Genomic DNA, 72,089 nt, shown 5'->3' on the forward strand with positions numbered 1-72,089 from the left:
GTCCTTGCAAGGTATGCACATACCAAATATAGTTATCCTATTACTCATAATAAGAGAGAAATAAACATTACAAAAAATCTTAACTTTTTTTTCAAGTAGTCACTGAACCATGAAAATGAGGTCAAGGACAATGTACAGACGGAAACTTCATAACATAAGGCATTCATATACAAAGTATGAGCATCCAGGTCTTTCACCTTCTAAATTATAAAGCTTTTAAGAAGTTAGTTAATGCCGCCTATGGATCACTATCCCTATGTCGAGCTTTCTGCAACAAAAGTCACAGGCTCGACAAAAACTATTATGAACAAAAGTTCTTAAGGGTTCCACGGAACCCAGTGTCTCGTCTTCTATTGCTAATAGTCGCAGGCTCAACAAAAAATAGGGAAAAATTGTTAAAAATTTTCCTCTAGATATTATATTTTGATAGTAAGAAGCTTCTTTCCAAGTTTGGTAAAAATCCAGGATAGTTTATGAATCTAAAAAATGTTTTAAAAAAGTTAACTGCAGACTGTATGTAATGTTAACTGGAAGAAAAACTAAGTCCATTTATAAGTAATACATCAGAAAAACAGGAATTTTTTTTTTACAAAATTTCCTTCTAGATACTAGCTTTTGGTCTAAAACAAGCTTCTGTTCAAGTTTGGTACAAATCAAGGATAGTTTAAGAAAGTTATCAAATTTTTAAAACTTTAACCACAGAGTGAATGTAATGCTAACTTGAAGAAAAACTAACTACGAATAAACAGGATTTTTTTTTACAAAATTTACTTCTGGATACTATCTTATGATCATAAACAAGCTTCTGTCCAAGTTTGGTACAAATCCAGGATATTTTAAGAAAGTTATCAAAATTTTAAGAACTTTAACCACTGAGTGAATGTAATACTAACTGGCAGAAAACAAAGTCCATTTATAATTAAACTATGGATAAACAGGATTTTTTTTAACAAAATTTACTTCCGGATACTAGCTTCTGTCCAAATTTGGTAGAAATCCAGGATAGTTTAAGAAAATTTCAAAAACTTTAACCACAAAGTGAATAGTTGAGGACGCCGCAACCACTGACGGAATGTAGGATCGCTATGTCTCACTTTTGCGAAAGTCGCAGGCTCGACAAAAACCATGAAAGAGGATCAACATTGATACATAAGGTTTTAACAAGTGAAATAAAATGTAAGCAACAGATGGCATCACCTGGCCATAATTTAACAATGAACACAAATAGAAAACGTACATTTACATCATTGTCAAGTCTAAAAATTAACTCTGTACTTCAGAATCATAAAATTTACTAACTGTTAACAATATACTGCATCAACATAATAATACACACTGGTCAGATATATATATACACCAAGTAAACATCCGAAACATTAATTGTTGTACAATTACATGTGTTTAATATCTGTACATTTATATTTTGATTCCCTCTATATCTCCAAATAGTTGTTTTGTTTTTTCTCATGGCAGCTTCAATATAGAAATGTATTTTTATTTGGAATTCATCATCTTCATTTTTCCTTTAATCCCTACTCCACCTCTTTTTTATAACTGTTATTTTTATAGCAAGTCAGTGGTCATAAAGCTATCAAATGATTCTATCGATTATCCACAAAGTACTGCCCACATGTTCTTATTTGTATCAGTAAGACACGTGCATTTGTTTATAAAACTAACTATCATCAAAACTCATTAACAGTGCAAGATATGTAAATAATTTTTTCTTCTGTGGTTTTGGAATATTAATTATATATATAAGGAGTAACAAAATAAGCTGAAAATGAAATTTTGATAAAATTCAGTTGCTTTTGTAATGTGCTACCTTAATATCATAAAAAAAGTTTGAATGATGTTCAGTGTTTTGTAACATCTTGTAACAGAAATATTTCTCAGCCTTTTCGAGTACGATTTCCAATTTATTTACTGTTTAATTTTGGTTGATCAATCATCAGAACGCAGGCCCCTGTTATATATTCTTGACCAGCTGTATTGGCCCTTGATTCTTCAATCTGGGGTCCAATACAGCTAACCTGGAATCTATAACAGGGCCAACACAGCCAGTTCATTACACTATAGTATGTTACAAAACATGTGCCAATAAAAAAATAAATTTACTGTTCCTGCATTCCTTCTTACAGAATGATAAAACAGACAAAACTATACTGACAGTCGTGTATTATTAACTTAATTTCATTGTAAAAATTTAATCTAGACAATGTGGAGAAATAATGCAAATTTTATGGATCTTAGTTATGAAACAATATTTCTGCCGTAAAAAAATTATAGAAGTTCATTATAAAATCAAGTAAAATTCAAATAAAAATTTCTGTATTTCAATAAAACATACTTGTTCATGTACCTCAAGACCAAGGCTTCCAATACGTTAATATATTCCGGACATTTGTATAATGTCCGGTAAAAGTTCGGCTGGGCAAAGCATGAAACGGACATCTACTTTTTAGTTTTCAAGGCTTAAGAGACGGTCATTTTAACATAATTCGCGATCTTTTTGACCCAACCTTTTGCCTTTAACAGCCACACATTTCCGGTCATAAAAGTGACATGATCATTTAGTACTATCAAAACAACCCCTACTTTAATACCTTCTCATTTTAATCAAGGCTAATTAGTTGTCGAACAGCTGAAATTTACCTGTTCAGGTGACAGGTAAACTATTTGGAACCGGACATTGATCGGTCTATTCAAAGTTATTTTCTTACATTTCAGCAGTTTGCATCTAATCAATTTAGTTAAAAAGATTTAAATTATCAGAAATACGTTTACAAATATGATTTGATGAAAAATATAAAAAGGTGAAAATGAAAAATCGTCATAACCACGTTGTTTGAACCAGAGACATGTCTCTGTTTGAACTAGTACACGTGTGCGCATGTGTGAAATTTAATTATGCATCCTAATTTCTTCAAAAAAAGCTTAAATTGTCATTGATACCTTTATCTCACGTTTATTTCGAATATTTTCTTGAAGAAATAACGTAGAAAGAGCTACTTACACTCATTCATGCTTTGCAAACGTACACAGAATTTACGTACCCGTCTCTGGTCCATGTTTTACCATTGTCAAGATAACATCCGGTTTAGATTTAAAAACAAAAGTAAAGTTTTTGACAACGTTATTTTGCACAAATAAAGACTCTAAGCAGATATAAGTACGTTGATGTTGCACACTTCGAATGATGCACTGCCAATTTAACAGTTTACGTCAGAACTTCGAATTTGAATCAAAGAAAGTTTAATAAATAATATCGGTTTTTTTTTTAATGTCAATCATTGGGATGGCCAACTCGGCAACTGATTACCATAATTGCCTTTTATTTATTTAGTCTTAAGGGATTAAAATCGGGATAACATATAAAATGTCCGGCTGGCTAAAAATAATTTTGGAAGCCCTGCTCAAGACAATAAAGGCTTCAACTTCCTCTAGCAGAATAAATAGATCAATGAAATTAAGTGACAACTCCTCAAGTTGTAGTTCTGAAACATTAAAATATGATCAATATATCTGGTATATAGAAAACTCAATGGGATTACTACATAACTAGGTTTCTAAAATGTAATGGCCTTACAATGACTTGAAATAAGTTCATGTACAAATCGTGATTAAACATAATCCTGATCAACACAAATCACATAAATAATCAATGACAAATCAAACACTGGATTTCTAATAGTATTTCTTTGTCTTTGGTGTCATTGAGGTTGCAACATTTCAGCAACAAAAACTTGTCTTTTTTGTTCACTGTAGCACTTAGCTAAAACCATGAGATTGAATAAAATGGTTGTCTTCTTTGAACACATCAAGAATAATCCAATATTCTTTGAACACACAGTGGCAAATAAGTCCAACTTTTTTAATCTCCTCCATAAAAGAGTTACTACATATTCAAACACTTGTTCAAGTAACATTAGGCTGAGTAAAGAAGAAAATTGGCTCATGCGTTTTTTTTTTTCTACACAATGTGGAAGACATCCAGATGAATGAGATTATGAAACAATTGCTGCCTAGTTGTATGAGACACAGTTGTCAGTGAATGCCTCGTTCATGAGAGAAACTATTATATGATAGGATGTATACTGTTACATTCATGAAGATTCAGAGTCTGTGCTGTTGCTCGTTACATCGTCATTACTATAGCTACGAAACATAGAGGAATACTGGTTTTCGTACATACTTTTTGGACTGTCTAGTAGTTCTAAATCTAAATATTCCTGAAATAAAAAATTTATAACTGAAGAAATTTTCTTAACAATGATTTATAGACATTACATCCAAGGTATTCTTGTTTTTTAGTTTAGGCCAGGGTTTTTTAATTTGTTTGTCTACAGATCCACCAACCCTATTTTTCGATTTGCAGAATAAAAATAAAATTGACATTTCATGCTTTTTTATTCCCGCCGACCCTAACTAATACATTATACCTGAAATATAAATAAAAATAATTTTTTTTTTTAAATGAAATGCACTATAAACACAAACAGAATTGATAACATGTGGTGTTGTGAAAAAATAGATTTAAAAAATAATCTGTATGTCTACGTATCTATGAAAATAGACAAATCGATCATAACTGACCTTGAAATATTTTTGGCGCAAATAATTTTGCGGAGCAAAACCTGTGTTTCAAACCCATTACATTTCCATTTTGTCATAATTCTGTAAGATGTATCATCTCAAAGATGAAATGGACCTGTCCAAACATGGAAGTCGTCAAGTTAAAGTAATGGATATTCACAAACAATTTGGAATTTTCTTGTTTCATAGATAATAAAAAAAAAAAATCATCCATTTGGATATCAAAAACGTGAATGCATGACAACTGATGAATCCAATATCCTCCTCTTTCCAGTGGACGAGTCTATTACATTTTTGACACGAACGGTAAAGCTTATAATTTTTCGTACAACGTGTTTGCAATTTTTATTTTTTATTTTTAGTGCTTGAAGATCATTATTCACTTAGTTTCCTGAAATTGATAGAAAGCTATGCAGATCTGTTTTTTCTAGTTCGTGAAATGACGATTTAATTTTGTCTTTGTCCGTGGACAAAACCCCCCTTTTTGGAATGAGTATGACGACTGAGCATGCATTTTATGTTTATAACAATTGAGCAATAATATTTCATGGAACTAGATTTTAAGAAATGATGACAAAATAGCATACCAAACATATTGTTAGAAAGGTGAAATATATTGTTTTACATGTTTATCGGTCTTGAAAGATATTTTTTTCCATTCTTTTCAGACCAACCGACCCGACTTTTTCATGTGAAAAATCTGTAAACCAACAAATTAAAAACCCTGGCCTTACAGATAATACATACAAAATTACACTGACATTTGTATAGAATAGACATGTTATTGGGAACAAGCTTTATAAACTAAATATCAAACTTTAAATGAGTTAAAACCATTTTGATTATGTTTTTTTTGTTAATAATTCCATAATTCTGTAGAATAAATACTTACTTCCCCTCTGTTTGCCATAGATATCAACATTTTATCTAACTCAATAACAAGTTCATTAAAAGATGGTCGCCCTGATGGATACTCATGCCAACAGAAATGCATCATTCTATTAATTTCATCTGAAGCATATGGAGGTTTGTCCATTCTATGACCTTCTTTTAAAAGTTCAAATAATCTTTCGACTGGTACAGAAGGATAAGGATTTCCTCCGAGTGTAAATATCTCCCACAGCAGTACTCCATAGGACCAACTACAGATAAAAAAGATTAAAATTATTAAGAACAAGGATTAATATATTTATGAACAAATGAGTAAAGCAAAATATGCTTTCATTTCAATCATCTTTGCAAATTTTTTTACTTGAAGGTCCTATAAAAATCAGCCTTCATAAAAATTTCTTTAAATTTCTTTAAGGCCTCTTTTGAGGAAAATATTACTGCTGTAGGGAATGTGATTTAAATTCGTAAAGATGATGTACAGTACAATATGAAACAAGATGAATTAAACTATAGAAGCAGTACATTGGCCTACTGGGTCTTTGTAAGACTTAATCTTGAGAACATCTACATCATGTTTCTTATGTTAACACAAATCCTTTATAGAATCTGGAATCATTTCACCATTTTTTAAGTCTTTCAGTCTTTTTGACTATAAAGTTACATCCTCTGGTCAAAACAGTTCTCTTCTTTTATTTTGTTATTGATATCCATTAATGGCACTTTAATATTTTTTTTTTGGGGGGGGGGCATTGTTGGCAGAGTAGTTACTACTGTAATCACTAGCCAGTCAACACTGAGGTTGTGAGTTCAAATCCCGCTTGTGTGGGTGCACTCGACTCCAATCATAATTGACTAGGATTGTCAGTTTTCAAATCGAAGGTCAGTGGTTTTTTCTCAGTGCACTCCGGCTTCCTCCACTAATAAAAACTGGCCACATCTAAATAGCCCAAAAGCCGTGCTTAAAAGTGGCTTTAAAACACAATCAAAGTGCTGAATAGGACCTGTGGAAAGTTTGCAATGGTAGATGTGTAATATTTCAAATAGGTTGTTAATGTGTAGATCATGTAGATTGGGTGTTTAACTTTTTTTCCCGACTTAAATAAAAAAAATTACTTAATACAAGAAATAATTGTAACATGATGCTGTTACGAAGTCTCCCAAACAGATCTTCCATAATTAGTCATTCCCAGGAAGGGGGTGGGAGTGACCCCAGGGGATTCACCATTTTATTTCATTTGATTTGTTCTATTGTCCCATACAAGAAAATATATGGTTTCGGGGTAGGGATCTTGACTGTTTACAAGTTCTCAAAACAGGATGGGGTGGGGGTAACACCCAGGGACCCCCCCCTATATTTCATTGATTTGTTTTATTGTCCCATACAAGAATATATATGGTTTAGGGGTGGGGATCTGGACCGTTTACAAGTTTTCAAAAAGAAGGGGGGGTGGGGTGACCCCTGTGGACTTCCTCTATATTCCATTTGATTTGTTTTATTGTCCCATACAAGAATATATATGATTAAGGGGTGGGGATCTCGACCGTTTACAAGTTTTCAAAAAGAAGGGGGGTGGGGTGATCCCTGTGGACGTCCTCTATATTTCATTTGATTTGTTTTATTGTCCTATACAAGAATATATATGGTTTATGGGTGGTGATCTCGACCATTTACAAGTTCTTAAACAGGAAGGGGGTGGGAGTGACCCCAAGGGACTCGCCTTTTATTTCATTTGATTTGTTTTATTGTCCCGTACAATAATATATATGGTTTCGGGGTGGGGATCTTGATCGTTTACAAGTTCTCAAAACAGGATGGGGTGGGGGTGACACCCAGGGACTCCCCCTACATTTCATTTGACTTGTTTTATTGTACCACACAAGAATATATATGGTTTAGGGGTGGGGATCTCGACCATTTACAAGTTCTTAAACACAGAGGGGGTGGGAGTGACCCCAGGGGACTCGCCTTTTATTTCATTTGATTTGTTTTATTGTCCCGTACAAGAATATATATGGTTTCGGGGTGGGGACCTTGACTGTTTACAAGTTCTCAAAACAGGATGGGGTGGGGGTGACACCCAAGGACTTCCCTTATATTTCATTTGACTTGTTTTATTGTCCCATACAAGAATGTATATGGTTTAGGGGTGGGGTTCTCAACCGTTTACAAGTTCTCAAACAGGAGGGGGTGGGGCTGATCCAGAGGGACTCCCGCTATATTTCATTTGATTTGTTTTATGATCCTGTGATCATTACTGAAAACCGTGTGTGTCTATCACTTACTGTTTTCAAGTTATAGTCATTTGATAATTTAAAAAAAAAAAATCCCATAGGGTTCTATAGTAAATCCCTCCCTTCTGTTGGCCCCTCAAAATACCCCTAAATAGACCTCAAGAAGAAAAATTATAAGAACTGAGAAAAACAATAAGTTTCCAAACTTTGTTGTGGGCCGAGATGAGATAACGGGATCCTTCGATACACTCTGGCTTTTACGTCTTTAATAAACATAGTTAAAATCGTAGTAAGCGTCGAAAAATGTTCATTCATGAAATATTTTAAACACAGTATTTATTTTCATTTCAACTGGAGGACAGGAGGAAACCCCTGAAACCAGGATTATAGTACTCCCGTTGATATGGATCTCACGCGTGTCTTGGGAATACAGAGAAAAGCATAACGTAGAAACTGCTGCCTCGTGTATACGTGTATTGATTTTACTTTCCGCGCAGTGCAGATCGGCGAAGTAGTGTTTGTGATAGCCATTTTCAAAATGAAGTTGAATTATTTGAATTATCGATGAACATTCAGTACATTTTAATTCAAACTGTAAGCTAATCAAAATAGAAGTAACTCAAAATTTCAAAAGCATATCTTCCTAGAATTAGTTGTCAATCACCAGTTCTACATTATCTAGGAGTAGAACACACATCCTAAAGTAAGATAGTCTGTCACTTCCTGTTTGAGGCTGATGCCTTAGGAAAGTTTTTGCTTAATAGCAAGCTATAGCAAACTTTCCAAAAAATCAAAATCAAATCATTTGTTCTTTGTTGATGTTTCTTACACAATCAATAACTATATATCTTTCTAAAGATAACATTTAACATGCATTTTTGTATGGAAGTGAAAAGAACAACTTGAATGAATAACTTACACATCACTCTTGGATGTATATTTTCTGTCAAATAATGCCTCTGGAGCCATCCATTTCACAGGTAGACGACCCTGCAATATATAAACATATCCATTAATACTGATTGCTTGATGGCTGCTTAAAATCCAATGGCAAGTATAACATGCATGTTTAGGTTATAATGTTAATGATATGAATTCATAATACTTTGTGCTGAATCCTAAACTGAACTGAAATTTTATTATTATACCTTACATTATATAGTAATTATTTAATTGGCTAACACGGAATCATGTGTCATAGTTTAATTTCAATTTTTTATCTAAATATTGGCAGGAGTGATGAATAACCCAGACAAATTGAAGCCTCCATCCAACAACCCTATTATTCCCCGGTGAATAACCCAGACAAATTGAAGCCTCCATCCAACAACCCTATTATTTCCCGGAGAATAACCCAGACAAATTGAAGCATTCACCAAACAACCCTATTATTCACCTGTGAATAACCCTTGTCGTGCTCAATGATCATGAGTTGACTCCCTCTAAAGTATGACGTCACTGCATGAACATCAGATGAACAAAAACACCCGTATGAAATAGGTAGTAGGATTCCACCTAGACACTAGTAGGAAAAAAGATTCTATATAGAAAGTAGGCAGACAGGGAAAATGAACAAAATTCTGACTGGATTTTTTATTTTCCCACTAGCAAATCTTTCTACATGGAATCTTTTTAATTATCTTAAATTGGATTCCTGTTTGCTAATGCCACACATTTTGCTGTGTTAAATGCAACCAAGTTCCAGTTCACAAATTCAAAAGTTGGAGGGTAGAAGAATGAAAAGTTGTGTTGGAACACAATGCTGCAAGGGTCAAACAACTGCAATATTGAAATATGAGGAAATATGGCTCATGTAGATTGAAGGTAAATTTTATACTTTTAAGATGAAATTTTTGATCTGTTTGCCAATATATTTAGTAATCAGTTAATTCAACATTAGTGCATAATTTCACTCATTATTTGTTCATAACTCTTTAATTTCATCTAATCAACATTTTTGCCCATCTACATACATATAACACATTTTCTAGCTTGAATATATCACAGCTTCCTCATGTACATTTCAAAAGTCAACTTTTTTTAAATGAATATATTCCATGCATTTCCTTTGTTCTTTGTTGTTGAGATTCAAACTTAAATGATTGACCCAGTTGTGTATTTGTGAATACACACTTACATTTTGTATATTTTTAGATTCCTACTAGAAAATATTTTTTTCTATGTGGAATTTTGAAAAAATCCTACCAGGTTTTCTAGTAGGAATTTTATTTTCCCGCCAAATTATTCCTGCTAATTTAAATATTCCTACTAAGAAATTCCTGCTAATTTAAATTTTTCTGCTATTTTCTGTGTGGATTCCTACTACTGTCTGACTATAGATTATCACTCTTTTCTGATAGGAATTCAATGCAATATTTCTACTATATTCCTTGTACATTCTGTGTGGAATATTTCATACAGGTATATATGGCAACTGCCAGGTTAGAAGTCCATCAAGTGATGAAGAAATAAGTCCATACAAGACTTGGAAATTCATCTAGTGTCGATGATATCTTTTGTAAAAGGCCCTTTTCAGGGCCATCTATATTTTACAGAAAGAATCTACCTTTGGTTACAAAAAATAGCCAAAAAATTTAAATTAGTAGGAATTTCTTAGTAGGAATATTGTATATTCCTACCAGGAATATTTAAATTAGTAGGAATATAAATTTGGTGGGAAAATAAAATTCCTACTAGAAAACTGGTAGGAATTTTTCAAAATTCCACATAGAAAAAAATATTTTCTAGTAGGAATCTAGAAATATACAAAATGTAAGTGTATATTCACAAATACACAACTGGGTCAACCATTTAAGTTTGAATCTCAACAACGAAGAACAAAGGAAATGCATGGAATATATTCATTTAAAAAAGTTGACTTTTGAAATGTATGAGGAAACTGTGATATATTATCCAAGCTAGAAATTGTGTTATATATGTAGATGGGTAAAACATGATGAGTAGATGAAATTAAAGAGTTGTGAAGAAATAATGAGTAAAATTATGCACTAAATAATTGTTGAATTAACTGATTACGAAATATGTTGGCAAACAGATAAAAAATTTCATCTTAAAAGTATAAAAATTACCTTCAATCTACATGAGCCAAATTTTCTTACATTTCAATATTGTAGTTGTTTGACCCTTGCAGCATTGTGTTCCAACACAACTTTTCATTCTTCTATTCTCCAACTTTTGAATTTGTGAACTGGAACTTGGTTGCATTTAACACAGCAAAATGTGTGTCATTTGCAAACAGGAATCCAGTTTAAGATAATTAAAAAGATTCCATGTAAAAAGATTTTCTAGTAGGAATTAATTAATTCTGGTAGGAATCTTGTAGTAAGAAAATAAATAAATAATCTAATCATAAATATATACATCCTGTCCAAATTCTCACTTAAGATTTTCAAAACAGAAAAAAATCCATATACAGACTTTTAAAATTCCAGCTAGATGTCCTGCCTGTTTTACTTACTTTATGTTGAAAGTCTTCAAGATAAAGGTTTTACTACAAGTATTACATAAACTTAACATTTTTAAAGATCCATGACAATAAGATCAAGTTCAGATAAAAACTGTCACACAGACACATACAATCAAAAAGCATGATTGCTCTGAGGGATAGGATTGCTACTGTTTTCATTGATATTAGTATTATTCTCAAAAATAATTCAACTGCACATGTCATGTATTTTCTATTTGATTCATAAAATTGAGAATGGAAATGGGGAATGTGTCAAAGAGACAACAACCCGACCATAGAACAGACAACAGTAGAAGGTCACCAACAGGTCTTCAATGCAGCGAGAAATTCCGATTCTGAATAGTTTTTCAACTTTAAAAAAATAGCCAATCTTTGATACAAGTGTATGAACAATGTAATTATTGTGTTTTATTTTTGTACTATCAATTCCAAGTTTACTATCCACAGCGGTCACTGATATATTATATAGAGATTCAGAAGGTATCTCACTTCTTACCTTATCCTGACAGTTATCACCTACTTTCCTACGATAATTCTAGGAGGAATCCCAATTCTAATTAATTCAATCTTTAATTTCCTTTAGGTCAGTGGGCATGAATCCATTCTGTACACATTCCTCTGTTTAAATTGCCTTCGCTTTTAATGTTATTCGAAGTCTATTCACAGAATGGGTCAATTTTACTTGTCATGTAGTCATATTTTGATTTTAAATTGACAGAAGTATTGTATGGGTTATGAAACGACTAGCATTCACAACTCTGGGCGATAATATGGAAGACTCCATTTTTGCTGAAGGGGTGTTCTAAATCCACCTTTATGTTGTTGACTGCATTTATTTATTGAAATGTTGCACATGATTTAAAATCATGCAATAACAATAACCCTTAATAGCAGATAGACACATAAAGAATCTCTTGAGTTTCAAATTAATCAATGGAGTGGGGAATCCAGAGCAACCATTTAGTCTGATTCCCCTGGAGGTCAAGAAAACTATACGCATGCGCTTAATTACCAAAACAAACCGCAGAATTATGATTTGTAGCAAGGACGTATAGTATATGTTAGTTAAACGTCCTAGATGGTCCTCCATTTCTTTATTGAAGTTCAATATCAAATTTCAGTTTCATAACGGTAACAAATTGAGAAAAACACCACTTCAGTACTTATCGGACAGAAATAGTTTTCGATTTAACAATCTGTGGAATTCCCTCTGTGACGTGTTTCTAAATATATAAACTGCTTAATTCTGATTTTCCATATTGAAAAATAAACGCATATAACAAAAGGGAGATATCAAAACATGAGGATAATGAGAAGAAAATCATAGGAAAGTTGTTTAAATTCAATCTGTTTTTTGTTTTTTACCTTTTATAACAAGACAATCTGAAGAATCTGAGGATGTTCCTTAATACTTGGCACAAAACAGTTGACGTGAGGGCCTTGGAAGATATTGAAAAGGAGTCAATGGTAAAAGTCTACAGATTGCTTGACAGCAATCGTATCCCAAAAACCAGAGGTTTTCAAGAGCCAGGAGTGTGTCGCTCACCTAGGTATATGGGCATATATCAAACAAAGCAAACTCTCCAACATTGTAGACGAGAATAGACTTCATGACAAAAATCTTTATTTTGTTGATCTTGTATTAATGATCTTTTAGTCTGTTTAGTTTCTTTGACTTATTAATAGATCTTGTCTTGCTGATCATTTTTGTGATTAAGAGTTTATTTATCTATCATAATTTAAATCATATGATGCATAACAGAAAAAAAATGTTTCTCTCTATTAAAATATCGTTTTCATGATAATAGGCTAAAATGGAAAAAAAATCGTAAAATTTGCCATTTATGGGTAATAACTCCTATAAGAATTTGTCTTACAGTTTTGACGTATATATGGACAATTGGTTAAGCTCATTATTCCTAACATATTTTTTCTTGAACAGATCTTATGAGTGCCAATGAGACAACTTTCCATCCAGGTCACAATTTATAAAAGTAAACCATTATAGGTCAAAAAACGGTCTTCAATACAGAGCCTTGGCTCACACCAACAGCAAGCTATAAAGGGCCCCAAAAAACTGTTAGTGTAAAACCATTCAAAGGGAAAACCAACGGTCTAATCTATATAAAAACCGAGAAACGAAACACTTATGAACCACATCAACAAATGACAACTTCTGAACATCAGATTCCTGACATAGGACAGGTGCAAACAATTGCAGCAGGTTTAGAAGTTTAAATGGTACCAAACCTTCACCCTTATCTGAAACAACAGTGTTACATCACAACTTAGAAAGACACACTATAAAATATCAATTGAAATGGCTTAACTCAATCAAAAGACGTAGTAACACAAATGAACATACACTGAACGAATAAATTTGATCTATGATGCAATGTACATACAAAGTTAATGAAAATTAGGGATGAATAATTAAAGTAAAAGTATCATACCACTGTGAAATGTAAAACACTTTCAGAAAAAAACATCAACCTTGAAAAATAATTCAGCTATTTGCAATAAAATCATACACAGGTAAATGAACATTTTTTTGTTGTTAGGTATACTTCTTCTTCTTCTTCTACTGTATAACTTTCCGTTTAGGAACATCAAGAAATTTTTGTATATCAATAAAACTATTCTATAACTTGGTACATGTAGGGTGATTATCAACAATAAAACTATAAAATGGGTGGGCGATAAAACTTTGTGTTCTTCATGTACAGGTGCCGGAAGTGTGATGTATATACAGTATAGAAGGAGACAAAAAATTAATGTTGATGTTCATAGTACGAAAAAGAGAAAATTTATAGTAATTCCAAACAATTATCAAAGTTGGTATATAGACCAGATATAACCCTCAATAAGTAAACATTAAATAACAAAAAAACATTACAAATAGTATCAACAGGTCTATTTATAACAGTTCATAAAATAATAGACAAAACTTGCTTTTTACCCCTATGTTCTATTTTAGCCATGTCAGCCATGTTGGTTGGTAGGCAGGGTTATCTGACACATTTTTTAACAAGATACCTTAATGATGAGTGTGGCCAAGTTTGGTTGAATTTGTCAACGTAGTTTCAGAAAAGATTTTTGTAAAGGATAACAAAAATTTACAAAAAAATTCTTAAAAATTAACTATGAAGGGCAATAACTCCTAAAGGGGGCAACTGACCATAACCCAATATTGATTTAGGCCAAGTTTGTTAACATTTGGTCCAGTAGTTTTAGAGGAAAAGATTTTTGTAAAAGTTAATGGACAATGACGACAACTACAGACAACTCACATCAAGTGATGAGAAAAGCTTACTTGACCCATAGGGCCAGGTGAGCTTTAAATGTCTTACATCTCCAGTCTTTCTGTAATAATCCACATTGGTAAGATTTCTGGTCAAACCAAAATCTGCTATTTTTAGTACATCGTCTTCAGCAACTAACACATTTCTTGCAGCTAAATCTCTGTGAATACACTGATAAATAAACAAAAACTAATAAATCATATTTAAACTTGACATACTTTAGAATACAGAATTCAATACTTAATAAATTGCTTTGCCGAGCACAGCTGGATACAACCCCAGAGGTCCAACCCTGATCAGTTGGGGCAAAAATGGACACAATATTCGCACTTGATACAGGTCTGAATTTGGATTGAAATTAAATATTTGACACATAATAGGTTTCTGACACAAAGTTACTGTAGTCAAAAAACTTGAATTGGTTGTGTGATTTGAATTTATATTCATTTTTTTGCTTTTGTGCAATAATGCTGTTGCGAATTGACCCTCCTCCCCCACTAAAAAAAAAAAAAAAAAAATTTTACCTCCCCCCTTTTTTTTGCAAAAAAAAAAATATAATATTTGAAGATTTTCTTTTCAATTTCTGAAATCTGGAGAACAAATTGTCCCCATCCCATCCCTTTTCCAAAAAAAAAAACTTTCCCTCAAGATATATATGGTCATAATCTCAATTCAAATTTCCAATGGAGTTTGCAACCATAATAACCCATTCAAATACATTATAAAAGTCTTAAAATACAAAATGACATACATAATCATGGCTAAAATTAAATTACCTTCATCAGCATTTTTAAAATAGTAACTTCTAAAAATAAATTGACAGCTAATCACCTCAAGACAATACAACATTTCTTTATACATAATTCAAAAGCAGTGTAAGGGAGGTAATTCAAACACGACATTGTCAATGTTGTGTTTGAATGACCTTCCTTATACTGCTTTTAAAATATGTTTTGTACTTAAGTAATTGTCCATTAACCAGGAAACCCTTGTTTTCCCCCTTTTTTTTCCCTAGTTCTTAAACGGTTTGAGCCATAACCCCCCAAAGCTAATTCTAACCATCCTTTTGTGGTATGGAAACTTGTGGTATAATTTCAGAGAGATCCATACACCATTCCACTAGTTATTGTCTGGGAACTAGAACAAGAGTGCACACGCTGAAATGTCTCGCCTTCTTTACTAATCATTGATATTAAGTTGATAGTCCTAAATATAAAGCTTTATTACAACTGTCACATAAACTTAACATTAACCAAGTAAACTAAACTTTGACCAATGAACCATGAAAATGAGGTCAAGGTCAGATGAACCATGCTAGGCAGGCATGTACAGCTAACATTTCTTCCATACAACAAATATAATTGTCCTATTGCTTATAGTTTAAGAAAAACAGACCAAAACACAAAAACTTAACACTGAGCAATGAACCTTGAAAATGAGGTCAAGGTCATATAAACCTGCGGGACTGACATAAAGATCATAAAATATTTCCATACACCAAATATAGTTGAACTTTTGCATATAGTATTAGAAAAAAAGACCAAAACTCAAAAACTTAACTTTGACCACTGAACCATGAAAATGAGGTCAAGGTCAGATGACACCTGCCAGCTAGACATGTACACCTTACAATCATTCCATACACCAAATATAGTAGACCTATTGCATACAGTATAAGAAAAATAGACCAAAACACAAAAACTTAACTATAACCACTGAACCATGAAAATGAGGTCAAGGTCAGATGACACCTGCCAGTTGGACATGTACACCTTACAGTCCTTCCATACACCGAATATACTAGACCTATTGCTTATAGTATCTGAGATATGGACTTAACCAGGAAAACTTAACCTTGTTCACTGATCCATGAAATGAGGTTTAGGTCAAGTGAAAACTATCTGACGGGCATGAGGACCTTGCAAGGTACGCACATACCAAATATAGTTATCCTATTACTTATAATAAGAGAGTATTTTTAACATTACAAAAAATCTTAACTTTTTTTTCAAGTAGTCACTGAACCATGAAAATGAGGTCAAGGACATTGGACATGTGACTGACGGAAACTTCGTAACATGAGGCATTCATATACAAAGTATGAAGCATCCAGATCTTCCACCTTCTTAAATATAAAGCTTTTAAGAAGTTAGCTAACGTCGCCGCCGCGGTAGCCGCCACTGCTGCCGCCAGATCACTATCCCTATGTCGAGCTTTCTGCGACAAAAGTCGCAGGCTCAACAAAAATGCTTTATTGTTGCTTATCCATTCACTATATGAGCAATCACAAAGCAATTTTTTTTTCCAATACAAGTTGACAAAATATATATTTTTCAGTTTAGCTTTTAATCAAATATGAAGTTAAGATACAAATTCAGAAAAATTGTGAGTAGATATCAGAAATTCATTTCCATGATCTCTTATAAGGTATAGCAAAGTTCTTGTTTTCTTTTGAAAGTCCCAAAAGACATTTGGATAAAAAAGTGCACAATAACATGAAGCTACGAAGATTTTCTTTATGTTTAAATAATAAATCAAAGAATAAATTAGCATTAACCCTTTAACTGATAGCTGCCCCAACAGAAGCTACTCTGAGACAATGGCTTCCCTGGCTACTATGACTCAAGTGGGAGATCTTCATAATAAATATCAATAAAACTAGTGTGTAGTTATTTTTGTCTTTATTTCATTCACTAACACCATGTTCACAGTTTTGTTCATGTTTCTTCATAAAAATTTAAAATTTTCAAATTTTCGGCATTATTTAGGTGGAATTCTCAAAATTCTACTTTTTGACCCAAAATTGTAATTTTTTAACCCAAAACTGCATAAGTTTGAAAAATTTAATGAGGCTGTACAAGTTCCTTACACTGAACGATGTCCATTCCAAGTGTTTTGTACATAAAACGGCATTTTATTTCAAAAAAGTATACTAGTTTGGCTTCAATTCTTCCATATTATTTTTAAAAAAATTTTCCCTTATTTCAAATTATCGTAAATTCCGTGAATTTCATCTGATTTTGACACGGTTTTCAACAAACGGAAGCGCCATGTTTACACTTCATCCAGGTATCAACAAAGAAAGATAAGTTATGTTTGCAATGTTTTGAGCGGGAAATGTAAAAGAGGTATTCGGATCCCGGTAAAACGGGACTCATCGTCAGCTGTCTGAAGTGTGAATCCCGGGAAAACCGGGACTCGTCGGCGAAAAGGGTTAAAAGTCCATTAACTAAAATTATTCACAAAAATAGTTTAAATTTAAATCTAACCTTTCTAGATGCCAGATATTCCATTCCTCTGGCTATCTGGTAGGCAAATGATATTAAGTCTTTTTCTGTCAATGGTTTGAATGAGCCCTTTTCCAAACCTGGCTTTTGGTATCCTGCAGAATTAGGTGGTCTTCTTGATCTCAAGGAGTCTCGCAAGTTACCATGTGGCGCAAATTCAACCAATACATATAATGGCCCTGAAATTATACAATTTTCACACAATTTCTAATACTTTTTCTTCATAGTTTTCAACAGAACGTGATTATCCCAAGATTGACAATTGTGAATACACATGTACACTACTAAAACTTTATCATGTCTTTATTATCATCAGATTACATAATATTTAATATCATCGTATAAATAATTTAAAACTAGAGGCTCCAAGGAGTCTGTGTCGCTCACCTGATATTTTCATTTACAATTGATGCATAAATTAATGCAATCATCATACTTTTGCTTTCGTTTCAGAGTCGATGATATAAGCTAAAAATTTGCATTTTACCCTTTTGTTCTTTTTTTAGTCATGTCAGCCATGTTGGTTGGCAGGCAGGGTAATTGGACACATTATTTAAACTAGATACCCTAATGATGATTGTGGCCAAGTTTGGTTAAATTTATCTCAGTTGTTTCAGAGGGTAAGACTTTTGTAAAAGATTACAAAAGTTTACAAAAATTGTTAAAAATTGACTTTAAAGGGCAACAACTCCTTATGGGGTCAACTGACCATTTTGATCATGCTGACTTATTTGTAGATCTGACTTTGCTGAACATTATTGCTGTTTACAGTTTATCTCTATCTATAATATATTCAAGAATTATAAATAACCAAAAACTGCAAAATTTCCTTAAAATTACCAATTCAGGGGCAGCAACCCAACAACGAGTTGTCTGATTCGTCTGAAAATTTTAGAACTGATAGATCTTAACCTGATGAACATTTTTTATACTATCAAATTTGGTCTAATTACTTTAGTTTCAAAGAATTAAACCAAACACTGCATTTGACCCCTATGTTCTATTTTTAGCCATGTCAGCCATGTTGGTTGGCAGGCGTGGTCATCGGACACATTTTTAAACTACATATCCTAATGATGATTGTGACAAAGTTTGGTCAAATTTGTCTCAGTAGTTTCAAAGGAGAAGATTTTTGTAAGATTACAAAAATTTGTTAAAAATTTACTATAAAGGACAATAACTCCTTAAGGATGTTCGCTTGTCATGTTTTGGATTTTTTGTCAGATTTTCAGAATCCTCTGGTTTTATTCATTTAAATGCCTTAAAACATTTTGCCTATTTACGTGATCAATTGACCATTTTGGTCATGTTGACTTATTTGTTGATCTGACTTTGCTGAACATTATTGCTGTTTACCGTTTCTCTCTATCTATAATTAAAGAACCTTAGTGATCGCGCTCACATACCCCACGCCCCCACATTGTCAATGGACAAATAAAATAACTCTAAGAAAAAAAAATTGAATCATAATTTCCTGTCGATATGCACATCTTCATAGTATGTCCTTATTATCTAAAAGGTTTCATGAAATTCTGTTGTGAGGTTTCAGAGGAGTTGCGATGACAAACTGTCGCAGTAGTAAATTGAGGCGAATAAGTTCAAAGGGGCGTAACTCATAGAAAAAAATCTGAATCATAATTTCCTGACGATATGCACATCTACATAGTATGTCCTTATTATCTACAAAGTTTCATGAAATTCTGTTGTGTGGTTTCAGAGGAGTTGCGATGACCAACTGTTGCAGTAGTATATTGAAGCAAATGAGTTCAAAGGAGCGTAACTTCTAGAAAAAAAATTGAAAATAATTTCCTGTCGATATGCACATCTACATAGTATGTCCTTATTATCTACAAAGTTTCATGAAATTCTGTTGAGTGGTTCCAGAGGAGTTGCAATGACAAACTGTTGCAGTAGTATATTGAAGCAAATAAGTTCAAAGGGGCATAACTCCTAGAAAAAAAATGAATTATAATTTCCTGTCGATATGCACATCAACATAGTATGTAATTCTTATTATCTACAAAGTTTCATGAAATTCTGTTGTGTGGTTTCAGAGGAGTTGCGATGACAAACTGTTGCAGTAGTATATTGAGGCAAATAAGTTCAAAGGGATATAACTCCTAGAAAAAAAATTGAATCATAATTTCCTGTCAATATGCACATCTACATAGTATGTCCTTATTATCTAAAAAGGTATTCATGAAATTCTGTTGTGTGGTTTCAGAGGAGTTGCGATGACAAGAAAAGGACTGATGGACTGATGGACAGACGGACGGACGTACATTGGTCCAGGTGAAATAAAAAAATCCAACCTTGACCAATATTTCAGATCGCTTTTAATCCTTATAGTAAACCACTTACCATTTTGTGTACAACATCCCAGCAAACTAATGATATTTGTATGGCATCCTATAAATTTCATCACTTCCATTTCTTGCATTAGATCTGTCAATTCTCTATCAGTTGCATCCTCTGAAATATTAAAATAATATTGACAATCATTAACTGATGAAACCATTGGTCACATTCAAAAAAGAATAATTTGTTTTCATATCATACAATCATTTGTTTCTTGAACACATTTAAAAGTTTTTGTGTTTTTAACGCCACTTTTAAGCACCACTTGTGGGCTATTTCGTGGCGGCCAGGTTTTATTGGATGAGAAAGCCCAAGTGCCCGGAGAAAACCACTGACCTTCGATAGGAAAACTGACAATCCTAGTCAATTAAGAATGGATTTGAGTGCACCTGCCTGAGTGGTGCTCGAACTCACAACCTCAGTGTCGACTGGCTAGTGATTACAGTAGTAACTACTTAGACCACTCGGCCACCGAGACCCCTTTGGAAAAAAAGAAGAAGAAACCATATCTATATGTCATAATGTCAACTTTTTTTTTTGTGTAATTATTAGTATACTGATGTATTACAATATTTTTCCAGTATTGATTATGCCTCACCAACTTCATTCCCCATTGTTTCAATGAAAATATATAGAATCTCAGTAAAAAAAAAAATGCAAATTTTTCAATAAAGACAAAAATGATGAAAACAAATCAATTCTTATTTCCCCAAATTTCATGCTTGTCTAATAAAAAAGAAAGCTTAAGCAAAAATCCAGTTTTCAATAATATTATTTGATATTTGATCTAAAATATAAAAGTAAATTTTACCCTTCAACATCTTGACTGCTATGGCAGTTGTTGGAGCTTTATTCAAACCAACAGCTTCTGCTTTCACCACTTGACCAAATGCTCCTTCTCCAAGAGGCTCACCAAGTGATAACCTGCAAACATAAATTTAATTATTCCATCCCATTCATTTAGATATTGAGATACTGCTTGGTGCAACCATATTAACTAATCAAAACTGTAACAGTTGTACACATATTTTTAAACCATTTATTACTAATTAGTCACAATTTTCAGGGTTTTTGAACAATTTTGTACAGAGACATTTTTTTTTTATCTAAGTAATTTGAGAATGTTATTTCCTCTTTTTACAAAATACCAGAAAATCAAGTTTCTCACATTATATTGCATGATTCCTGTATATATACTACTGTGGATTCATTATTATTCGTGGGACACCAATTTTCGTGGTTTTCGTTGGTACAGGTGAACAACGAATTTAAATGTTCAACGAATCACAAATTTGCTATTTGATTGTATACAGACTTTGACAAAACCACGAAATCAAATATCCACGAAGATGTAAGATTTCCTCAATCCACGAAAATTGATACCCACGAAAATAAGTGAATCCACAGTAAATAATGTTAAACCTGGAAAAAATAGAGATTTTGGGAAAGCTTCCTGTAATACTTCATACTACAGTGGTGATATCTATTGGCTTCATCTGAAAAATTTTACAACCTGTAGACCAATCAAATCTCAGGTCATTTAACACAGAAGTGGTTCAATTATACAGCTTTTAACCCAAGAAACAATCTGGATTCCAGAAACAGTGAGCAATGCTATTTGTGGGTCGACAGATATAAGTTAAAATGTCAAGAGTCAATATATATGTCTATACAGTATAATTATTTTCATGGAATGGTCAATGTGGTGCTTTAACTTACTGTTCTCTTTTAAATTCCCAGTGTTTGTCAAGAGGGAGATCATACTCTGACACCATGGTCAAATCTGATGACACGCGTCGTCTTGGACCAGGTTCAATTCTGATTGTGGGTAAAACAAGTGGTTGTGTGCCATCATAAGACTTGTCTGGGCGGTTAATCTCATTCTGGAAATAAATGCAAAACTTTCTGATATGTAATTAAAATGTATAACCTGTTTCAAATTTGTGTGCAGATCCATGTAATTTTTTTTTAATTATTATGATTTTGTAATTAAAGAACCTTAGTGAGCGCGCTCACATACCCCACGTCCCCACATTGTCACTGGAGAAATAAAATAACTGTAAGAAAAAAAATTTGTATAAGAAAAAAAAATTGAATCATAATTTCCTGTCGATATGCACATCTACATAGTATGTCCTTTTTATCTACAAAGTTTCATGAAATTCTATTGAGTGGTTTCAGAGGAGTTGCGATGACAAACTGTTGCAGAGGTATATTGAAGCAAATAAGTTCAAAGGAGCGTAACTCCTAGAATAAAAATTGAATCGTAATTTCCTATCGATATGTACATCTACGTAGTATGCCCTTATTATCTGAAAAGTTTCATGAAATTCTATTGTGTGGTTTGAGAGGAGTTGCGATGACAAAAGGTTGCGCAGTAGTATATTGGGCAAATAAGTTCAAAGGGGTGTTACTCCTGGAAAAAAAATTGAATCGTAATTTCCTGTCGATATGCACATCTACGTAGTATGTCCTTATTATCTACAAAGTTTCATGAAATTTTGTTGTGTGGTTTTAGAGGAGTTGAGATGACAAACTGTTGCAGTAGTACATTAAAATAAATAAGTTCAAAGGGGCGTTACTCCTAGAAAAAAAATTGATCCGTAATTTCCTGGTGATATGCACAACTACATAGTATGTCCTTATTATCTAAAAAGGTTTCGTGAAATTCTGTTGTGTGGTTTGAGAGGAGTTGCGATGACAAGAAACAGGACTGACGGACGGACGGACAGACGGACCAACGGACGGGTCAAAAACATTATACCCTCTGCAACTCGTTGCCTGGGGTATAATAATAATAACCATCATAAGAGTAAGAGCACACAGACTATAATCACTAATAATAAATGAAGCAAGTCTAGATGCAAAGCTGTTATAAATATTCAAAACTGAAATTGACAAAAACTTCCTTAAAACTAAAGATTCTGTCTAGATTAGATATGTTTATTTTACATAATCTAAACATTAATCAAGTTTGGTTTTGTTTTACATAATTTATAATAATGACCTTTAGCAACTGATGAACATTTAATGAACCTCAATAATCTTCCTTTCTTTCAGACTTACTTTGTAACTTTGACACGGTATTGACAACTTTGCCATCAAATTTCACTTCCTAATTATAACCAAATAAATCAAACATTTTCTTTTTTTTTTGTGCACTTGTATTTTAACTTATCAATAATAAAATATGTTTGAAAATTGAAACTAACCTGTCTCATGACAATTACTCTTTTGACATTTCTATATTTGCTGGACTGTACCCTCTTGTAACGTCTGTAACATATAAAGAGAAGGAGTAACAGGATGAGAATAACTACTAATGTGACACCACCAATAATGTAGATAACTATTCGCTCTTTATTGTTTGTCCCTCCTGACCTATTGTCTACTGCTTCTGCTTGTTTATCTGCAATAAAAGTAAAAGCATTTGTAATCAAATTCATTTTTTTTAAATGCACAATTTTCAAATGATGAAATATTATGTGTTTGAAAGGAAATGGTAAATATATGTCAGCCCAATAGCTGGTTTATCTTCAATAATAATCAAAAGTATAACCAATTAATTTTTTTTTTTTTCTTAATTATACTTTTTCTTTTTAAGTCTTTATTACACAATACAAACTAGACTACGTGATGCCCCCACACTCCACTCTGAAGTAACTGTATTATAACAAAGTCAATGTAGGACTTTCTTTGAGATATTATTGTGTCTGGGAGACACATATGATGCCCCCACAGATGCAAAGTGTTGTTTAAAAATAACTATCTAACATTTTACTGCTTATACCTCAAAAATGACAAAGTTAAATAATCTCCCAAAAGAGCAAATATTACATGTATTAATAAAAATCTAAAAAACGTGACCACATGCACACCTTCAATATATGTACATACAGCCAGCAAAGTGAAAACCTTTAAGCATTCAAATTGTAGGAGGAGTTATCTGGAAACGCTTCTCTAATGCAAGTAACTACTCCAAAAAATGACAAAGTTCAACTACCGGTATCTCCCAAAAGAGCAAATATTAATAAAAATCAAAACCCTGACTACATGCACACCTTCAATATGTGTATAAACAGACAGCAAAGTGAAAACTTCCTAGGATTCAAACTGTAGGAGTTATGCGGAATATAACTATATACCCATAATGGGACAGATGGATGGACGGAAAGACAGGGTTAAAACAATATGCCCTTTCAGTTGCCGGGGCATAAACAGAATTGAAGTTTTAGAGAAAACTGTAAATTTCAAGAATTCAATTTAAAGCAACATAAAATATCCATTGAACAGACAAATCGGCACATATCATCAAGGAGGGTTCCAGACAGCATGAAATGGATTGTTATATCCCTGACGGTGTTCAAGAATTTTTCCCTATTAAAATAGTTTCAAATATTAATTTTCATGATGCCAAACCTCCTTTTTATATGACAGTCTTAAAAAAATTATTGATTATGATGTATCAAAATTGATAATCACCTTCTAATGATTTTATATGAATATTTTGTTCTTGCATTATATTTCTTGATGAAAAACAAAACATTTCCCTAAGCCTTTACCTATAACTGTTAGCCAGGCAGTCTGATAATATCTACCAAGTGGATTAGAAATCAAACAACCATACCATCCAGCATTATCTTTCGTTACATTCTTTATTATTAGTATTTCTGGGTGACTTAAATTCACCATGGATTGCTAAAAATTCAAAAAAAACAGCATAAGAGGATATCTTGTTAACAAATGTTTTGAAAACCAGTGAGATTTTGTAAATTTTTTTTTTATTTTAGAGTTATAATTACAAATGGAAACAGTATTTCAATATACAGTATTAGAAACATTAAAAAGTAAAATTAAAAAAAAAAAGTGAACTAAGACAATAAATTATCAAGAAAGTGAAAAGAAAACAAACTATCTCAATACACTAGAGAACGATTAAAATCACATTATTTTCTTAAGTCACTTGAGATGTGTGATGCAGTCCGTTTTTTTTTTAAAGTTATTACATACAATTGTGACTTTTTTAACAGCAACTGATTTTTACCTAATGTAAGGATTTTTGTAAAATTATAAACAGTTATCTGGGTTGGCAACAATGTCGATTCATGAAGCTAAAAGAAATTGATAAATTTTCAAGATAAACATGCAAGGATTTTCCTACAATCCTTTCTTCTGGCTTATCAACAGACAATAAGAAATTTATTTTTAAGAAACATTCACATAAAGATCATTCAGACACACAACAACTGTGAACATTTCATAACTCAGTGTGATGTTTTTCAAGCTGCATATCTGAGTGTGAAAATCCCACCTTCTACTTGTGGTATTGAACCTTGTGGTACAATTTCAGAGCAATCAAAATACTTATACACAAGTTAAAGTCTTGAAACTAGAAAAATGCTTGTTTTGGCCCCTAATTCCTAAACGGTTTGGACCATCACCACCAAAAAAAATCGGAACCTTCCTTTTGTGGTATTTAATCTTTTGGTGAAATCTCATACAGATTCATACACTTAACAAGAGGCTCTCAAGAGCCTGAATCGCTCACCTGTAATGTTTTGCTTAAATCTTTCATCAATGATGTTTTTTGCTTTCTATAATATACATATTAATGTGTGGCTTAAAAATTCCATTTAAATGTTCTTTGATCTGTCACATTTTCTTAAAAAACAAAAAAAAATGCATTTTTACCCCTATGTTCCATTATAACCATAGTGGCTATGTTTAAAATTTATACTAGATACTCTGAAACTTATTCAGCAGTTTCATAAGGAAAAGATTTTTAAAGTAATCAAACTAGATGAACAAATTGTGAAAAATTGTCTTTTAAAGGGCAATAACTCCTTAAGGGGTCAATTGAAAATTTTTGTTATATTATCATATTTGTAGATCTTACTTTGCTGAACATTTTTGCAGTTTACAGTTTATCCTTATCTACAATAATATTCAAGATAATAACCAAAAACTGCAAAATTTCCTTAAAATTACCAATCTAGTGGCAGCAACCCAACAATGGAATGTTAGATTCATCTGAAAATTTCATGGCTGATAGAACTTGACCAAATGAACAACTTTACCTCATGTCAGATTTGCTCTAAATGCTTTAAGTGTTTGAGATATAAGCCAAAAACTGCATTTAACCCCTATGTTCTAGGTTACAAGAGCGCAATTATTCGTAATGCATTTTCCATAGGGTACAAGTGGTGTTCCGTATTTTTTTCTCTCGAGGACTACACAAACTAGGGAATAACTGGTAGCAGTTCCTGTTACTAGAAATGCCAGTGTTGCATTACAACCAAAAAAATATATATATTCATGCGGCAAAAATTGACTTAAAATGCAGTTGAAAAAGATGGTCTATTTTTTTCGCTTAATGAAAAAGGCATATTTTAAATGGCCCGACGTGCAGAAATGGAAGATATTTTCTATACTTTGCAAAATGTGAATTTAATTTTCTGGATTTTATAAACATAATTGAATAAACTTTTGATTAAAAGTCATTCTAATTCTGTATCATCCAATCAGACTATTTTTAACATTTTTCAAAGCCTTATTAAAAAAAAATGTCATTTTTCTATAGGTTACAAAAGCGCAATTATTCGAAATGCATTTTCCATAGGGTACCAGTGGTGTTCTGTATTTTTTTTCTCAAAGACTACACAAACTAGGGAAAAACTGGTAGCAGTTCCTGTTACTAGAAATGCCAGTGTTGCATTACAACCAAAAAAATATATATGGTCATGTGGCAAAAATTGACTTAAAATGCAGTTGAAAAAGATTGTCTATTTTTTTCGCTTAATGAAAAAGGCATATTTTAAATGGCCCCGACGTGCAGAAATGGAAGATATTTTCTATACTTTGCAAAATGTTAATTTGATTTTCTGGATATTTTAAACCTAATTGGATAAGCTTTTGATTAAAAGTAATTCTAATTCTGTATCATCTAAAGTGCAATAACTCCTTAAGGGGTAAATTGACAATTTTGGTCAATTTAACTTATTTGCAGATCTTACTTTGCTGAACATTTTTGCAGTTTACAGTTTATCTTTATCATTAATAATATTCAAGATAATAACCAAAAACTGTAAAATTTCCTTAACATTACCAATTTAGTGGCAGCAACCCAACAATGGGTTATTAGATTCATCTGAAATTTCCAGCGCTGATATAACTTTACCTAATGAACAATTTTACCCATTGTCAGATTCGCTCTAAATGCTTTGGTTTTTGAGATAAAAGCCAAAAACTGCATTTTAACCCTATGTTCTTTTTTTAGCCATGGTGGCCATGTTTTTAGACGAAACAGAAAATAAAACACATACTTTCTTATATAGGAATTGGCTCTGTAGTTTCAGAGGAGAAGATGTTTGAAATAGTTTTCACTGGAAGGACGACGACAAGGGACGCTCACCCTTCCTTTGGAACTAAAGTCATTGTCCGGAAACCAAATGTCTTTGGAAGAAGACGTGATAGCAATAATTGAACACAATTTTGTTGCGGTCTTATAAAAACCCTTAAACAAACAGCAAAATATATATCTTAAAAGTATTTTTATTAAATTTAAAAATCATGACTGTTTGGTCTGTTTCATATAACAATATGTAGTGCTTAAATAACTCTTTCACAATTATTGTCAATATACAGTGATTGTGAGGTTTAAATAACACGGGTAAAATCTTAAATCATTTTTCCATTTCCATTTCCATTTCCATTTTCATATGAATTTCATCAATATTTTCATTTATCCAGTTTGAAAGTTAATCATGTTAATAGAAACATAGTAATTCAATTTATGATATCAATTTTTTATTTAAAGGTTAAACAAAAAATTCAGTTATAATGGTACTATTATTTTGAAGAAAATAAGTTAGAAAATACAGTTCTAACTAATTTTAAGGGGCACTAGCTAAGTGATACATAAAAAAATTTGAATTATGATTTTTTTGTTCAATCATTAATGAAAGTGAAATAGTGAAATAATAATTCGCTAATAGCTGCCAGTATGGTTCAATTTTGCCAAAATAAGCTTAGAAACATCGATGATGAATTATTCACTTGCAAGTGAATAATTCGACCTCATTGGATCCGTATTCATGTGAACTTCAATTTAATCCCTTAGCTAGAGATGGATTATGCATGATTGATGGTGCTAGGCTATTAAAAGAAAAGAATGTCAACATTGAAAGTGAAACAAAGGAATTCATTTGATTGAATGATTTGATCCACAAAAAATCATTCTTATACAGGTAAAATCCAAAATTTACTTATTTTTTTTAACCTTAAAATTGAAATCAAACAGACATAGGAAAATCCATTTGCATGAGGTCCATATATCTATTTATATTTATGTTTATGTTTATATTGTGTTATGTGACCATGGGTTGTTTTCATGGTCATCTTGATAGTTAATTAGATGGCATCTAGACTAAAATACACAAAAAAGGAAGCTACATATTATGGAGCCCATGCCCTGTAAATTGTTTATTTTATATTTTTTATAATTTGGATAAATGTTTTACATTGTTATAAATCTATTATGAGAATTTGAGTCAAATCGTTGAACATGAATTTGACAGCTAGTGCCCCTTTAAAGCATCAGATTTTTTCCATATGTAAGGATTTTAAGAAAGTTCAAAACTGTCATCTATTTAGTTGACAACAGTAATGATTCATGCAGTTAAAAAAATTATTGTTTTCAAGATAAACATGCAAAGAGCTTTTCTACTTTGTTTTATAGGCGTTTATAGACAAAAATAATAAATATATATTAATGAAACATTTAAATACACAACAACTGTGACCAATTCATAACTCAAGCAGCATACCTAATTGTGAAATTCACACTATTTCATATACAGTACATTTTGCCCCTGTTAATATTACTCTGATAAAAATAGTTTCCTTTTGGAACGACTCAGACATTAATAAAATTTAAAACATAAAAAAAAACGGATTTATCGTTTTAGACTGAGTTAGCCTGAGATCTTGGCTCACCACTCAACTGATTTGAAGAGGAGGTCAGGCGAGGATGCCACGCTTAAAAGCTGAAACGTGGAAATTGCCATCACCATCCTAACATCATGATAAAAATAAATATTTAGTCATACTGATTTTCTATATTGTAAAATAACTGCAAACAAGTGAAACTGTGAGCTATACTGCTCACTGATGATACCCCCGTCCAAATACTTGATGGTAAACAGGAAGTTGTTGAGTAATGAATCTGAAAATGCGTGGACAGATAGAGGTAAAACAGTATACCCCCACTTTTTTAAATCACGGAAAGCAGGGGTATGATAAAAAAGAGAGATTACAACACATTAGAATTTTGAGAAGAAACTTAACAAAAATAGCTGTTCGCTCCAATGTGTTTATTTGAAGCACATATTGGTTAATGTAAGAGTTGTGGAATGTACCAACAAGAGTGCACATGTTGAAATGTATGGCCTTCTTTACTAAGCATTGATATTATGTTGATAGTCCAAAATAAACTAGAGGCTCTCAAGAGCCTGTGTCGCTCACCTGATTCTACTTTGGGTTTGGAAATCATGTAAAAATAGATTAAAATTATAACAGATACCCTAATAATGAGTGAGGCCAAATTTGGTTTAATATTGGTCCTGTAATTTAATAAAAAAAATCCTGGTGGCCATCTTGAACAGTAAATCGGCAACAAAGTAGCAACACTTCATCAGCACCTCATAAGAAACATTTATGCCATGTTTGGTTTCATTCTGTTCAGTGCACCTTTAGAAGAAGCATTTGTATGTATTTCCCATAGGGTCTTATGTTAAAGGAAGTCCCCCGCTGGTGGCCATCGTGTATGAAGGATCAGATTCAAAGTAACAACACTTAGTCAGCACCTCATAAGGAACATTCATGCCATGTTTGGTTTCAATCCATTCAGTACGTGGTTCTCTAAAAGAAGACATTTGTATGTATTGTCCATAGGGTCCTTTGTTAAACATTGTCCCCAGCTGGCGGCCATCTTGGATGATGGATTGGCTTCAAAGTAACAACACTTAGTCAGCACTTCATAAGGAACATTCATGCCATGTTTGGTTTCATTCCATTCAGTGGTTCTCTAAAAGAAGACATTTGTATGTATTTCCCTTAGGTTCCTATGTTAAACTAAGTCCCCCGCTAGCGGCCATCTTGGATTATGGATTGGCTTCAAAGTAACAACACTTGGTCAGCACCTCAAAAGGAACATGCATGCCATGTTTGGTTTCATTCCATTCTGTGGTTCTCTAAAAGAAGGCATTTGTATGTATTTCCCTAAGGGTCCTATGTTAAACTAAGTCCTCCGCTAGCTGCCATCTTGGATTATGGATCGGCTTCAAAGTAACACCACTTGGTCAGCACCTCATAAGCAACATTCATGCCATGTCTGGTTTTATTCCATTCAGTGGTTCTCTAAAAGAAGACATTTGTAAATATTTCCGATAGAGTCCTACATGTATGTAAAACTAAGTCCCCCGCTGGCGGCCATCTTGGATTATGGATCGGCTTCAAAGTAACAACACTTGGTCAGCACCTCATAAGGAACATTCATGCCATGTTTGGTTTCATTCCATTCAGTGGTTCTCTAAAAGAAGACATTTGTAAATATTTCCCATAGGGTCCTACATGTATGTAAAACTAAGTCCCCTGCTGGCGGCCATCTTGGATTATGGATCGGCTTCAAAGTAACAACACTTGGTCAGCACCTCATAAGGAACATTCATGCCATGTTTGGTTTCATTTCATTCAGTGGTTCTCTGAAAGAAGACATTTGTATGTATTTCCCATAGGGTCCTATGTTAAACTAAGTCCCTCGCTGGTAGCCATCTTGGATGATGGATTGGCTACAAAGTAACAACACTTGGTCAGCACCTCATAAGGAACATTCTTGCCATGTTTGGTTTCATTCCATTCAGTGGTTCTCTAGAAGAAGTTCAAAATCTAAAAAGTTAACGACGACGACAACGACGGACGACAATGACGACGGAAGCTAAGTGATGAGAAAAGCTCACTTGGGCCTTCGGGCCAGGTGAGCTAAAAAGTTTACTGCAATTATCACATAAACTTAACATGATCCAAGAAAATGAGGTCAGATAAACATAGCTGAAAATACATATACACCTAACAATCACTCCATACACAAAGTATTCATGAAATATAGTTGACCTATAGCACATCTAAGAAACAAACTTAACCAGGAAAACTCAAAATTGATCAATGAACCATGAGAATGAGTCCAAAGTCAGATGAACCATACCAGACAGACATGTACACCTTACAATCTTTACATGCATTTAATATTACTGAACTTTTGCATATAGTATATAAGAAACAACTTAATTATGATAATGAAGTTGTGATCAGATGATAATTGCCAGACAGACACATACACCTTACAATCATTCCATACACCAAATATAGTTGACCAATTGCTAATAGTATTAGAAAAACAGACCAAAAAAAAACTTAACATTGAGCAATGAACCGTAAAAATGAGGTCAAGGTTAAAGAAAACATGCCAGACTGACATGTACACTAAAATATTTTCATACACCAAATATAGTTGACCTATGGCATACAGTATTAGAAAAAGCAGTCCAAAACACAAAAACTTAACTATAACCACTGAACCATGAAAATGAGGTCAAGGTCACATGACACCTACCAGTTGGACATGTACACCTTACATTCATTCCATACACCAAATATACTTGACCTATTGAAAAATTAAGAGAACAAGGAAGTTATACACCTGTAAACAAAGCAGATTTCAGTAATCTTGGTAAATTTGTTAAAAATAAATTACATAAACATGATAAATTTTCTATACCACCAGTGATCATGAATGAGCTATTTAATGAGTTAACAAAACTTGATATAAACAAAGCATCTGGTATGGATAATATAGGACCAAAAATTCTAAGATTAAGCGCCCCTGTTATTGCATCACCTCTCACATACATATTTAATCGAATGATAGATACTGGTATATATCCTTCTTTACTGAAGAATGCTAAAGTAACACCAGTTTTCAAGGATGGTGACAAGCTTTTAGCAACAAATTACAGACCTATATCTGTTCTTCCAACTTTATCAAAATTAATAGAAAGACATGTTTCTAATAATATGTACAAATACTTATCTAAACTTAAACTTTTACACCCTACTCAATCTGGTTTCAGGCCGCAGCATTCTTATCAAACTGCACTTATTAATATCATTGACAAATGGTTGCAAGAAATGAATGATGGTAATTTAAACCTAGCAATTTTATTAGATTTTAAAAAAGCTTTTGATTTGGTAGATCATGACATTCTTTGCTTAAAGCTTGAAATTTATGGATTAATTTAGTGAGGCTTCTGTTAGTTTTTTCAAGTCATACCTGAATAACAGAAAACAGCAGGTAAACATTTGTAATGTTTACTCTAAACAACAGCATGTAAAATTTTGTGTACCCCAAGGTTCTATACTTGGTCCTCTATTGTTTGTGCTATTTATAAACGACCTTCCCTTATGCATTGAAATTGTGAAACAGACCTATATGCTGATGACACCACTTTTCATAAATCAGGGAAAAACATAGAAAATATACATGATGATGTTCAAGAAGATTTATACAGGGTTGAAGAGTGGTGCAAAATGAATAACATGTTCATTAATGCAAACAAAACAAAATGTTTGGTTACTGGAACAAAGCAGAAACTATCAATTCAGACTTATCAACCAAACTTGATAATAAATTCAAAAGTATTACAAAATTCTTCATGTGAAAAATTATTAGGTGTTAAAATTGACAGCACACTTAGCTGGAGAAATCAAATTGACCAAGTTTGTGCTAATATATCATCCAGAATATACCTTCTTTCTAAAATAAAGAAATTTTTAGATATAAATGCAAGGAAAACATATTACAATGGGTATATTCTGCCCCTGATTGACTACTGCTGTATTATTTGGGGTGAATGTAAAAATGAAGGGATAACAAGAATTTTAAAACTCCAAAAAAGGGCAGAAGTTGAAGATTAATTCTAGATGCAGATCCTTTATCCCCCTCAGCCCCCTTATTTAAAGAACTTGGGTGGATGACAGTTGACAATAGAATCAAATACCGCAAATATTTACTTCTATATAAATGTATGCGTATGGAAGCTCCAATTACCTAGTTCAAAAGTTTAAATTGAAATCAGATAATAATCCTTACTCCTTGAGAGGTGTCACTCAAGGTAATATGATAGTTCCTAAGCCAAAAGCTGAGCTATTTAAGAAATCTTTTGTTTATTCTTGATCAGTGTTATGGAATAGACTACCACACCAAATGCGTAAAGCTCAAAACACTTATACTTTTGAACAAAGTATCAAGAAGTACTTAACACAGTCCTGATAAGGTTATGTTTTCTACAATGTATTTGTATATTCTTTTATTTTTATTTTTATTTGATTTTTTGACTACATGTGCATCTTGAACAGCCTTATATCTTATCATGTTAGTAATATTACATTTAACTAATTGACTGGAAATTAACTATGTGTAAATATCTGTTTTTGATTGTATTGTAATTTGTATGTGAGGGCCTCAGGGAAGATTAGGTTATTGTAACTAACTGAGTTTACCCTCTTTAAATAAAGAATTTATTATTATTATTATTATTATTATTATTATTATTATTGCATACAGAATTAGAAAAACATACCAAAACACAAAAACTTAACTATAACCACTGAACAATGAAAATTAGGTCAAGGTCAGATAACACTTGCCAGTTCGACATGTTCACCTAACAATCATCCCATTCGACAACTATAGCAGATCTTTTGCTTATAGTATCTGAGATATGGACTTGACCACAAAACTTAACCTTGTTCACTGATTCATGAAATGAAGTGAAAACTGTCTGACAGGCATGAGGACCTTGCAAGGTACCACATATAGTTATCCTATTACTTATAATAAGAAAGAAATTAAGAATACAAAAAATCTTAACTTTTTTTTTAAGTAGTCACTGAACCATGAAAATGAGGTCAAGGACAATGAACATATGACAGACGGAAACTTCATAACATAACACATCTATATACAAAGTATGAAGGATCCACAACTTCTACCTTCTGAAGTATTAAGCTTTTAAAAAGTTAGCTAACGCTGCGGCCACAGACACCGGATCACTATCCCTATGTTGAGCTTTCTGAGACAGAAGTCACAGGCTCAACAAAAATGTCTCGCCAACAAAAATGTGGAGAATTGATTATTTGAGTGAATTTTCTAAGTCCAAGGACCATAGCTCTGCACAAATTCATTAGACTGGAACAAAATTCGAAATTGGTCTGTAACTTGTCAAGATAAAACTATATACCAATCATCAAATCAATATCTTCAAGCATAACAAAACAAATTGTGAGAAACTGATTTTTTTGAGTGAATTTTTTAAGTTCAAGGATCATAACTCTGCACAAAATCTGCAGACCAGAACAAAATTTGAACTGGATCTGTAACTTGTCATGATAAAACAATACACCAAATATCAAATCCACGTCTTCAAGCACGAAGAAAAAAGTGAGGAAAACTGATTTGTCGGACTGATGGATGGACAGACAGACAGACAAGAGTGCAAATCTAAAGTCCCCTTCAACTTCATCGGGAGGGGACTAAAAATAAGATCAAATATCATATTTTCCGCACCTTGTACTTTTTTATGCATATATATACCATGTATTAGGCAAGACTTTAATTATTATCTGTTTAAAGCGGAAATTTGTAAAAATTTATATCCGAGGGGATGAAAAAATGAATAGTAAATGGGTAATGTGTCCATGGGACACAGATGATTCCCCCGATTGCATATTATATAAAGTTATAAAGGGACATAACTGAAGAACGTAAAATTTGGGTGAGGCAAATTAACTGAAGAAAGAGAACGGAAATGAAAAATTCTGCAATTTTTCCATTTGTAAAGAAGCATGACTCTATATCAGTTAATTTGACACCACCAAAATTCAAACTTGATCTGTATTTTGTGGTAATAAGCATTCTGTATAAGTTTCATAACATTTGGTTGAGGCAAACTGAAGTAAAAGAATGGAATAAAAAATTCAGCAATTTTTCAATTTACAGAGGGGCATAACTCTAGACCAGTTAAAGGGACACAACCAAAATTTATACTTGATCAGTATTTTGTGGTAATAAGTATTGTGTATAAGTTTCATAACATTTGGTTGAGGCAAAAAGAGACACAACCAAAATTCAAACTTGATCTGTCTTTTGAGGTAATTAGCATTGTGTATAAGTTTCATAACATTAAGTTGAGGCAAACTCAAGTTAGACATAATTTTACAGCAAAAGTTGTCCACCTACAGGACAAGTTTTCGTAGTAATTGTTATCAAGTTGTGTCCTCCAAGGAAAATAATATTGAACAGCATTTGTTACTCGTTTAAATTTAAATCATTATACATGACTAAGTAACAATGTATTAAAAGTTAGTGATTGTAGGTTAAAATACGTCCAGTAATAACAAGCCAATGGATATCATTTAATACTATAATCATATCAAACAAGAATGTGTCCATAGTACACGGATGCCACACTTGCACTATCATTTTCTATGTTCAGTGGAACTTTGAATTTGATTTTTTCTTTGGTATATTATTTTTCTAACCTTGCATTGAATGTTTTTTTTAAAAATCTGAGAATGATGTCAACATTTTCAATCAATTATTTTGATAACATGGTCCCCATCACTTCGTCCCTGATACATTTAATGAATTTTAAGTAGCAGAAACTTTTCTCAATTGAACAAAATTGACAGTTTAGTATATATAACAAGAATGTGTCCATAGTACAGGATGCCCCACTTGCACTATCATTTTCTATGTTCAGTGGACTGTAAATTGGGGTCAAAAATCTTATTTGGCATTTAAATTAGAAAGATCATATCATAGGGAATATGTGTAGTAAGTTTCAAGTTGATTTGACTTCAACTTCATCAAAAACTACCTTGACCAAAAACTTAAACCAAAAACTTTAACCTGAAACTCGCACTATCATTTTCGATGTTCAGTGGACCGTGAAATTGGGATCAAAACTCTAATTTTGCATTAAAATTAGAAAGATCATATCATGGGGAACATGTGTACTAAGTTTCAAGTTGATTTGACTTCAACTTCATCAAAAACTACCTTGACCAAAAACTTTAACCTGAAGCGGGACAGACAGACAGATGAACGAACGAACGAACGGATGAATGGATGGACGGAGGAACGGACGCACAGACCAGTAAACATAATGCCCCTCTACTATCATAGGTGGGGCATAAAAACTATTCCCTCGTGGAGGACGCCATTCTGTTGGTTGTCTATGTGGTAAGCCATAAATCATCTACCGCAGACCAGTAATCATAATTTTATTTTGTTTAGGGGATTTCCTAACAGATGCCTGGATAACTGAAAATAAACATAAGAGCAACTTCTTTTTTTTTTATTTTGAAATCAGGAAAGGTGGAGTCAGCGGCACTCATTAAACAGATTATAAAAAATGCCTGGCCTAATCTGTTTACTTTTGAAAATTTGTTTTCATAAAAAAATAACTAAAAGATTATGTGTAAAAGGATTGACCACATATAGCATCAAACACAACATTCAAATAAACTGTGGACACAGAGATATTTTTCACCTGCAAGCATAAAATTCAGAAAAAGACAATCAAATGGACAGCAACTTTGCTAATTAATTCAAATTCACATGACTTACTTACGTACTCTGTATATCATTCTGCATCCCTTTAGTAAGAACAAACCACTTTTATCAGTAACATTATAATAATAAGATTTGCTGGACCATGATCTGAGGGACAGAGCCTGGAAATGGTCAACAAACTGAGATGCAACTAGACATCATAGAAATGGGAGCCATCTCTGTGGGCCCCGCTGTAAATAACAGGTTACTATTTGACTATTAAAGATGTTAGTGGTTGAATCTCTTAGAGCAGGTTACATGTGCTATTAAACAGTACACTGGATGCACTTTACCTCTAATTTTTAGAAAATTTAAAAAATATAATATAAAAGAGAAAAAAAAGACACAGGTTATTTGGCATAACTAGTCAGAATTATGCCATTTAAATTGTTGGAACATTGTACTGTATTTGTATTCAATACATTAAATAGTTCTTGTGTTCACCTATAAAACAGTCCATTTCTATAGTTCAGTAAATATTTTTATCATGTGGAAATCTGTACGTCAGAAGTAGAAGGTTCGACAAAAATACATCAGATTGAATTATTTGATTGTTTAAGATTTGTTGTGTTGCCAATCTCCTTTTCTTGGTTTATTTCATCTTACAGAGTGATAACACATTTAACATGTCCTGGTGGAGTAATATCTCCAAATATAATTACTCACAAGAGAACAGAACTAAGCCAGTTGTATGGATTGATGGAAAAGACATGAAGATGAATTCTGCAGCAAATGTTAAAGACTACAATGACAATGATCAGCATCAGTTTTCAAATGGAAAAAAACATATGTATGGATAAGCTGATAAGAAGCACTTTTTTAAGTTATTACATAGTCTCTTTATGTGCTGAGAGTGATTTTATTCTATGTTTTTTAGTTAAAGTAATATATTTGGCCTAGGAAGTTGTACATACGTTATGACACACCCTCTAGTGTTGGTTAATATACATGTCAAGTATAAAGTATGAAATCATAACAGTTCTCAAGATATTGAGTGGACATGATCTGTACCCTAGGACATGGGGTTGTCAACTGAAACCAAAGTTTTTGACCTTGACCTTTGACCTAGGAAGTTGTACAAACATTATGACACATCCTCTGGTGTTGGTTAATATACATGTCAAGTATAAAGTATGAAATCATAACAGTTCTCAAGATATAGAGCTGACACGATCTTTACCATCGGACATGGGGTTGTCAACTGAAACTAAAGATTTTGAAATTGAACTTTGACGTAGAAAAAGGTACAAACATTATGACATACTCTCTGGTGTTGGTAAACATACATGTCAAGTATAAAGTATGAAATTATAATGGTTCTCTAGATATAGAGAAGACACAAATTGTTACAGACGGACAGACTGATCACTATGCATGGCCCTAACTATATAGAAAATATCCTTGATCTATCACAAGTAGTTTCTATCAAACTGATTTGAGCAGGAAAAAATCTTTAACATTCAAAATAGCTACTGTAAATTCAGAAATTATTGGGTGCATTTATTATTGCGATTTTGTCATTTTAGACTAAATGGGATTTTAATTTTTGCGATATTGAGAAAAAGCCAGTTTTATTCATATAAAAAAATTCAAAATGCATTAGTTTAAATTATTGCGATTATAACCCTGTCTCATTTTTCGCAACAATTCCTGAATTTACAGTAATTATTAATTATTTCAAAGTCACTGGACCATCCCCTAGGGGACAGGGCTTTAAAAAAATCAACAAACTTAAATGTACTGTCAGTAATGCAACTTTATAAAAATTATAGTTGCTCTGTTCCCATCAAACTGATTTAAGCAGAAAACTAAACATTAAAGATTACTTATTACTTTTGTTGCTGGACCATGACCTAGGGGACAGGACCTCAAATTTGTTGTCCAGCTGATATGTACTGATAGTAATGCAACTTTATAGAAAATATCACTATCTATTACAAGTAGTTTAATAATTGCGTCTAGCCAGACAAGACAAAATATGCCATAATGGAAATGATTTTTTTATTAGAATATCATTTACCTGTATGTTGTTGACATACGGCTGGTTTTCATCATCTCGATAGGAACCATTGACTTTGTAGTGTTGTAACCACTGTGTATGGTGCTGTAGGTCATTTCTCAACACTTTACACTCAAATTTAGCATCACTTCCAGCTTGAACTGTTTGATTGGTTGGTCCCACCACTAGGGGTTTTGTAATTATACTCACTGTAAATATATGAATAACAAAATAGAAATTAAAGAAACACAAATTTTCAAAAATAATAATCACTGTTTTTTTTTTTCATGGTAAAAATATTATCCTGTCTTTCTTGTATGAAAAAAATAAGATGCCAACAGACAACGATTGACTATAGACCAAATTATGAAGGCGACAGCAACTATTGGTCACTTAATTTCAAAATTTGCTTATATATAAGCCCAACCTTCATCCTGACAATTTTTGTCTTATCTTCATTTTAATCCTTTTAGACTCTGTGAGTAACAAAAGGCAGAATCATGGTAATCAGTTGGGCATCATATAAAAATGATTGACATAAAAACAATATCAAACTTGACTTTTCAATAAATTCAATGTTCTGAAGTAAACTGTAAAATAGGCAGTGCATTTTTAAAGTGTGCAACAATAGCATACTAAGATCTGCTTAAGATTCTTTAAATCGCTGTTAAAACATTTACATTCTTTTACACTGACCAGTAAATTTCAGTTGCCAGTAAATTTCAGTTGGCAGACATTTAATGAACCTTTTATTGTAATGAGTGGTTATCAAAGTAGGGTTGATTTGATAGTACATTACTTAATTCATCATGTCACTTTAATGACCCGAAATGTGACTTTTATGTGTGACTTTTTAAAGAAAAAAGGTCTGGTCAAAAAGATTGCATCAACATAAAAAAAATTCTGAATCATTTTAGGATAAAACACATTTTTTCTTGAGATTATTATGTGTAAACTGGGGCAATTAACTCACAAACAAAGTCTGTCAAAAGGACTTTTATGTAAAGTTTGTGAGTAAGCGACCCAGTTTACATATCATTCTATTACAGAAGCCTACAGCTTCTTGGTTAAAGATGAATATCTTATTCTACAGGCTAGTAACGACCTTGTTTTACAGTTGAGTGATTTTAAATCATAGTCACCTGTACAAATCCACTCATGTGTGCATATATAAACCTGTGCACACCTGTATTCTGTCTCATTTTATTCTAAGGCTAGAACGCCAAGTAGCGGCTGAAATTATGTCCATCTTAGCGTCTGGTGACGAAGCTAGTTTTTCTGGGTTCTCTGCAGTGGCTGAGTCAGTCCACATTTCACCACCCAAAAAGAGATAAATAATGTCGGCCGTGGTTCCCCCAGAAACTGTTAAGAAATTAAAGAAAACTAGCGCAAGTAAACAAAACAATGAAAGAGGCCAGGGTAAGGGAGCCGGCAAGAATAAGAAAGGTAAAGCTCCCAAAAAACGGGGAAATAATGCAACCTCTTCAGATAAAGAAAAAGAAAGAGAAGATGAGTTCAGAAGAATTTATTCTAAACTAGGACTTTTATTAGATAGTCAATTGCAAGTGGTATTTCTCTGAATTCCAAACGACGGTGCTCAGGATGCAGATTTTCTACTCTGCATGTGCAGTTTTCGCTCGCTAGGCAAATCTTGTGAATAGGTGATTTCTGGTGTAGAGCTGTCCTTGGAGTCTGAAATTGCCTGACCAAGTGGATAATGCTTTTCTCGAGTCGAAGTTTTTGGGGTTTCCATTAATGTATCAGGAGTTGGTTTTAGTACCTGTTTTGGGTCGAATGATGGTGGGGCAGGTACAGTCTTATAACAAAGGTCATCTTGTATAATCTTTGTTGTTTTGATGCCCTTGTCAGGAACATACTTCCTGGGAAACTTTCTGTTGCCTAAAGTCACTCTTCCAGAGCCATCAACCTTTACTGCATATTGATCAAATTGGCGGTCTTCAATGATGATGCCAGTTTTGTCCCATTTTAGTGAGTAATGTCCTATCTGGTTCTGAATACGCACACAATCACCAATGGCAAGTTGAGGTAGTCTTTTTGTGTGTTCCAATAAGCGTTTGCCCTGTTTGATGTGGCGGTTTCTTAAAGCTTCTTCACGGGCATCTAACGTTTCCCTCCAAGTATTGTGAGGAGAGTATCTTGCTGGCGGAATCGGAATGAAAATGAAATCCCTGATTGGATGACCAAAGACGCATATCGCAGGTGAAAGTTTTGTGTCTCTGTCAGGTGTATTTCTGTACAGTAGCATTGCCCGTTGAAATGCATCCGAGTCGAAGGCAGGTTATGAGTCCGGTTGCTCCATTTGATGATCTTTCAACAATTGGCCAGTTTTGAGTATCGGTCAACTATGACAAGGTAGCAAATCCCTTTGAATTAAAAGAAGTCAGAAGAGACGCATTGAAACGGGTAGTCTGGTGACATCAGAGGTGTGGGTGGAGCACTCGGGTTAGAAGGTGCTATCTGATTACAATGGTTGCATCCGGCTTGTGGGCTGAAATAGCGGGGTGATACCTGGCCAAAAAACCGATGAGTCTGCTCATTGCTGTTACTCCTTGATGGGCTGCGTGTAAAGCAGACAAAACTTCCTCTTGGAGACTGGGGGGAATGACGATTCTGTCCTTGTATATTATAACACCATCAATAGTGTAAAGGTGTTCATGGAATTGGAAGTATTCCCGCAGTTGTGGAGGAAATTCATGTCGAAATTCAAGATTATCAGACTCAATCAAGTTGATAAGTTCATTCATACTGTCATCACTTGCTGTAGCGGTACGAACTCTGTCCCAAGTAACAGATCTGACTGCAAGCGAATCAAGCGAGGATAGGCTGATATAAAGACACTGTTATCTATTTCAGTAGCATCTGAATCTAAATCTGAATGCTGTATATCTGATAAAAATGATGTGGCAGGTGGCAACGACATTGTACTATTCTTGATGGCTGCTATGTCATCTTAGAGAATAAGTTTTTCAGGATCCCCAGTTGGATGACATGACACACCGTCAGCGGCATGATGTTTGACACCTGGTACATGAATCATCCGGAAACAATATCTGAGTGTTTTCTCTTTCAAATTTCAAAGGCATGAAATCGAGATCGATGTCTTCTAAAGATCTGTCACTGAATATTTTCAGGAGGGGTTTATGGTCAACAGCTATAATAAGATCCTTGCATCCCAGTACAAAATACCTCATTTTGTCCAAAGCGTTGACAACGGCTAGAGCTTTGCCTTCTACTGGCGCATAACGGAATTCAGCTGGAGGTGTAAATCTACTCCCGACAAGCATTATCCGCCATCCTGTGTTACAACAGAATGGTTCACTTCCTATGTAGGAACAATGTTTCTGAAATAGCCAGAAGCCAATACCAGATTTTGACCAATCTGTAGCAAGGCATGTCGGTTTACTTTTATCAAAGATGCGAACGCCCTTTTCTATTTCGCTTATGATAGCAGCTTTTGATTCCTCGATCAGTCTGTTGATGTGTTCATCCCCGGAAAATGGTGTTCTGGGTTTCAATAATTGCCTGAAGAAAAGCTTCTTATCAGCCATGCTGAAGGCATAGGACACTTGATTAACGAGACCAAACCATGATCGTACATCCGTGATATTTCTAGGAGTTGGAAAATCTAGGATCGCTCTTAGGTATTTCATGCAAGGGCGGACAGTGTTGGACGTGTTTCAAATCCAGCGAATTCTACAACATCTTTGACCAAATATGAACTTCTCAGGATTAAGAGTAATGCCATGACAACCACATATATCGAGCTATTGTGCAGCTTGAAAAAAGCTTTCCCCAATTGAATCAGCCCATAGGAGGACGTCATCTACACATTTGGTTTTGTTCGGAATGTCGGCAACAACTTCATCATATCGTCTTGTATAGGCGTCGCCTGAAGCTATGTAACATTGGAGCAGTCTTGTAATGATATCTGCCCCAGGGAGTAATGAAGGTAGTCAGATGCAGATCCTCCTCAGGAATTGGCACACTATGATAGCTGTTCCAGGCGTCAAAAACGGTTTTCCTCTTTCCATTCAGTACTGATCTAGCCTGGTGAAAAGATGAAGGCGTATGGTGTGTTTCACGTGTTGCGTGCACATTAAGGGGTTGAAAATCAACTGTGCGACGTGGTTTTCCATTTTTCTTGGCACAAACGACCATTCTATGGCACCATGTGACAGGTTCCCCAACCGGAACATGTTCCAATACGCCAAGTCGGACATCTTGATCAAGACCAGCTTTGACTTCCTCTTTCCAGTGGATTGGTACTGGTACTGGAGTGTGCTGAGCAACGGGTTCAGCTTCGGGATCCACCATCAATCGCATTGGTGGTCCATCTCCATCAGTGGCAATGGTTGGTGATCACATATATTGATGGTACTAGATTTGTAATAGTCCATGAGAAATTGTTTTATTTTTGTGAGGTTGATTTAAGTTGCTGGATATGGTAACTTCATCGGAATTGGAGGCGGCAGCTTCCTTTGAGGACAATTACAGGTGGTATCTAGGCCATTAACACTTCCGATGTTGTTTGTGATGTTGTGAGGATTCTCAGTACCAGGAGTTGGTTGCTTCTCATCTATTTCACCAATTGTTGGGAAGCTGTCGGAGATCATTCGAAAAGCAATGCAAGCGTCTCTGATAACAAATAGCTTATCAGAGTTGTGAATAACATACGTCATTTGTCTTCATGTCTACCTTGATCATCTTTGCCGGATATTGCGGAGTATTGTTGCACCAAAGATCGTGATACCTTTGTTATTGGCAGCATGCATTTTCATAATGACAGGGATTAATTCAGTCTGATTTATTCCTAGTCGATGGATGACCTTGATACCGGCAAGGCAGCTCTGGCTCCCTGTATCCGCCATAGCAGAGATGGCAACAGTATTTGTCCTTTTTGTCATGTTGAAACCAAATGCTTCATAATCCTCAAAACAAGGTTGACGAATGGTTGTGGTTTCGATGCCTTGATGATCCAGGTATCTGACAGATTATCATAAAGATGATGGTCTATGGCTAGCGTTCTGCCATTTATTTTATGTGAATTGCTGGATATGCTACACAGTGAATCAAACACAGCACATTCACAATCGTCTGCATTAGGAGTAGCTGTACCAGTTTTTGATGATTTTTCCTTACTCCTACAAACCTTTTCAAAGTGGTGTTCACAGTTGCAGTATCCACACTTATGGCCATATGCAGGGCAATCTGACTTATGGAGACAATCTGATGCACTTTTGCTGTGTCCCTTTTTGCCACAATATGAACAAGCTTCATTTTTGTCCCTCACGGCTGTCTGCTTTGCCTTTTTATAAGAGCTGCTAGCTGCTTGAACTATTTGAGAATCAAGTAATCTAGATGCAGAACGTTTCCCTGAATCTTTTGCTTCAACGAATTGAGTGACTTAATTCTTCAAGGGTCATGTCTTGGTTTTTGTCACCGAGGAGGTCAAGTTGGATTTCTGGATCGGAAATGCCTCGTGCAAGAACGTCCCGAATAATGGTGTCTGTATAGTTCACATCTGTGTTTATACAAGTAGGGCACTTTATGAAGAATTTGCAAACACCGACTTGTCCTCGCAAACGTGCACAAAAACTACGTACTGGTTCGTCATGGTCTTGGCGCATATTATGAAGTGTGACTCTAGCCACCATCGTATTTTCCTCACGAACAGCAAGTTTCTTGATTGCGGCTAACACTTCTTGCACAGGTTTGTTTGTTAGACTACCCCCTGCTGATCGTGTCAAGTCCTTGTATAGCTGCTCATCACAGCATTCTAGAAGGTCAACTACCTTGTCACTGCCGGCAATTTTCGTTGCTTCAACATAATCGGACCACCGTGATTCAAAATATGTCCATTCTTCACTAGTTCCAGCTGTTGATATAACCAGTCTTTTCACTTTTTCTACTTTCACTGCTGTGACTGGTCCCGGAGCGTGTGCTGTGCTATGAACAGTGATGAGTACAGCAACGATTGCTGCATCAAGATCGTCAGTGATATATTCACATCCAGGTATAGGAAACTGTACTGCAGGCATTGTCGTTTAAGTGTTGTTCTCCACAGGTCTTGAGTAATCTTTGGCCGTGGTCATAAATAAGAACAATGTCTATTTATTCGTACAAGTCTTTAATGTAGAACAATGACACGGTCATCTGTAATGAAACATAAAACATTATTAGCATTAATAAGCACAGTTGAGTCCATAGTTATAAGAAACAAAAGTACATAGTCAATTATAACCCTCTAAAGGTGAAATTGATTTCAGTCAATATGACATTTTTGGCAACAATAACAATGCAGATGATGAGGTTGAGTTAGGGGAAAACAACGAGGAAGAGTTCGCTAATGCTATTCGTAAATTTTCGAAGATGATGACAAGTTTGGTGATGAAACACATAAGAGTATCGCTGCTCTTGTAAACGCTGTGACAAATCGTAAGTCTGTTATTACAGAAATAGCAAAGGATTATAAAGTTCCTTCAAATAGTAAGTCATTGGCACCTCCAAAGGTTAATCCTGAGATTTGGCATCTATTGAATCGCCAAGCCAGAAGTGATGATTTGTCTTTTCAAACAATACAAAGGATCCTGGGTTTTGGCATTGTACCAGTACTGCTAACTGCAGAGGCACTGACTAAACCAGATGCAGTAAAAACGGTGGCTAAAATGAGAGTCAACATTAATGCCCTGTCAATGCTATGTGCAGCATTTTTTGAAATAACATATGTTAGACGCATGACACTGAAAAATAATATGGATCAGAAGTACCATCAACTGTGTACAAGACATTTAGACGTTACGGAATATTTGTTCAGAGATGATGTGTCCAAAAAAGTGAAAGATATTAATGATTCCCAGAAGATGAAGGGAGTTGTAAATACAGCTACTTCAAACAAGAGGCTCTCAAGAGCCTGAATCGCTTACCTGTATTTCACAGGAGAAGATTTTTAAATGTTAGCAAACTTGATGAACAAATTGTGTAAAATTGTCTTTAAAGGGCAATAACTCCTTAAGGGGTCAATTGACAATTTTGGTCATATTAACTTTTTTGTAGATCTTACTTTGCTGAACATTATTGCTGCTTACAGTTTATTATCTATAATAATATTCAAAATAATAACAAAAAACAGTTTGACTGCAAAATTTTGTTAAAACTACCGATTCGGTGGCAGCAACCCAACAATGGGTTGTTCGATTCGTCTGATAATTTCAGGGCCGATAGATCTTGATCAATTATACAATTTTACCCCATGTCGCATTTGCTCTAACAGACTTAGTTTTTGAGATATAAGCCAAAAACTGCATTTGACCCTTATGTTCCAATTTTGGCCATGGCGGCCATGTTTGTCAATGGATACAAACTTTGGTTACAATTTATAAACAAGATACCCTAAGGAACATTTAGTTAAAGTTTGAAGGTAATTGGCCCAGTAGTTTCAGAGGAGAAGATTTTTAAATGTTAGCAAACTTGATGAACAAATTGTGTAAAATTGTCTTTAAAGGGCAATAACTCCTTAAGGGGTCAATTGACAATTATGGTTATATTAACTTTTTTGTAGATCATACTTTGCTGAACATTATTGCTGCTTACAGTTTATATATATCTATAATAATATTCAAAATAATAACAAAAAACTGCAAAATTTTGTTAAAACTACCAATTCGGTGGCAGCAACCCAACAATGGGTTGTTCGATTCGTCTGAAAATTTCAGGGCTGATAGATCTTGACCAATTAAACAATTTTACCCTGTCTTATTTGCTCTAAAAGATTTAGTTTTTGAGATATAAGTCAAAAACTGCATTTGACCCTTATGTTCTATTTTTAGCCATAGCGGCCATGTTTGTCGATGGATCAAAATTTAGAATAAAATTTATAAACTAGATACCCTAAGGAACATTTAGTTAAAGTTTGAAGGTATTTGGCCCAGTAGTTTCAGAGGAGAAGATTTTTTAAATAGTTTACGACGACAGACAACGACGACAGACGACGGACGACAAGTGATGGCATAAGCTCACATGGAGCCCTTCGGGCCCCGGTGAGCTAAAAACTGGAGACAAGGGGGTTGCCCCCCCCCCCAGGTATAAACAATCAGCAATTATGGCCAAAGAGGCATGAGAAACTCCCGCTACAGAGGGAGAGCTGGTTCAAAAACCAAAGAAGCAGGAGATATTAGAGGTAAATAACCTATCTTGCACTTTTATAGCTGGGTCTATTTGTTTTGGTTTACAAAATTGGGAAAAAATATCATACGATCCTTGGATTCTTAGTCTAGTTCAAAACAGTTATAAAATTGAATTTGAAAATAAACCGGTTCAATTTTTTATGCCAAAATTTATGAAGTTTGACAAAACTGAAACAGAACTAATTGATAATGAAATTCAAATCTTATTGTCAAAAAGTGCAATACAAATTTCAAAACATGAGAAAGATGAATTTATATAAAATATTTGTCTTGTTCAGAAGAAGAATGGAAAATATAGGCCTGTAATAAATTTGAAAGGTCTGAATCAATATGTGAAATATTTCCATTTCAAACAGGAAAATTTACAGTTTGTTTTGTTGAATATTAGAAAGAATGATTATCTTATATCAATTGATTTATGCGATGCATATTTTTCAATTTCAATGAACAAAAAATGTAGAAAATATTTGAAATTTGTTTGGAAAGATCAGATTTATGAATTTACTTGTCTTTGTTTTGGGTTAGCAATTAAAGTGCACCTAGAATTTTTACAAAACTTATGAAAGTAGTTTTTTCTCATATAAGAAACCAAATAAAGAAAAATCAGTCTTCATTCCAACACAGAGAATAATTTTTCTAGGATATTTGATTGATTCTGTGCAATTTAAAGTGTTTCTGACAGAAGAAAAAATACAAAAGATTTTGAAAAGTGCAAACAAAATCTATAGTTTATACAATCCTGTTATCAGGGAAGTAAGTTCTTTAATAGGTTTATTTACTTCAGCTTCATGTGCAGTTTTATTAGCACCAATTTTTCATAGAAATTTAGATATTGAGAAAACTTTAGCTCTGAGCAATAACAATGACAATTATGATGTTATCATGAGTCTCTCTGAAAATTCAAGAAATGAAATTTTATGGTGGATTAAAAATGTAGCTAGGAATGAAGGAAAAAGTATAAGCTTTGGCACTCCTACTGAGTATATTGAAACTGATGCTTCTAAAATTGGATGGGGAGCCGTTTATGGAAAAAATGAGACTCAAGGAAGATGGATGAAATCTGAAAGCATTTCAAACATTAATATATTAGAACTTTTAGCTATAAAATATGCACTTTTTTCATTAGGAAAAAAAAAAATTTCAAATTCTCATATTTGTATTAAATCTGATAGTTCTACAGCAGTTCAATATATAAATAACATGGGAGGTGCAGGTGTTGTAGCACTGTTGGAAGTAATAAGAGAAATATGGTTCTGGGCTGCTGATAGAAACAATTTTATTACAGCAGTCCATATTGCAGGGAAAGATAATATTACTCCTGATCAGTTGTCAAGAAATTTTAGTGACTCTTCTGAATGGAAGTTGAAAGAAAATATATTTAGAAATGTTTGTGGGCATTTCTTTCAACCAAATATTGATTTAATTGCTTCTAGACTTAATAAACAGTTAAGTAGATATGTCTCATGGTTTCCCGATCCAGAGGCTATGGCTTCTGATGCTTTTTCTTGGAAGAATTATTTACCATATGTTTTTCCTCCTTTCAGTATCATAGCAAGAATTTTGAGCAAGATAGAAGAGGAACAGATGAGAATGGTTTTAATGATAGTTCCAATATGGCCATCCCAACCTTGGTTTCCAAGGTTATTGAATTGTTTGGTCGACTATCCTGTTATTCTCCCTTTTTGTCAAGATCTTTTAAGACTTGTACACAACAATCAAAAGCACCCGCTATACATGAGAAAGTTATTCCTAGTCGCTTGTGTAGTATCAGGCATTCCCTCCAAAAGAAGGGAATTTCAAAATCAGCTGGAAACATCATCACTCAGTCATGGAGAGTCTCTACCTTGCGACAATATGAATATAGTTGGCGGAAATGGTATCTTTGGTGTAATACACAAAAAATCAATACCACTTCACCAAATGAAGTACAAGTATTAAATTTTCTTGCTAGACTCTATGATGATGGCAAATCTTATAGTTGCATTAATATGAATAAATGTTCTATTGGCCAGACTCTGGCATCAATTGGTTGTAATACAGTAATCAATAGTAATCTCATTTCCAGATTTATGAAAGGAATTTTTAACGCAAGACCACCTTTGCCTAAATATTCCATCACATGGGATGTTGGTAAAGTTGTTCGTTATTTAGAAACTTTATTTCCAATGGAAAGTTTAAGTCTCAAGATGTTAACTTTAAAAAATGCAGCTTTATTAGCTTTAGCTACTGCTCAAAGAGCTAAAAAAATGACAAAATTGAATTTGAATTACATGGATACATCTAGTAAAACTGTCGTTTTTACTATGAACTGTTTACAAAAAACAGACAAAATTGGTAGAATTAACCCAGAAATAACTCTGGATGCATACAAGAAAAAAGAACTTTGTCCAGTATACACATTAAAATATTATTTGAAGGCTACCAAAAAATTGCGCAAGGATGATTATCTCCTGGTATCTTTTAGAACATGGCCTAAAATATCAACCTCAACTTTAGCTAGATGCTTAAAAATTGTCTTGACTTCATCTTGTATTGATGTTACAAAATTTCAGGCACATTCTTTCAGAGGCGCCTCTACATCTGCAGCTTTTAGTTCTGGTATCACTCAAGATACAATTATGAAAACAGCAAATTGGAAATCTGCAAAAACATTTAAATTTTATCTAAGAGAGGTTGAAGCTAAAGGAGGTGTTAAGACATGTAAAAAGAAATTTATCAATGCTGTTTTGTCTGTTTAATGACAACCTAAATAATATTTTACAGGAGTTCCATTATTTACAGAAACCAGTAACATTGTGGATTGACCAGAGCTGTCGATTTTCCTGGATTTGTGTTGTGTTGGATATATGAATGAACTTTATGGACTTTGTGTCATGATGGAAATGTGAATAATTTGATTATGTTGATGGAAAGATGAACTTTCATTAATTTTCGTGATTATGATACAGACAATTATAGAAAATTTTATATTATTGAAACATTTTATGACAGCAAATTGGATGTTTCAAATCTTTAATTTTGTGGCCATTTTTATCTCATTTAATTGATTTTCTTTACTTTAAAGATTCATCTTTAACCAAGAAGCTGTAGGCTTCTGTAATAGAATGGTCCATCATCCAAGCATCCATAGGATGTGATGGGTGATAGACATTCTGAAAGGAAGCCGAAGGCTTAGCAGGTTAAAGACCCGCCCTTGATTTATGGCCCATCCATATTATATACAATTAAATGAGTTTTTGTCTCTCATCCTTTTTCGTGATACTTTAAAATGAGACAGAATACAGGTGTGCACGGGATTATATATGCACGCATGAGTGGATTTGTACAGGTGACTCAGACTAATGATTTAAAATCACTTAACTGTAAAACAAGGTAGTTACTAGCCTGTAGAATAAGATATTCATCTTTAACCCGCAAACCCCTTCGGCTTCCTTACGGAATGTCCATCATCCATCACATCCTATGGATGCTTGGATGATGGACCATTAACCTCTAGAAAAAATGTAATTAATCCTAATAATTCTAAACCAGAACAGTTGCAATTCTTAATTTACAATTTTTGGTACATTGGCTTCTAGTAATCATTATTAAAAATGCACAATTGACATTTTGAAACTAGGAAGTAAGCCGCCTGATATTGACTTTTTTAATCCATTAATGATCGATCAATGCAATAGAATTTTAATATCAAATATATAACACCTACCTCTAAAACTTGGATATCATTTAAATTGGAAGCGTACAAGAAACGGAGTAATATTCATGTTGAGAGTTTTCATTCATATGTCGTCAGGCTTTCCCATGACTTTAATAAGCCAAGCTCATTCATGAAATTTCGCTGAATTTTATTTTATTGTAATTTTATACATTTTCTAAGCTTAAATGCATATTTTTGTTTTATTATTCATAAGAAAAGAAATAACGGAAATAATAAGTATTTGTTTTTTGCAATCTAAATTTGATTGATCCCCTTGAAATTCTTGATCCCATGTATCTGTATTGCGCATGAATAGATCATAATGAAGGTTACAGAAGTAGTTTTGGCAACATGATCTATGGAAGTGTAAACCAAAAGAAAAAATGCTAACAGACCAATCCAATTCAAGTATTTATAGATATGCAAAGCATATAAGAATTATGTTAAAATGGCAAACCGAAGTCATATGTCAGGTTCAGGCTTGTAATTCAGTGGTTATCATTTGTTGCTATTTATCATATTTGTTTTTTGTTAATTATTTCTAACATAATAAAATAGTTTTCTCATTTGAATTGTTTTTTACATTTTGTCATTTTGGGGCCTTTTATAGCTGACTATGCAGTATGGGTTTTGTTCATCGTTGAAGGCAGTACGGTTACTTAAGTTGTTAATCCTATATGTCACTTGGTCTCTTGTGGAGAGTTGTTTCATTGGCAATTGTACTACATCTTCTTATTTTTATATAAAGGCACAAGAAGTCAAAAATGTAATTTATCGCACAAGTCGGAACAATATGACTGTTTCGGAAGCCCTGTCACTAATTTTATTGAATCTATATTTATCTAATCATTATTCAAATTAAAAAAATTTGTAAACAACTCTATCAAAAAAGAATTTTCAATTTATCTTAGGCATATGGTACATACATTCAGTTATAGATTGAAAATTGCAATTGTTTGTATATATACTAATATACTGCAGCTGTGCTATTTGCACAGTCAAATTGCATTGACCATATAATCATTTGTGATATAGTCACTGACCATATATCGCCTTGTTTAGGACAATGACAATGCGTCTCCATAGAGATTAATTTATGAAGCCAATAAAACATAAGGGGTTGCAGAAATTTTACGTCTTATTGATGGTTTTTGAACAGATATATCATGTTATGGAGGGGTATTTGGGAAAAATACCAGTCGAGGGAGTGTTACATGTAAATTTCCCGAGTCGCTAGGCAAGGGAAATTTGGTCCCAAGACTGGTATTTTTCCCAAATACCCCTCCATAACATGATATATCTGTTTAATTACCTGATTACACTGAATAGATTTTGATTGAAACTCTCTGTACTGGTAAAAGAAATATTTTTTTTTACTAGTAAGCTGTAATCCATAAACATGTTAATGCATAATCTTGTGGATAAGTAGAAACTATCATAATACCGCGGGAATTATACATGTACTTATACGCGTTAGCGCTGTCTTTATGTACCGTCATTTCATTTGAGACAGTTACAGGAGTTGCAGAATAGAAAGAATGACCATACATTGCATGTCCCTTAATATAAAGTTTATTTGTACTCAGCTTAAAACAGGAAAGAAATGCTCGGCACAGCTTCGCTTTCTATCTGTTTCTAAGCCTTGTACAAATAAAATTTTATATTAAGAGACAATGTATGGTTGTTCTAATTATTTCATGTGCAACATTTAATCTTTAAAAATAATTGTCAAAAATAAAAACTCTACAAATCAGCTTTTTTCTATTTCATACCAAATATTTATGGAATTTGTTATTTAATTGACACCATCAACATCTGTAGTTATCAAAAGTGTCAATCATCTAGATCTGCAATTCAAAATACTACCTAGATTCCAGAAAATACTGCTATTTTATTTCTCAATAAAATGTATTCATTCAAATTTCACATACTTAACACTTCAAGTTTGAAGGTAAAATTCAATTTTCCATGTTCGTTCTCTAGCACACATGTATAGTTTCCTTCATCAGATTTAAGAAGTCTAGCTATCTTGAGTTTATTTTTTCTTATGTTGTACTGAAAATATACATAATTCATTAAATCTGTAACATATCAAGAATAAAACTTTTTTTTGTAGACATTTTGTAAACAAAACAATTTTATTTTCAATTCAATTTATTTTTACTATGCCAATTTCCATATATTGAGGTACTGTAAATTCAGAAATTATTGCGATGTTTTTATTATTGCGAAAAATGCAAAAGGGTTATAATCGCAATAATTTAAACTAATGCATTTTGAAATTTTTAATATGAATTAAATAGGATTTTTCTCAATATCGCAAAAATTAAAATCGCATTTTAGTCTAAAATGACAAAATCGCAATAATAAATGCACACAATAATTTCTGAATTTACAGTATACTATTAATATAATAACATTTGAAGATCCATGATTGCTTTGCATTTAATTTTGTATTTTTTTAAAAAATTTTTGGCCTTGCATCTTTCATTCATATTCTTACATTCCTTGTAATCACTTATTTCAACTTATCAAAATCTTCCATTGATGTTTATATTCAAAGCAAACAACCATAATTCCTATATGCAGTATGACGGTTCCTTCATTGAATCTCCCTATTAAACAAATCAAATTAAGTCGCATTCACCTCAAAACAAGGACTTATTTGAATCTGGAATAATTTCGAATTCTGGAAAATTGATGAGAAATTTATGAATGAAAACTAACCAAACTTAATAGGGTTAAGCCATGCGCGCATGGCTAAGGGGGTTAATTAGTTCATACTGAAATGATAGTGAAAGTAAAATTAACCATAGCCGCATGGCTAACCCTATTTAGTTGGGTTAGTTTTCATCATATATTTCTAATCAATTTTCCAGAATTCAAAATTATTCCAGATTCAAAAAATGTTTCAATAAGATTGCACCAAATCTATGTATAAATTTTAAAGCTATTAAAGACCATGTGTTTAGTAAAACATCCATTCCAGCAGTGCCTTCGGTTCATAGAGTATACATATATCACCAATTTGATATGATATTCCAGCGCTTGCATTACCTATCATGATTTTTCCTGTGAGACTGGGAGTATTGATCCCTGCTTCCTTAACAGAAAGCTACGCTGAAAGGCCGATATTTGCAATTGCCGAAAATCAATGTGACCATAATGAGAGATGCTTCAATGACAGGTTATTGGGGTCACATGGGCGAATCATTTGAATCAGGAAAAGGTTTGTCTTACAGAATGGTCTTTGAACAAGACAATAGTACAGCAGTCATTTCAGATTTGGGGAACCCCATTGATAGATTTGCTTGCATCATGGGAAAATCGCCAGACAGAAATATTTTGCACCTGGATTCCTCATCCCAATGCTTTGGCCTTATATGCTCTGACAATTCCTTGGGAGAACATGTACCCAAAGTTTTACCTGAATGGAACTTAGAATTATTGTTACAGGCTCTTGAAATATATATGGAAGTTTTCAACGATCTTGACTGGCTATACAGCCCTTGCAGGGCTCTTGAAAAGAATTACCATTTGAGCCTTATATATGCAGGAAGTTGATTTAAAGTATGTAACTTTAAAAACAGTATTTTTAGTTGCCATAACTACATTTAGAAGATGTAGTGATTTACAAAGCCTCTGTATTGATGACAAGTCAATGAGAGTTCAGAGTAAGGGTATGACTTTTGTTAGACATGGCTTAGCCAAGCAAGATCGACAAAAGCATTTGGAGAAAAATTAGTTGTACCTAGTTTTCCAGAATAGGATGTTAGCATACAAATTCATTTATTTGTATGGTATTTTATTGTTTATTTGCAGTTCAACATGTTGCTGTATACAGATGTAAATGTTGGGTTTTTGTTATGGTGATATTATTATATCATGTTCGATAGAAATATTGTAAGTGGATTTTTTTCTTGAAGAGAAGGAAATTCATCCACCACTGATTTGAAATCAGTGAGTATGTTCTAGTTACTGTAAATTCAGAAATTATTGTGATGTTTTTATTATTGCCAAAAATGCGACAGGGTTATCATCGCAATAATTAAAACTCACATTTTGAAACTTTATATATGAATCAAACAGGATTTTTCTGAATATTGCAAAAATTAAAATCGCATTTTAGTCTAAAATGACAAAATTGCAATAATAAATGCACGCAATAATTTCTGAATTTACCGTAAATCAATGTCAATTTTCACTGGTAGGTATTATGAATATTATTAACAAGAGTGCACACGCTGAAATGTCTCGCCTTCTTTACTAATCATTGATATTATGTTGATAGTCCTAAATATAAAGCTTTATTACAACTGTCACATAAATTAAACATTAACCAAGTAAACTAAACATTGACCAATGAACCATGAAATGAGGTCAAGGTCAGATGAACCATGCTAGGCAGGCATGTACAGCTAACAATTCTTCCATACAACATATAGTTGACCTATTGCTTATAGTTTAAGAAAAACAGACCAAAACACAAAAACTTAACACTGAGCAATGAACCTTGAAAATGAGGTCAAGGTCAAATAAAAGCTGCGTGACTGACATATAGATCATAAAATATTTCCATACACCAAATATAGTTGAACTATTGCATATAGTATTAGAAAAAAATACCAAAACTCAAAAACTTAACTTTGACCACTGAACCAAGAAAATGAGGTCAAGGTCAGATGACACCTGCCAGCTAGACATGTACACCTTACAATCATTCCATAGACCTATTGCATACAGCATAAGAAAAACAGACCAAAACACAAAAACTTAACTATGACCACTGAATCATGAAAATGAGGTCAAGGTCAGATGACACCTGCCAGTTGGACATGTACACCTTACAGTCCTTCCATACACCGAATATGCTAGACCTATTGCTTATAGAATCTGAGATATGGACTTGACCACCAAAACTTAACCTTGTTCACTGATCCATGAAATGAGGTAAAGGTCAAGTGAAATCTGTCTGACGGGCATGAGGACCTTGCAAGGTACGCACATACCAAATATAGTTATCCTATTACTTATAATAAGAGAGAATTTAACATTACAAATAATCTTAACTTTTTTTTTCAAGTAGTCACTGAACCATGAAAATGAGGTCAAGGACATTGGACATGTGACTAACGGAAACTTCGTAACATGAGGCATCCATACACAAAGTATGAAGCATCCAGATCTTCCACCTTCTAAAATATAAAGCTTTTAAGAAGTTAGCTAACGCCGCCACCGCCGCCGTAGCCACCGCCGCTGGATCACTATCCCTATGTCGAGCTTTCTGCGACAAAAGTCGCAGGCTCGACAAAAATGGAGCAATTTGTTCCCAAGTTGAGATTTTTAATAATAGAGTTATACCTATCAATGAAGGGGTCACCACCATCCCAGAGATGAATTTCTAGATATGTGTATATTGAAGGAACATGACAAAAATCAAAACTGGTTAGAATACCTGTATGACTATACAGTAACCTGATTTGGGTTGTGTTACACAGGTAGGGTGATCCAATATCCTATTATGTTTTAATTCAAGATCACCTAGATGTTTGTGATGAGATCAAGTTAACCAGCGTTTTGCATTTGCGCTTATATATGCATTTCATTTGCACTGATTTTTTCTTTCACTTGCGCTGATTTTTTCTTTCATTTTATCTGATTGTGTATAGGTTGTTTACAGGTGAATGTTATTTCTTATTTATCATTACATGTATAAACACCTCTTCTGTTATAAGTAACAGCCTGGATTTTCTCGATGATACCCATAAAGTTATATGTTAGGGTGGTGCAAATATGAGTGTTTCTTGTAATGCAAATGAAACAATTCTGGACTGTTATTCATCCTTTAACAGTTTTCAACGAGTTTCAGACATAATTTCAAACGTGAAGCAGTCATTGAATTCAACAGGGGGAAGGAATGGTAGCCTGAAAAATTACGATAGCCATTTACCAGTGTCACTTGATTTGTCTTTATACTCAGTACTTAGCCCAACAGACTGGACTTTCCTCCACCATTTCTGAGCCAGAAGAAAACGCCAACAATCTATGTGCAGGGGACAACCGTTATATACATGTCATAATTGACAATTCATAACATATGTACAACTGGCTAAAAGAAGGGGTTTATATTGATAAATAAACTAGAGGCTCTCAAGAGCCTGTGTCGCTCACCTGTATTTACTGATGCTTTGGAAATCATGTAAAATAAGGTTAAAATCATAATTAATAGTATTAGATATTAGACATTATAATGATATCTAAGATAATAACAAAAAACTGCAAAATTTCTGTAAAATTACTAACTCATGGGCAGCAACCCAACAACGGGTTGTCTGATTCGTCTGAAAATTTCAGGGCAGATAAATCTAAATCTGATGAACATTTATGCCACCTGTCAGATTTGCTCTTAATGCTTTAGTTTCAGAGATATAAACCAAAAACTGCATTTTACCCCTATGTTCTATTTTTAACCATGTCGGCCATGATGGTTGGAAGGCGGGGTCATGGAACAAATTTTTTAAACTAGATACCCTAATAATGATAAAGGCCAAGTATGGTTAAATTTGTCTCAGTAGTTTCAGAGAAGAAGATTTTTGTAAAAGATTACAAAAATTTACGAAAAATTGTTAAAAATTGACTATAAAGGGCAATAACTCCTAAAGGGGTCGACTGACAATTTTGGTCATGACAACTTATTTGTAGATCTTACTTTGCTAAACATTATTGCTGTTTACAATTTATTTCTATCTATAATAATATTCAAGATAATAACCAAAAACTGCAAAATTTCCTTAAAATTACCTATTCAGGGGCAGCAACCCAACAACGGGTTGTAAGATTTGTCTAAAAATTTCAGGGCTGATAGATCTTGACCTGATAATCAGTTTTACCTAAGTCAGATTTACTCTAAATGCTTTGGTTTCAGAGATATTTATATAAGCCAAAATCTATATTTTACCCCTATGTTCTATTTTTAGCCATGGCGGCCATCTTGGTTGGTTGGCGGGGTCATTGGACACATTTTTTAAACTAGATACCCTAATGATGATTGTGGCAAAGTTTGGTTAAATTTGGCCCAGTGGTTTCAGAGGAGAAGATTTTTGTAAAAGCTAACTACGAAGGACGACGACGAGGGACAACGGACGACGGACGCCAAGAAAAGCTCACTTGGCCCTTCAGGCTAGGTGAGCTAAAAATAACATTTACTTGTAATTCAACTGTGCACAATCGGCGCAAATGAAAGAATCAAATCGACGCAAATGAAAGAATCAAATTGGCACAAATGAAAGATCGAAACTTTTTTAAATTGGCGCAAATGTCATAGGCCCATAGTTAACGTGAATTATATTCTAATTTAATTAATGTCAATTTTCACATTATATTGAACTCTATTATTAAAAATCTCAACTTGGGAACGAATTGTTCTATTTTTTGCATACATTTTTAGAATGAAATGCTTCCACGCTTCATACAAAATGTACTTTGGTCAACATGAGTGAAATGATGTGGGTCACAGAAAAAGCAGATTCTGATTACGATTCTGGATCACCTGACATCACACAGCTTTTTGGTAGAGCTCATGTTGCGCAGTCTTTAGTTTCAATGTGTTCTTTTGTGGACTGCTGTTTCTATTATTATTATTATTATTTTTTTTTTCCATGGCTTTGTAAGTTTGTTTCTAGCATATGAGGTTGAATGTCTCTTTGGTATGTTCCACCTCAGACTATCAGAATAACCAAATAATTATGACTTAAATAAAAATGTTTATATGGGGATTAATTGACATTATATTTATAAATTCAGGTGCACCTCTTCACTCTACTTCAAATTTTCATGTCATTATTTCTTGTATAACAATATATATCAAACTGTCTCTATTTACCATTTGTAAAAGTCATTGCCAAAGTTAAAGTTCCACATGGCTTAAATGAAAAGTTTTGCTCTGTCCATGCTTATCATTTTGGTCTTAAAGTACTTAACTTTTTAATGTATTATTTCAATTATTTTTTCTCGTGTCACTTACCTGTCCTCCCTTCACACCAGGGTCAATGTACTGTTTGTTTTTATACCACTTAATGGTAGGTTTTGGTTTTCCACAAGCAACACATTTAATTTCCACAGGAGACATTTCTGGTCTGGCAATCCACTCCCCATTGGTTTTATCTTTAAAAACTGGTGGACCCGTGCCAGACAGACATAAACAGCGTACAATCCTTCAATACAACAGTTATAGTTGACCTAAATTGCATATAGTTTAAGAAAAACAGACCAAAACACAAAATTTTAACACTGAGCAATGAACCATGAAAATGAGGTCAAGATCACATAAAACCTGTGAGACTGACATGTATATCATAAAATATTTCCATACACCAATAAAGTTGACTTATTGTATTTAGTATTAGAAACAAGAGGCTCTCAAGAGCCTGAATCGCTCACCTGTTATTTTTTTCCTTAAATCTTTCATCAATGATTATTTTTGCTTTTCAATATATATTAATGAGTGGCTTAAACATGCCATTTAAATGTTCATTGTATCTGTCATATTTTCTTCAAAAGCAAATAAATGCATTTTACCCTTATGTTCCATTTATGCCATAGTGTCTATGTTTCTTGACGTACAAGGAAATAAAATACAAAATTTATACTAGATTCATTTGAGAAGATTTTTAAATTTAAAAAACATAAACAACTTGTGTAAAATTGTCCTTAAAGAGCAATAACTCCTTAAGGGGTCAATTGACAATTTTGGTCATATGAACTTTTTTGTAGATCTTACTTTGCTGAACATTTTTGCTGTTTACAGTTTATCTTTATCTTCAATAATATTCAAATATTCAAGATAATAACCAAAAACTGCAAAATTTCCTTAAAATAATCAATTTAGTGGCGTTTGTCTGAAAATATCAGGGCTGATAGATCTTGACCTTTTGAACATTTTTACCCCATGTCAGATTTGCTCTAAATGCTTTATCTATCATAATATTCAAGATAATAACAAATAAATGGAGGATGTGTCCCCATGGACACAGATGATGCCCACGCTTGCATACAACATTATAAAGGGACACAACTCAAGAACAATAAAAGTGACGCTACCCATATTTGTACTTGATCTGAGTTTTGTGGTAATAAGTATTGTATATAGGTTTCATAATTCTTGGTTGGGGCAAACTTAAGTTACAGAACGGAAACTAAAAATTTTGCAATTTTTCGATTTATAAAGTGGCACAACTCGATAATTATGATAATGATTAAAGTGACGCCACCAAAATCCAACTTGATCTGTGTTTTGTGGTAAAAAGCATTGTGTATAAGTTTCATAACATTTGGTTGAGGCAACTTAAGTTAGAGAACAGAAACCAAAAATTTTGCATTTTTTCCATTTATAAAAGGGCATAACTCGAGAATGGTTAAAGTGACCCCACCAAAATTCAATCTTGATCTTTATTTTGTGGTAATAAGCCTTGTGTATAAGTTTCATATCATTTGGTTGAGGCAAACTTAAGTTAGAGAATGGAAACTAAAAATTTTGCAATTTTTCTATTTATAAAGGGGCATAACTCGATAATGATTAAAGTGACGCCACCAAAATCCAACTTGATCTGTGTTTTGTGGTAAAAAGCATTGTGTATAAGTTTCATAACATTTGGTTGAGGCAACTTAAGTTAGAGAACGGAAACCAAAAATTTTGCATTTTTTCCATTTATAAAAGGGCATTACTCAAGAATGGTTAAAGTGACCCCACCAAAATTCAAACTTGATCTTTATTTTGTGGTAATAAGCCTTGTGTATAAGTTTCATATCATTTGGTTGAGGCAAACTTTTCCATTTATAAAGGTGCATAACTCTAGAACGGTTAGAGTAACGCTACAAAAATTCAAACTTGATCTGTATTTTGTGGTAATAAGCATTGTGTATAAGTTTCATAATATTTGGTTGAGACAAACTTAAGTTAAAGAACGGAAACTAAAAATTTTGCAATTTTTCCATTTATAAAGGGGCATAACTCTAGAACAGTTAATGTGACGCCACTAAAATTAAAACTTCATCTGTGTTTTATGGTAATAAGCATTGTGTATAAGTTTCATAACATCTGGTTGAGGCAACTTAAGTAAGAGAACGGAAACTAAAAATTTTGCATTTTTTCTATTTATAAAGGGGCATAACTAGAGAATGGTTAAAGTGACCCCACCAAAATTCAAACTTGATCTTTATTTTGTGGTAATAAGCCTTGTGTATAAGTTTGAGGCAAACTCAAGTTAAAGAACGGAAACCATTTTTGGGATGTAAGGACGGACTTAACGTACGTATGTATGTACGTACAGACAGACAAGGGTAAAACTTAATGCCCCCTCCGCTACGGTGGGGGCATAAAAACTGCAAAATTTCCTTAAAACTACCAATTTAGTGGCAGCAACCCAACAATGGGTTGTTTGATTCGTCTAAAAATTTCACGGCTGATAGATCTTGACCAATTGAACAATTTTACCCCATGTCAGATTTGCTCTAAATGCTTTAGTTTTTGAGATATAAGCCAAAAACTGCATTTGACCCCTATGTTCTATTTTTAGCCAGTAAAAATATTATTGAGAAAGTGCAGGTGGGATTTTTTAAATTTTCATTTATTGTCTTAAAGAAATGCACTACGAAAACCCATAACTGTGTTCTCAGGCCTATAGGTAGAAAAAAAAACAAAAAAAAACCCACAAATTTCCATAGGAACAAATAGTGATAAAACTTGAAGCTAATAGTAATACAATGAATAACAAATTGCCAATAAGGTCAACCAATCTAGTATTTATGGAATCCACTAAGATTTGACCAAGTCATGACATAGCCCAAAAGTTTGCAAAGCATTAAATTATTTTCAAATAACTTCAAAATAACTTAAAGGAGCACTAGCTGTCAAATTCATGTTGACCGATTTGACTCAAATCCTCATATTTGATTTATAACAATGTAAAATATATATCCAAACTATTAAAAGTCTAAAATAAACAATTTACCAGGCACGGGCTCGATAATATGTAGCTTCATTTCGTGTGTATTTTAGTCTAGACGTCATCTAATTAACAATAGAGTTGACCTCCGAAAACCTCCAATGACCATATAAGCGATGTAAACATAAATATAGGTATAAATAGATTAAGTGAACTCATGCAATTGGATTTTTTTCTAGGTCTGTTTAATTTCATATTATTATATAGATTAAAAATATATGTTTATCGTGTTTTAACTGTATAAGCTAGAATGATTTTTTGTGGATTGAATTGGTCAATCAAATGATTTACCTTTTTTTTACTTTAAATGTTGACATTCTTTTCTTTTAAATATTGCAAGTGAATGTTTCTTCACTCATTTTGTCAAAGGCTGCTAAAAGTGAATAAATATTTCACTATTTACTCTCATTAATGATTGAACAAAAAAAATCAAATTTTAGATTTTTTATATATCTCGTAGTTACAATGTAGTGCCCCTTTAAACTGTGAGCATATAAATATCATATTTCTTGTTGCATGTAACTTTGGCCAAAAGGTTGATACTATATACATACAAATCTAAAAAGTAATTCTACTGACCTAAACTTGAAATTTCTTACCTGCTATTCTGCAGACTCATAACCAAACCTACGTAAATGAAATAGTTGAACCTGTCAATTAAAATGTAGAAGTTATAAGATGTATGTTACATGGACACACTTTGAGTCATATCAAACAGTTACATGCACATATAATGCTTGTTGTTTCAGGCTTAGAAGATTGCTTCCTAGTTTATCTTATATTCTAATTTGCTCTACCAAAATGCATATTGTCGCTGGGCTTCCAAAATATTGTATATGACTTTTTTGGCTAAATTTACTTTTTTTACACAAATAGTCTTGGCAGGAGGCAATCTTTGATACTCCAAAATAGCATACAGTTAGACCAATCAAAACATTTGAAAAAAGACAAAATTGCCAACCTGATTGAACTGCTTGTAAAGTTTGCTTCCAAAATGTTGTATGTTAACTTGAAAAGAGTTGTATAATGGCATTGGGAATCAAATACTTGTAAATTTCTATATTTCTGTTAAAATAAGTTTAGTTTTTAAGTAATTCACAAACGTCATAGTTTTTATTTCACCGCCATTTACAAAAATATTCAGGTCCACTTACAACATTTTGGAAGCATGCATTTCAACCAAATTTTCAAATAAAATTGAGAATGGAAATGGGGAATGTGTCAAAGAGACAACAACCCGACCACAGAACAGACAACAGCAGAAGGCCACCAACAGGTCTTCAATGCAGCGAGAAATTCCCGAACCCGGAGGCGTCCTTCAGCTGGCCCCTAAACAAATATATATACTAGTTCAGTGATAATGAACGCCATACTAAACTCCAAATTGTACACAAGAAACTAAAATTAAAAATAATACAAGACTAACAAAGGCTAGAGGCTCCTGACTTGGGACAGGCGCAAAAATGCGGCGGGGTTAAACATGTTTATGAGATCTCAACCCTCCCCCTATACCTCTAGCCAATGTAGAAAAGTAAACGCATAACAATACGCACATTAAAATTCAGTTCAAGAGAAGTCCGAGTCTGATGTCAGAAGACGTAACCAAAGAAAATAAACAAAATGACAATAATACATAAATAACAACAGACTACTAGCAGTTAACTGACATGCCAGCTCCAGACTTCAATTAAACTGATTGAAAGATTATGTCTTCATCATATGAATATCAGGCACAATCCTTCCCGTTATGGGTTTAGTATCATACCATCATAACATATATGAGAAGAACATAACCCGTGTCATGCCAACAACTGGTTTTTAAATAAATGTGTTTAGTGCCGATGCAAAGACCCTATAAGTGAATCAATATTAACGCCAAAATATGCAATCTTTAATGACCTGACAACAGTATCGTAACTATATCCCTTCTTAATAAGTCTATTTAAAGGTTTTGTTAAGTTTCAGAGGTGAATACTGACATTTTTGTGCTTTATAAAGAATATTTCCATAAAAAATTGGATGTGAAATACCTGAACGTATAAGAAGTCTGCATGTTGAGCTATATTTACGAATGATGTCCTTATACCGATGATAAAATTTAGTAAATGTTTTGACTAGTTTGTGATATCGAAAACCCTGGTGTAATAATTTTTCAGTAATACATAAATTTCTCTCGTTAAAATCTAAAACATTGTTACATACACGAGCGAATCGTACAAGTTGAGATATATAAACACCGTAAGATGGTGACAAGGCAACGTCACCATCTAAAAATGGATAATTAACGATAGGAAATGAAAAATCATCTCTTTTATCATATATTTTAGTATTAAGCTTTCCGTTAATGATATAGATATCAAGATCGAGGAAAGGGCAGTGGTCATTGTTAGTATTAGCTTTATTTAAAGTAAGTTCAACAGGATAAATTTCTTTAGTATACATACTGAAGTCGTCATTATTGAGAGCCAAAATATCATCCAAATATCTAAAAGTATTATTAAATTTGTGTATCAGATGTTGTTTCGATGGGTCTTTACTGATTTTTGTCATAAATTGTAACTCATAGCAATACAAAAAAAGGTCCGCAATAAGTGGTGCACAGTTAGTCCCCATTGGAATTCCGATAACCTGACGATATACGGAATCTCCAAAGCGAACAAAAATGTTATCTAGTAAAAATTCAAGGGCATATATAGTATCAAAGCATGTCCAATTGACATAGTTTTTTTGTTTATTGCTACTAAAAAATGACCTAAAAGAGTTTGAACATATATATTCACATTCTGACTTTTTAAATGCCCATTTAATTAGGTGTGTGAATTTTTTCTTAATGAGAATGTGAGGCAATGTGGTATATAGGGTAGAAAAATCAAAACTTTGAACAGATTCAAAATCACCAATATATGCATGCAATTTATCAAGTACTTCCAACGAGTTCTTGACACTCCAAAAGTAATTAATTCCACTATTTTCGAAGGCCTTATTTGAACAATTTATTATCAGGTTTTTGATTGTACCAAGTGTACTGGTAAGAAGAATAGACAATTTAGTATTGGAACAATGGCTTGAAGACGAAATGAATCTATATTTGTAAGGTGTTTTGTGTAGCTTCGGAAGCCAATACATAGTTGGGACTTTCATTGTATTTGGTTCTGCTTGTAAAGCGGTAGCTAAAAGTTTATGTTTGTTACAGATGTCGTTTTCTGAAAATGGAGTCAGTTGGAATGTTGGTGAATTGGTGATTTCTTTTTTCAGAACCTCAATGTAAAATTTACGTCAAACAATAATAATATTATTAGCAGCTTTATCGGCCGGGACAAAAACAAATTCCTTGGCTAGTTCTTTTAGTTTATGTTTGATACGAGAAATAGGTTTATTGTGGTTATTGTTAAGAGTAAAATGTTCTTTAAAATGTTGAATACATATATCAACTATGTTCATTACTGATTTAAAAAAAGAGTCCAAAGATTTTTTGTCAGCTTTTTCCCGTTTTATCCATTTCAAACAGTAAGTATGGAGTGAGTCGTGGATGATATTACGACACTCATTCCAATTAATAATTGACGGGGGACGATATTTAGGTCCTTTACTGAGGAATGATTTTAACTCTCGGTGTTGAACGATGTAAAGATCTCCTGTTATAACATGGGAAATGGGTCCATAAATGTATTCGGAATTACTGCAATTACATGAAGTAGGTGTATTTTCACTGATATTAACATCTTTACACAATTGGCTATAATTAAACACAAATTTCCGGGTAGATTTCTTGTAAATATAACAAATAAGAGGGAGCTCAGTATTATCAAAATATCCCGGAATTTGTTCTATAACAGAATGGTCGTTAAAAATACCGGCAATATTTACAAAATCAAAACCTTTATTGACATACTTTATTTTAATAAACTGTTTTTTATGATCTTCAGGGCGATCAATTTTGGGAAACAGTTTAGAATAACAATATGCCATTATAATTTGAACGATTTCATTCTTAGGACTGCTATATGAAATTGTGTTGCAATCCTCTAAAATTTTATTTAACTTATTAACCGGTAATGAACAGAGCTTTGTTAACAGATAATGTCTGCCGTTGTTTTTTGAAATAGAAATTAGGTCCGAAATATTGGTATGATTGGACCGAAATTTTCTTTGATTGCGATTTTTTCTACGACCATGAGAACGGTTTTTACGAACAGTTTTAGAAACTATATCCAAAATGTTAACAGAATCGGTTCTTGATATATTACCAATTCCCATGATATTATCATTAAGACCGAGAGGGTAGACTGTCTGTAATTTTTTAATCCAATTTAATTCAATTATTTTCCGCGATCGTACAAACTTTGAATGAGATTCACCAGGCTGCTTATTTACTACTTCTAAAGGTTGAACTGCTAAATATTTAATAGGATGATTGTGCTTCTTAAGGTGTTGATAAATGATACTTTTGAATTTATTGGGTCTTTTAAAACGATACAGATGTTCTTGAGTGCGTTTAGATAAATATCGTCCAGTTTCACCTACGTACTGAATACCGCATCCCGGTTTGTTTCATGCGAGTAAATAAATTATACTGTTTGTTTTTCAAAGCCTGTTTGTAAGATTTTTTTATTTTTTTAAATTTGAAATTTACAACATTTTGGAAGCCCAGCAACGTATTATGATATAATACAGCCAGTAATTTAATATGCACATGAATGGTAAGTTCAAAACTAAAGAGGTAATCCTGGTCAAAATACCTCAATCAAAATTTCAGTCAATTTTAATCAATTTCAAAAAAGGGTTCTCCATTTTTAATACTATCCAGCAGCCAAAAAGTTTTGATATAAAAAAGTAATATATAATGATGTTTCTGATATTGTCGAAGTGAAAGCAAAGAAAATCAAACAAATGTTCTTTTTATTTTTCCAGCAATCAAATCCATATATTGATAACATGTTTAAAATGAAATGAAAATCAAACTTAACATGTCCCAGTCTTTAGCAGGCCAAAACATTCCTATAAACAGTCAAAGTGAAAACAACAAAAATCAAACTAAACTTGTCTTTAGTCCCTCAAAATTTCAATCATATGCAATGACAGGTTCTCCCAAGGGGCATAATTCTTTTATGAATAATTGATAGACACTGATTTTAAATCTCTTCCACGGCATTGCTGATAGTGTTTTAAACCTTATAATGATACAAGTTTCATTAAATTCTGGCAAGAACTGTAGACACGAGAGAGCAATTACACTGTGCAATTTTTCATAAAATTAATGTTTTCAAGGAGCATAACTCTTTTAAGCATAATTGATTAGCATTGATATTTAAACTCTTCCGAGACATTGCTGATATAAACCTATGATATAAATTTCATAAATATCTGGCAAGAATTGAACACATGAGAGGGCTAACAATGCAATTTTCAATATAATTAATGTTTCCAAGGGACATAACTCTTTTAAAAACAAGCATTCTGAGAGTATTGCATGGCAATACATAGTCCCCTACCGGTTAAAAATTAATTGTACTGGAACAAAATGCTAACTTGATCTATAACTTGTCATGGTGTAAACTAGATAACAAATATCAAGTCAATATCTTCAAGCATGACGAAAAAAAGTGCGGAAAACTGATAATTTAGGTGAATTTTCTAAGTCCAAGGACCATAACTCTGCAAAAAATCATCAAACCGAAACAAAATTCTAACTTAGTCTGTAACTTGTCATGATAAAACTATCTACCAATTATCAAATCAATATCTTCAAGCATGACGAAAAAATGTGCGGAAAACTGATTATTTGAGTGAATTTTCTAAGTCCAAGGACCATAACTCTGCATAAAATCATCAGACCGGAACAATATTCGAACTTGATCTGTAACTTGTCATGATAAAACAATGTACCAATTATTAAATCAATATCTTCAAGAATGACGAAAAAAAGTGCGAAAAACTGAATATTTGAGTGAATTTTCCAAGTCCAAGGACCATAACTCTGCACAAAAATATCAGACCAGAACAAAATTCGAACTTGATCTGTAACTTGTCATGATAAAACAATATACCAAATATCAAATCAATATCTTCAAGCATGCAGAAAAAAAGTGTGGAAAACTGATTTGCCGGTCTGACAGAAGGACAGACAGACGGAAGGATAGACAGACAGACGGATGGAGTGCAAACCTAAAGCCCCCTTCGACTTCGTCGGTAGGGGACTAATAATTGATAGGCACTGATTTTCAAACTCTTCCACAACATTGCTGATATATACCTATGTTTTAAATTTCATAAAAAACTGGCAAAATTTGTACACATAAGAGCGATAACAAGACTGGACAGATGGACAGACAGACACCCCATATTTCTATGTCCCTCATAACTCATTGTGTGGGTACACAAATAATATTGTGCAGTATTCACATAGGGATTTGGAAACCAAGATTTTACTTAAACTAACCATTCTCTAATATATTTAATTTCCCACATGTGCCTCTTCAAAATGCTTCTCTGTTTAACACTTGCTGATTAAGCATCATTTATTAACCATGTTTACTATAAACCAAAAAATATGTGAATCAGTTAACTCCAACATATAATCTTTCAAATTTTCTGACCTATAGCATTTAGATATTACATTTTAACAGCCAGTGTATCTGGTTTTGATCTTAATTGACATTGGAAGTTGAAAACTCTCATTCATATAAAAATTCGTAAGGGTTCCGTGGAACCCAGTGTCTCGCCTACTTTTTCTGTTAATCACAGGCTCAACAAAAATGAGGAAGTAAATCAATAAAAATATTCCACTTGATACTATCTTTTGATTGTAAGAAGCTTCTGTCCAAGTTTGGTAAAAATCCAGGATAGTTTATGAATCTAATAAATGTTTAAAAACTTTAACTGCAGACTGAATGTAATGTTAACTGGAAGAAAACAAAATTTCCTTCTAGATACTAGCATTTGATCATAAACAAGCTTCTGTCCAAGTTTGGTACAAATCCAAAATAGTATAAGAAAGTTATTAAAATTTTAAAAACTTTAACCACAGAGTGAATGTGTTGTTTCCTGGCAGAAAATCCAAGTCCATTTAAAAGTAAAATACAGAAAAAATGGATTTATTTTTTTACAAAATTTCCTTCTAGATACTAGCTTTTGATCATAAACAAGCTTCTGTCCAAGTTTGGTACAAATCCAAAATAGTATAAGAAAGTTATTAAAATTTTAAAAACTTTAACCACAGAGTGAATGTGTTGTTTCCTGGCAGAAAATCTAAGTCCATTTAAAAATAAAATACAGAAAAAATGGATTTAATTTTTTACAAAATTTACTTCTGGATACTATCTTATGATCATAAACAAGCTTCTGTCCAAGTTTGGTACAAACCCAGGATAGCTTAAGAAAGTTATTAAAATTTTAAAAACTTTAACCACAGAGTGAATGTAATATTTCCCGGCAGAAAAACTAAGTCCATTTATAAGTAAAATATGGAAAAAATGGAATTTTATTTTTACCAAATTTACTTCTGGATACTATCTTATGATCATAAACAAGCTTCTGTCCAAGTTTGGTAGAAATCCAGGATAGTTTAAGAAAGTTATTAAAATTTCAAAAACTTTAACCACAGAGTGAATATTTGTGGACGCCGCCGACGACGACGACGCCGACGGAATGTAGGATCGCTATGTCTCGCTTTTTCGACTAAAGTCGAAGGCTCGACAAAAACCAGTACATTTTAAGCAAACATTGACAAAAAAATCTTGTTTCATTTTATACCATTCATTCAATTAAACCAAAAACATAAAAAGGGGGTTTGGATGACAGTATTCTTTTCTTTAAAGCTAAGATAAATGAACAAGATTTGTCAAAATATCCATCTAGTCCCCAACTCAAAAGTAAACTGAATACTTTTAGTCGTACAATCAAGCTAAAAACTGGCAACTCTGTTGCTCTGCAATTATTGTATTTTTACCATTCTTAAAGGCCCATCATAGTTATTTTCAAAAAAGTAAGACTCAATTTAGACTATTCTATATAGTCCAAATATCAAAACCTCCATGATATTTTCTGGTAAAATACAGCATATCTATATAATATATGTATATTTATATCAGTATTTATTCTAATTGTTTTCATAGAGTTTCTGCCTTAAACTACATGTAGTATTGGTGAGTGAATATGTAAGGGTGTTGAGTAATTAACTCAGGTTTTAGTGTGATTGCTATCTCAAATTGATTGTTGATTTTAAATTAATTTTCAATGTAGGACTAGTCAAATAAAACATGTAAAATAAGGATACAAATTATTTTATGGTTTAAGTTACAGTCAATTTACCAGTCTGCGCCATTGGCCACTAGTCTGATGCCCCAGACAATTAAAATTTAATTCAGACTATTTAGTAAGTTTTTGGAACCCTATCTTTAGACACATAAGAAAAAAGGTAAGTATATTGGTCTTCTGACTAGTAAATGAGGTCAAGGTCAGATGATAAATAAAATTGAGAAATTCTCAGAATGGAAAAGGGGAATGTGTCAAAGAGACAACCTGACCAAAGAGCAGAAAATAGCCCATGCCACCAATGGGTCTTAAACACAGTGAGAAAATTATGCACATCTTGAGGCTTGCTTCAACTGGCCCCTAATAAAAAAAGTGTACCAATTGAGTGATAATGGACGTCATACTAAACTCCAAAACATATAAATGAACCAAAATAAAAAATCATACAAGACTAACAAAGGCCAGAGGCTCCTAACTTGGGACAGGCGCAAAAATGCGGCGGGTTTAACATGTTTTGTGAGATCTTAACCCTTCCCCTAGAAAAAACAAACACACAGCAATACGCATAGTAATACTCTGTTACAAAGAAGTCCGAGTCAGATGTCAGAAAAGGTAACAAAAGAAACTAAGCAAAATGGCATTATGATACATAAATTAACAAAGGATAACTAGCAGCTACTGACATGCCAGCTCCAGACACTTAGACCTCAAACTGATTCAAAGATTATGTCTTCATCATGTTCATCATATGAAAATCAAGTACAATCCCTCCCCTTAGGGGTTAAAGTATCATTATAACCGTCATAAAATATATGAGAAGAACATAACCTGTATCATTCCTACACCTGGTTTTAGAATAAATGTGTTTATTTTCGATGCAAAGACCCTATGAGTGAATCAATGTTTAAATCAAAATATGCCATCTTTAATGACTTGACAACAGTATTGTAACTACATGTATATATCCCTTCTTAATAAGTCTGTTGTCTCTTTGACACATTCGCCATTTCCATTCTCAATTTTATGTTAAAAGGTTTGATAAGCTTTTGAGGTGAATGCCGACATTTTTGTGCTTTGTAAAGAATATTACCATAAAAGATTGGATGTGAAATACCTGAACGTATAAGAAGATGTCTGCATGTTGATTAATATTTACGAATGATGTCCTTGTACCAATGATAAAAAAATTTAGTAAATGTTTGACTAGTAGTTAGTTAGTAATAATGAAAACCCAGGTGTAATAATTTTTCAGTAATACATCATTTGTACATAGATTTCTTTTGTTAAAATCAAATATGTTGTAACATACATGAGTGAATCCAACAAGTTGAGATATATATATAAACACCATAAGATGGTGACAAGGGAACGTCACCATCTAAAAATGGATAATTAACAATAGGAAATGAAAAATCATCTCTTTCATCATAAATTTTGGTATTACTAAGCTTCCCGTTCAAGATATAGATATCAAGATCTAGGAAAGGGCATATGGCATGTATGAACATTACACACCTTACAATTCTTCAATTGACCTATTGCTTATATATATAGTTTAAGAAAAACAGACCATGTCCACCAAAAATGAAATAAAGTGGATGTAAGCAATTATAATTTTTTTTATAAATTAGACATGTCAATGTATTGATGTTATACGTGTTATAATAGAGCTTGACAAATGATACAGGGAATAAAGGGAGCATATATATATATTTATATATAACATTCCTATGATAACACTAAGTAATACTATGAGTACTCTCAGATCTGTACTTCTTAATCAACAATATATCTTTAAAAATTTGCATATATATATTAATCAAAATACTGTAGTACTGAACATAGGATGACAGGAAGTTCTGGTGGATGGTCACAAGCACTTGTCTCAGAAAATAAATCACATCTCTATACATGAATAAATGACAGGGAATTCAACCTCACTTTAATAACTATTATATTGTAGTGATATAATCATTTGTTATCAGTATACTTTGCTTTGTTGTTATAATAACTTTATTGCAAAACATGAAACCCTGGCAGGTTAAAATGCA

General features: G+C 33.1%; 1 protein-coding gene across 1 annotated transcript; it reads right to left on the reverse strand.

Moving 5' to 3' along the window:
• Positions 1-3,950: 3,950 nt before the first annotated feature.
• LOC127699758 (fibroblast growth factor receptor 2-like) lies at positions 3,951-58,988 on the reverse strand (the record flags this gene model as incomplete). Its single annotated transcript, XM_052203065.1, has 14 exons — positions 3,951-4,232; positions 5,489-5,738; positions 8,639-8,709; positions 14,557-14,679; positions 17,778-17,974; positions 20,157-20,267; positions 20,965-21,077; positions 21,873-22,036; positions 23,366-23,562; positions 24,716-24,851; positions 38,903-39,090; positions 43,964-44,236; positions 52,714-52,837; positions 58,806-58,988. Coding segments are annotated over 14 exons (2,256 nt in total), but the record flags the coding sequence as incomplete, so codon positions are not given.
• Between the last annotated feature and the right edge of the window lie 13,101 nt (positions 58,989-72,089).

The sequence above is a fragment of the Mytilus californianus genome, unplaced genomic scaffold, assembly GCF_021869535.1.
Source record: "Mytilus californianus isolate M0D057914Y unplaced genomic scaffold, xbMytCali1.0.p SCAF_40, whole genome shotgun sequence".
In the NCBI taxonomy this organism is placed as follows: domain Eukaryota; kingdom Metazoa; phylum Mollusca; class Bivalvia; order Mytilida; family Mytilidae; genus Mytilus; species Mytilus californianus.